At 41.3% G+C, this 72089-nt stretch overlaps 2 protein-coding genes across 10 annotated transcripts in view; both read left to right on the forward strand.

The window, feature by feature from the left end:
• Positions 1–1892: 1892 nt before the first annotated feature.
• b3gnt2b (UDP-GlcNAc:betaGal beta-1,3-N-acetylglucosaminyltransferase 2b) lies at positions 1893–25337 on the forward strand. Of its 3 annotated transcripts, none has more exons than XM_040139651.1 (3): positions 1893–2503; positions 17089–17251; positions 22385–25337. In XM_040139651.1, the coding sequence occupies exon 3, from the start codon at positions 22410–22412 to the stop codon at positions 23601–23603; it is 1194 nt and encodes a 397-aa protein (XP_039995585.1). In that variant the 5' UTR covers positions 1893–2503; positions 17089–17251; positions 22385–22409; the 3' UTR covers positions 23604–25337. The 3 variants fall into 3 exon arrangements, with proteins under 3 accessions (XP_039995585.1, XP_039995586.1, XP_039995587.1); XM_040139652.1 differs by having other exon boundaries at positions 1893–2247; XM_040139653.1 differs by lacking the exon at positions 1893–2503 and adding an exon at positions 9148–9520.
• A 21641-nt stretch (positions 25338–46978) lies between these two features.
• ehbp1 (EH domain binding protein 1) overlaps positions 46979–72089 on the forward strand; it is a 150247-nt gene continuing 125136 nt past the window's right edge. For 2 of the 7 annotated variants that reach the window (XM_040139342.1, XM_040139343.1), the window contains exons 1-4: positions 46980–48171; positions 48791–49257; positions 66797–66854; positions 66988–67083. In XM_040139342.1, coding sequence (XP_039995276.1) covers positions 49154–49257; positions 66797–66854; positions 66988–67083 — 258 coding nt within the window. In that variant the 5' untranslated portion in view covers positions 46980–48171; positions 48791–49153. Of the gene's footprint in view, positions 48172–48790; positions 49258–66796; positions 66855–66987; positions 67084–72089 lie in introns of all 7 variants that reach the window. The other 5 variants (XM_040139341.1, XM_040139340.1, XM_040139339.1 and 2 more) reach the window with 4 other exon arrangements.

Below are 72089 nucleotides of genomic sequence, written 5' to 3' on the forward strand. Positions count from 1 at the left end.
TCAGACTTTGGCTACGCGGGCAGTACTAGGGTCAGTTAACTGTTGGTTTGTGTCTTTTCATGGGATTTGTTCACAACAAAAAAGAGATTATGGAACGCTGCCCGGCCCCACCTTCAAGCCCCGCCGTAAATTGAAAATGAAGTTGAATTGCGCGTGTTTCGTGTCGGCACCGTTTCGCACAACACTTTGTGCAAACGGCTGCGCACTTACTGCAGCTGGAGGATGGAGGAGGAGGCGCTGCCCGTAGGAGATTGTGAGGCAAAATGGAAGCAGACTGCAGTTTTTTTTTTTTCGTCTTGGCTCAACAGCACAAATTAATTTCAAGCAAAACTACATACATTAATTCTTGAAAATTCTCTCCTGCGACTTAATTTTCCCCTGCAGCTATTTTTAGTGACTAGTTGTCACAGTATCATCATATGTGAGCCTCAAGATGTTTATTTATGAGCATGGGGCTCATCCATTGTTTCCATGGGGGTGACCATCTGTGGATCTGTTACACAAAAGGATGTGGAGTCTCCAGTCCTCCACATAGCAGACCTCCTTTGTCCTGGACCCCGGTCATTAGGAGTAAACAGCATGGGCGCTGGCCCCCTGCTGTTAGGAGAAACCCGCACCCATCACAAACATGCATACAAACACACACGTACACGCATGCTGTACCTCCAACATCTCAATGCCATCTGGGCGCCTCTCAGTGGTGATTAGCACAAGCTCAGTTGTGAAATGAAACAAGAAAGACAGTGACAGGGACGGGCCCATCTCAGTTCACGGACTGGTGGCAGTCGTCAGACTTAGTGGCCTGATTGCTGCTATGGCGAGTGAGTGTCAAAATGTTCCTTTAAGGGGGAGATAGCTCGTGTTTGCCCCAAAAGTCGCTAGATTTTGTCGCTACAGAGGGCTCTTCATTGAAACGAAGCTGCCAAAGAGGTCTTAAAAGTAGCCAAACCTAGCGACGCCGTAGCTAATGCTGCCTTCACCCAAGAACGGCCGTCGCTCACCCGGTCAAGTGACGTTTTACAAAACAACACACATCTCGGGACCAACTCCTGTTCCAGAAACAATGACAACACTTGTCTCCCAACGAGAAAACTTTGTCACTCATGTCAGGTCAAGTGAACCGTATTTTTTATTTTGTTTTTCTTTTGGTCAATCATCCTTGAGATGTGTCTAGAACTTGATTGGAGTCCAACTTTGGCAATATATATATATCTATATCTATCTAACTCTCTCTCTCTCTCTCTCTCTCTATATATATATATATATATATATATATATAGATAATATATATATAGATAATATATATATAGTCCTAGGAACAGCTAAGATACTGCCAGAACCCTCAAACTCCCAGGCCTCTGGTAGAGGACCCGAGCTTGAGGAAGACACACCACCACCACCCCATGGGGGGGTGAGAGGGAGATTTTTTTAAATATAAAATATATATATATATATATATATATTTTTTTTTTTACAATAGTAGTTTTTACAGTAGGAACGTAAAGGTCTGAAATGAACTCTACACAGCCTCCGTAGAGTTTTTGGCTGAGTTTGAGTGAGAAAACAGTTTCCTGAGTTATGAAGGATGTGGTCGCTGAGCGCACTTTGAGTCAAACCCACCGAAAGTAAATTACAGCTTGGTCCGTTCACTGCCGCTGCGCAGGACGTGGAGCCCCCGTCACCGGTTTCCGTGCTGTCAGATGACCGTGGGGTCGGTCAAACGAATGCACCTTCGCCAAATATAATATCACAGCCGTGTTTTCAATGGCGTACCCGTCTTAATAACAACGCGCGTGTGTGTGTGTGTGTGTGTGTGAGTGGGAGAGAGAGAGAGAGAGAGAGAGAGAGATGCTCCGCCCACAACAAAACGCAACACTACCGCCGAGGCTGATGAGAGAAGTCGGCTACTCGGTGCGTTCAGGTCGCAGTCTTCAGTCGTCGGCGCAGGGGGGGGAGACAGGTGCGATCCGCGGTTTAAAAAAAAAAAAAAGCGACGTTTAGCCGCCGACGGAGTCGCATGGATCCATGTAACTTTTCCGCCGACGCCCGGCGGGTGACACTGGGCTGACGAAGGACGGCAGAAAGCGAGCGAGTTCACCCAGCCTCGGGGGAGTTTTCCGTCGGGACGTTTGGAGGAGTAACTGCGTCCATATCGAGGAGTGGGAGGAGGAGGAGGAGGAGGAGGAGGAGGGGGAGGGGGGTTTTGGAGAGAGACCACCTAACCCTCCACTGGAGTCACCTAACCCTGTGAGTTCGCTACCGTTGGACTAAAGTTTGCGAGTCCTGACTTGAGAATACGTGTGGGTCCAGTTTAACGGGGATGTGTGGTTATCATCTGCGTGGAAAAAACCAGCAGTACCCGGGAACTACAGGGACTACGTCAAACTCCCGTGGTGAAAACAGGGTTTTGTTGGGGTTTTGGTTTTTTTTCTCTCAATCTGAATCCGAGACGAGTCGTGGGAATCGGATAGTGGATTTGTAGGACTTCATTCAGCAATCTACGGTAATATATCGAGCACAAACCACAAACATCCACTGGTTTCCGCTTCAACAATGTGAAAATGTGCTGTTTTGTCTCATTGGTACCGTTTTTGAATTGAATATCTTTGAGTTGTTGGACAAAACAAGCGGTGCCAAGTCGTCTCCTTGGGCTCTGGGGAATATTTTTACATTTGTCACAATTATTTTATACTTTTTTATTTAATTTTTTTTTTTTAAAGACTAACCAATTGATCTCCTTTATGGAAAGACGAATCAATATTGAGAATACTCAGTAGTTGTTGCTGCCCTGCCCAGTGTAAAAACGCAAAGCTGATCACAATAGGTGCCAAGTGTCCCTGAAACCTTCTGAGAGACAAAACACTGAAGTACCTAATCCCAGTCCATTATTTGAACGAGGTACCTGAGATAATCATTTCTGAATGATGCTTTTGTTCTGCATGTTGGCTGCCCCTCATATCTGGTAATCTACATTTTCAACCTGAACTAACCTGCCGGTCTAAAACCCAGTAGTCGACTCTTTCTTCGTGTCCTCTTACTCTGTCTTTCCTTTTCTCTTTCTTTCCGATGCAATCTGTGCTCTGCAAGATAAAAGTTTTTAATCGCATGAGCAATATTTTCCAGAGTTGCCGTGCAGATATATGTGTGTGTGTGTGTGTGTCAGCTCTGCAGCTCTGCTATGTTTAGACAGAAATGTCCAAACCACACTTTGGATGAGTTGCCTCCGTCCAGTCCAGGGTGAGTTCCTGTCTTGCTAGGTTAGTCAAAATGGGGCTAAATCATTAGCTGACAGTGATACACAATGAAACAAATGAAGACAAGGATAAGAAAAGAATAAGATTTACTTTTCAGACGGCAGTCGCACAACCTGTTTTCCACTTATGGAAACCCCTTATCAGATTGATTACAGTCTAGAGGGTTTTGCATAGAGAATACCAAATTTTCGAGCAAAATGTTTGTTTGGTAGTGTGGCTCTCTTCTCTTATCACAAATGCCAAACCATGGATATATTATCTCGAATTCCTTTTTTTCTTTTTTGTTTCATTTATTTATACCTTGCTGTTCTGTACACCAGGTGACAATGACTCAATTATTTACCTGTGAGTCTTCAGATGTAGCTAATCTCTACCACTACTACTACTCTGTTTCTACTCCTTGCCCTGCGTGGTTACCGGCTGTTGACACAAGTAGCCCGATGCGGAACGTCACGTATGTCTTGTGACGAGTGGCCTTAGATAAAGGAAGTTCAAAATGTGGGGTTTGTTATTTGTGTCTGTAGGGAAGAGCATATGTGGTGGTTAGGCTTTCGGGAGATCCAGGTAGTTGCTATGGTAGAGATAAAGATATTGGGTGTTGCTTTTTTTTTATTTACATGAGCCCAAATCACAAACAAGAGCATCTAGTGCTGCACTGTAGTATATGCCTTCCATTTTAAATACGGCGGAAGTCAGTTTGTCGGCGAGATGGACTAACAGAGACGCTTCAGTCATCTCAAAGCCTTTTTCAGCAATTCAGACACAGCAAGCACTCATCACAATTAGCCAATACTTTTTCCACATGACGTGTAGATTGCTTATTCCTCCAGGTCAGCAACAGTCAGCGAACATGCACGAGGTCCACTTCCCTGCTCAAGGACACTTTGACTGTCAGGGGATGTGCATTCACTTGTTGATTAAATCAAGCCTGTGACCCTTTAAGATCGGGACATTTTCTCTACCTCCTCTCATGTATTTATCTCAGCTATTGCACGTCACCTAATGAACCGGCTCTCGCTGCTATTCCAGACATTCCTGTTATGCGTAATATCAGCCACCCACAAAAGAGTATCGAGGTATGCGTAAGCACAAATGTCGGCGGCAGGTTGACTATTCTTTTGATGGATGTGCGTGACTTCGCTGAAGAGCAGAAAACGGGCGCATTTAGTTACAGTTTGTTTTCAGCTAAGGGGCTTCATAGTGCACCGCACTGCAGAGACAGACTAGTCAGTACAGTTTTAAAAAACATCATTTTTAATGAGCATTCGAGGCTGTTACTTGTAAAAGAAATTTGTCTAAGTGTTTAATGAAGTACTGCATTTTGGCTAGAAGGGTTGAGTGATCCCCTCTGATTTAAATATCTGGCTCTTCACCAGCCTTTGTTTCATTTCGAGGATTTCAAGGTCGGTAATTTCAGCACATCCCAGATGGGAGCCCTGGGGGTGCCCAGGGGGTGCTGCTAATTATGGGGACATCCCATCGGGTCTGCACTATAACCACATTGTCCTCATTCATGTTGACACAGAAATCTGCGTTGTCCTGCATAGAGAGACTGTCTCACAGTAACAGTTTGCAGTACATCCAGCACTGTCACTGGTGACACCTCACACCAGAGCAGTTTTTAGCGTGAATGTGTTTACTTGGCTGTTAGCCTGAGCTCCTTGTTGCATTCAGCTTGAAGTAAGCTCACCTAAGAAATCTGCAAACAAAACAAGCATCTTCCGCTCATAAAAAATGGAAAAAAAACTTGGGAAAGGTGAAATGAAAACAAACATCCCCTTGTTAACTTTACTATCCATCCATCCATCCATCCATCCATCCATCCATCCATCCATCCATCCATCTTCTGCCGTTTATCCAAAGTTGGGTCATGGTGGCAGCAGGTTAAGCAAGGCAGCCCAGAAGTCCTTCTCCCCAACGATGTTTTCCAGCTCCTCCCGGGTGCTCTGAGGCGTTTTATTTTATATATATATCTGTCAGTCACATGTAGCAGTAACACAAGAGAATAAAAAATAATAATAATGTATTGCGTTCAAACAGAAAGACTCAGTAGTCATTAGGTCCTAGTGTTCCTGTTGCCATTGGTTGTTTCTTTCAGTTAGTTGTTAGGCAAACTCCCACAGTTTGACCAACGCTGTCCCTATCTTTCCCCTGGCGTCAGCAAGAGAAACAGTCCACTAAGAAGTTCAACATAATCCAGCCCAGTTTCAGCTAACGTTAGTGGGTAACCGCAGCAGAAGTTACGCGGCATGGCTCAACCTGACAGCTGCTGGCAGCTTTGCTCAGGCGGTGTTGCCGCTGCCGCTACTCGGGCTGATCGATAGCCAGGCAACACACACAGACTCATCCTGAACCCCTGCTTATCTTTGTTTTGTGTTTTAGCGGCAGGGTTCTAGCTTCCAAGAATTCCCTTGGAATCACATTCGATAAGATGGTAAAAAATGTGAAGTAGTAAGTAAAACATTTCAGGAAGTTCACTTCTTCAATTCACTTTTATCTCTGTATGTTCAGTATAGTGATAGAGTATCCCAGCTTAGCGCCAACTGGGATCAGGGAAAACAACTGACCGTCAGAAACTCTAAAACTGTCCTACTTAGATTTTAGATTTAATTAGCTCAGAAGTTGCTCAACAATATGTTCACGAGTTTTTCAGACACAACAGTCTACTAACGTGCGTCCAGACTATGAGAACAGCACTAGTGAGTGCGTGCAGTCGCTAAGCACAGCTGCCGTCGGTGAAGAAATGGTTCCACCGCATGTGCTAACTGCTGGGTTCACCAAAATGGCAAGTTTTGCAGTTTCCGCATGTGTTAAATACAACATTTAAAACCAAGATAGCTTTGGAGGCACATTTGACAGAGTTCAGCTCACAGTTTTCCTCTTGCTTTAAGCCTCCGTGCTGAGCCAGGTTAAACACATCCCAGATCTTTTACGAGCAGGACGCACAAACAAGAGACCGATATCAATCTCCTCTGCTGAATATGTGTAAGATCACAAACAAGCACACAACAGTTCCCGAAATGTTTTATGGTTGCATAACATGTGGCCCCAATTAAAGCCCCTTTTTTTTTTTTTTTTTTTTTTTTGCAGTAAATAAAGAAGGTATACACAGTGTGTAGTATCCATAGCAGCAGTTACAGTTGAGATAAGTGTGTAGCAATATTATTCTCTATTGCACTATTTCTCCACCGCATGTGTTTGTCATCAAGTTGTGAAAGAGGCTCGTCCATAATTATCCGTAGTCCAGCTGTCGCACTCTATCCATTAACTTCTCTTTTAGCTTAAGTTTTCTAAGTTTTTACCTAAAGAGCGCAGAGAAGTCACGAATGAGTACAGTACCTACAGTATCAGTTGTATGATGAGACACTTAAGTTAAAGTGTAAGTGAAGTGTAACAGAAGCTCTTTAATGACTAGTTCATCTGAATTTGGATTTTAACCCTCATAAGTAAAAGAGAGCCAGGTTTAGGACGACAGATTTTACAGATAACTGTAGGAAATCTTAATCCAAGTGTGTATTTGCCAGAGTCAGAAGCAACTGCTGTTGTTAAAGTGCTTGGCTGACACCGTTTCCCAGATCCATTTAAAAAACCTCTGACAGGAATATACTGCCGCATGGACAAAACGAATCCATAATGTTACAGCCGTTTTGCCGACAGCAATAGCTCCTGACTATGGCAATACATCAGTGGGTTTAATGTCTTCAGTGGCAAAGGGAAAAAATAAACTTAACGCCAGTATTGGCTACGAAGGCCAACGAACACTCTGAGCCTTTTATGTAAGTGATACCTTGCATGTATTCAGCACACTGGGCAAACTTAGGTCTCACGCAGTTCTAAGTAAGTGCTTTCAGACAGTAGTGTTGGGATCTGTACTCCAGCATGGTGTGAGATTAAAGTGGTTTAAATATAGGATGTAATGGTCTGTGTGTTCATGTCTTCAACCAACACACAGATGGTTGTTGTCCTCCTTCCTCCACCTCGTGCTTGTTTCAGCGTTGTCTTTTTCCCCCTCAATGTGTTTTTTGACAGGTGAAATGTGTGGGCAGCTAGACTGAAGTCAAATGACTGACTCAGTCAGTCAAGAGCATTCAACTATTTGGCCATTGAAAAAAAAAAAAATTTTTCAACGGCCAATTTTTTTTTTATTTGCTTGCTTATGGAGCTGAAAATATAAAACAATTAATCGTTCAGTTATCAGATTATTTTGAGCAAATATTTGCTGGGTCCAGTTTCTCAAACATGAGAATTTTTTTCTGACATTATAGTAAACTTACCTATTTGGGTTTTCCACTGTTGGTCTGACAGAAAAAAAAGCAATCTGACGACTTCACCTTGAACTCTAGGGAACTGTAATGGGTATTTTTTAAATTATTGTTTTCTTACTTTTTGCGTACCAAATAATTTGTCGAGTCATTGAAAAAAAAAATTCATATTAATTTATAAGGAAAATAGTTGTAAGTTGCAGGCCCAGTTGCCTTGATTGTATGGTGAAGATCATTGTCCTGCTACATTCTCATAAAATTTGAGCACTGTGTATGAAACTATCTGAAAGCCCTTTACCGTTCACTCTGTTTGAATTAGAGCACCATTAAATGTGAAGCACTTTAACCTCATTGTGAATACATTACAGCTCCAGTGTGCAGCAAGAGACTCAAAACAAGGAAAACATCACTGTTCTAATCAATTTTATTCATTGTATCATACATTTTTAGATGCAGTAGCTGGTATGTTCCATCTAACTTGGACTGTCAGTGAAGTTAACTCTGTCTTTCTTAACTTGTCTTAACGCTTGCGTGTGTGTGTGTGTGTGTGTGTGTGTGTGTGTGTGTGTGTGTGTGTGTGTGTGTGTGTGTGTGTGTGTGTGTGTGTGTGTGTGTGTGTGTGTGTGTGTGAAGAACTCGTTAGCACTGTATACTGAATGTAACACCAGAAGGAACCCTTTCATCAGCTCGCTTCAGTGTTGTGCAGCTGCTCTCCAGTACACTACCAGAATGAGTGGAAAGGAAATGTACCTGGGGAGTAGATTGGCCGGGGAAGTAGGAATTCGATGAGGGGAAAATGAGCTATAGAGGTATTAGACACAGTTTGACAACATTTATGAATAACAAGGTGTCACTCAGAGCAAACTGGAAGAAGATAATGACCACGTCTGAGCATAACAGAGACATTAAATCTCCAAATATTTACTTTATAATAAACTTAATGAATATTTTATCTCCTGAAGGGCCGCATGTTTGCAGAATTCGTCACAGCTAAGGCCTTTTCCTTCCACTGCAAGGAAATGTATCTCAGTATACAGGCAATATTCTGATTGGAATATCTGACGAGCGCTTTGTTGCCGTTTTATCCATTTGTCGGTGTGAACTCTAGATTGCACAGTGCGGGCACATGCTACTAGCTTAACTACATTTCGCAGTAACGTTCAGACAGTGTTGGTATTTTAGGAATCATGTAACTTTTCATGTAGTGAGCAATTTTTTATTTATTTTTTTCCACCAATTAGCAGGGCGGTGCAACCAAAGCTACGTCTCTATACTTTAGGGCTGCGACTAACACTTATTTTTATTGTTGAATAATCTGCTGATTACTTTTTTGTGATCGTTTTTTCTCTATAAAATGTCAGACAATAATGGAAAATGCTGATCACAACTTAGCAGAGCCCAAGGTGACATCTTCAAGTGTCTTGTTTACAAAACTCAAAGGTATTCAGTTTACTGTTTATATACCGTGTTAAACGGCAAATCCTGCCATTTGAGAACCTGGAACCTGCGAATGTCTGCATTTCTCTCTGTTTTTACTTGGAAAAATGACTGAAACGACTGAGACGGTGGCTAACTGTTTGGCAGGGATGACAAAGTTGGGTTGACGGGGCGGGCCTCGGTGCTTGGGCAATAGAATGTGACTGATTGAAGACGTAGAGGTCACAGATGAACTAGACAGCCGCCCAATGTTGTCACAGGCACGGTAACAATGAAACTCTGGAATGAAATAAAGAAAACAAAGACGTATTTAGTCTTTACATTGAAACTACTGATATAACACAAGAAAGTGAGTAGTAGAAATCAATGTTAAACTGCCAAATCTATTCTTTAGCCGCACAGAAATAAGTTCTTATTTGTCAGACAGTTGGACACATTTAATCTTTTAGCAGATTGAAATCTTGTGCACTATTGTCTACACTGCACTTCCTCTCTCGTATCCTGTTTATAGATTTGTTCATGGCTGCAGCCTCTCTGTGCCACGTAAGAAGACGGGAAGTATAGATGGTGAGTTGGTTGTGGCTTAGTTAGCACTTTGTGCTCTGACACATAAATTGTGACGCTCTCGGAGCATTATCAGGAAAACCAAAGGAGGACGGATTAGTACGGAGACACAGTTTGAGATGTTTGGAAGGTGCAGCTCAACCGGCGGCCATACCCACTCTCTCGCTTTGACTTTCAAAGTAAAAAATGTTTTATATGCAACTGCAGAACAACCGGCTTTTATCATCCTCTCTGTTTGCTTTTAGGAAGTGCTTCATTTATGTACTAGTGATTTATCTGGGGACTCACAGTAGTCCATCACTTTAACAGCTTAATGAGACCGTTTCCTTCCTCGCTGCATTACCATTAGTTGCATTACGGTAAATGACGCCACGGCGTCTGTGTGTGTGTCCTTTTCCTTACTGACACATCACTTCCTAGACTGCCTCGCCATACCTTACAAGCTGTGTGTTTGATGTCTGCTTGTATTCCTGTTCATTTTAAGAGAAGTGCTGACCACGTAACTGTTTTTCTCTGGTAATCTCTTTGCCTTCCTGTAATAACTGCTGCCATTAGTGGCAATTGCCATTTTCCACTGAAAGGCTGAACCACCACATCAACCAGAGCTACACTGTAGGTTTTCTGTCAGTCCGTCTTTAATGCTTGAGATTAATGACTGCAGAAAGTCAGCACTGTGGATCATCAGGCAGATGCAAAGCCAGAAGTCTTTTTTTTATTTATTTATTTTTTATTCTTGGTTGTTGCTTTGTCATCCACAAAAAGCCCCAGTAAGGGTGCATATACTTCAACATTTGAATTTGGTCTCTTAAGATTAGATTGCTTCAATAAAATTTTGCCCATATCACACACTGCTAGCCCACGCTGTCCCCTTCTCTGAGTCAGGTAAAAATTAATTACTAAAATGCTCTGTATATCTTTCTTGAATAAAAGACTTGCCTCAGGTTCACAGCTAAATGTCTTAAAGAAGCATTAATCAGTACTTCTATGATAATAACTGGGTGAAATGACTATGTTTAAAGGGTCACTTGTAGTGACAAACTCGAAGATAATTATCACCACTCTCACTTCCACAGAGCTTCATAGTATCTTTCAGCTTATTTTCCTGCCTTCTGGCCTGCACCTTTACTTGTCACAGTTCATTCTCTCAGCTCTAATCAACCCCATCTCCAGCCAGAGCACTGCCCGAAGGCAAGGTTAGCACAGTGGAGAGCTGACCTGGGTAGAGGCCAAAAGCACAGCCTAAAGAGAGCGAATATTGGACTTTGCATTTGCCAGGTGGCCGGAAACACAACTCCAAATGAATGATGATGTTGCTCCGTATCTGCTGGATGGGTAAATAGTCAACTGTTCCTGGAAAGGGCTTAGAAAGTCAGTTAATGCAGGTTTAAAAGTAACTTCAAATAAAAATTACAAAAAAATCTAACCAACACAGTAGAGTTTAGCAGAGTTTTGTTTGTGGTACATGATAAAATGATTGGATTCCGCTGTTGGTTATTTAATTCTGTCAAAAATAAATAGTACTGTGGCTCAGGTTTGGTCAAAACAACATGTATTAGTTTAATCGGAGAAACATTTTTTAGCTGATAATTCCACTGCATTCATGGATGGGAGGCTGCTTATAATGCCCCTAATTGTAATCCTGACAATTTGCTGTATCTCACTGCTCCAGTTAGTAATCCTGGGAACTATAACCATGACAGCCTACGATATAGCACACGATAACTTGCGCGCGCCTGCGATACGCACACGGCGCCTCTGTTCATCAGGACACACTTTCAGTCGTGTCTGGACTTAAACGTGGCATGTTTGCGTCATGCATTAACTGAACATTGACGGGGACAGTGCTTATCAGTCCAGTCATGTATGCATGCGTGCACACACACACACACACACACACACAAACACACACAAACACACACACACACCTTTTAGGTTTAGATTACGTTGAGTGTGACTGAATGAGTCACCGTGTAGAAAGAGGGGACCTTTTAGCATGTGGAGTTGGAATGACTAGTATTTGTTGATAATGAGTAATTCCATTCTATTTTAAGTAGTGTGTGTGTGTGTTTGTGTGTGTGTGTGCGCGGGCGGGGCAGGATTATTGTCTGCTGATGCAAGTTTCTCTCTATTCCACCACCGGTTTGTTAAACGTTGTGGTTTATAGATAAAGCCCATCATTTATCTAGGTCGTTGTCATTTAAGCAAGATATTGAGAGAGAAAAGAGCAATGCAGGGCTGCAGCCCGCAGTTGTTTTGACTACATCATCCTTCAGCCGGAGGAGCCAGGTTCATGCCTTCATGTTGTAATGTATCCCTGAAGTGCTTCAAAGAGTGATATCCTTTATTTAGAAGGGGGGGAAAAAAAAGACCATTATGCGTGTTACTTCATAATTTTTGAGGGTCATTTTACAAATTATGACCTAGATAACAGATACCGTGTTTATTTTTTGCAAACCGAAATAAAACCAAAACCCTGTTATGTGTGACTTTTAGGTGCCGACTAACAAGAATACGGTCACCAGGACCCATTTTTAAAAAGCCAACGAAATCGTCGGTCAAGCCCACGTGTCTGACGAGCTCTCACGCATGGAGTGGGACCTTTAGCCCTTTGTGAATACTGGTGATGACTGTCGATATTTGGTGGGTAGACTCCAGCTCAGGCAGCACCTCTCTCGGTTGCAGCCCTCGGGCTATTTATGGAGCTCTTCTCTTCGCGCCATGTCGCTATCAGGCCCACATTCCCTCATGCCGAAACATCCACTTATATTCCTCTGACCTGGGTCAAGGATTGCTCAGAAATATCTCTTTGGTAGTTATAACCCACACAGGTGCAGGTTTATTCTCGTAGCACAATTCAGACACAAAGACAGTTAGAAGTGCTCTTACATAATCTATAAATAACCAACAGCAATTAAGAGTTCAAATGGAGATAGATGTTAATGACTAAAGTGCTGTTGAACCAGGATAGCTTAACCTCTTTTGTAATCCTGATCCCGGTGACAGGCCTTAGACATTAGACATCAGTAGCGATTTGTTTGGGTAACCCAGGATGCTTTAGTTCGTGGGCCGTTTGTGGGACATATTTGTGCCGAAGGCTCTTGACAGTATTTCAAGTGGATACATTTATAGCGAGGCACAGGTGGCTGGTGTGCTTCTCACCGAGGACCTGACATCGAACCCCACGGTGGAAAAGGTACATCAAGAAGAGAAGGGCTTCCCCCCTTAATGCTGGCGATTCAAATTTCTCGTCATTTGTCCATCAGTCGAAACACTGTACTGTTTGTTTGTTTCTTGGGGTTTTTTTTGTTGTCTTTTTGTTTTAGTTTTTAGCTGTATCATTGCACACATAGCAAACACATTAAAATCGCCTACCTACAAAACTATTTGTAAAGGGAATAGAGAGAAGTGATGGAAACCGAGGGCAGCGCGACTTATTTCTGTTTAGGGCTGCAACTAAAGATGTTTTTTCAGTATCGAGTGACTAATTGACTAATCGTTGCGGCTCTATATCTGTTCTCTCAGCTGAAGTAGTTTTGATCCGGACACTGGTACAGCTTCACCTGCTGCCGTCCAGTGTGTGTGATTCTCTGGCTTTCAGCACTGTCAGCATAGCATAGCATGGCTGGGAGAAAATTTTTTTTATTCCTATCCACATACCCAACGCTTGTTAAGACTTGTTGCCAGGTGGAAGAGCTCACGAGAAGTTGTTAAATGTTTAACCGAAATGCCACACACCGGCTTCACTCAGTGCACAGCTGAAACTTTCTTCCATTATGTTCAGCACACGGTTTCAGGCAAACCGTAAAGTTGCAAGAGTTGTTTTGTTTTTTTCGTTTTTTGTTTTTTTTTGTGTCCCACTGTTGTGCTCCTCTGATTGTACAGACATCCCTCTATTTTCACTGTGTCAGTAAAGAGTTGAACTTTGTCCAGAAACCTGATGTGGCCTTAGTGGTGGGCACATGTCTGCTGTGCAAGCCTCCTTATCTGCTATCACAAACGCACAGCAGTCAGCAATATGAGCCCGCCTTGTATCTGTCCCGGTGACCTCTTTTAGCCTGATACCTTGGGGAGGGTTTTATTGCAGCGGTGAGTGTGTGCTAATGTGCTAAACTCGGTGCATGTAATTTCTTTATTGTAAAATACTTTGCATTTCTTGTATAAAATGTGCTAGACAAATAAAGTTTATTGTTAATGACCTAACCACAAGCTCCACGCGCTGAGCTCTCAGATATTAACTGGTTGGTGCCTGAGGATGCACCTTTTATGCTTTTATAGCCTTTTGTAATGAAGCACTTATTCCGAGGGCTGGGTTTGCAGCTTGGCTCACAGTAAAACCAGGCCGTGTCAGTGCAGCTTCATTAGTTGTGTCGTCAGCTGCGAACACACATGGCAGTTAACACGACCTTGAACCTGAATATTATTTCCAGTTAAAAATGGCTTTGGGCATTGTATCCACAGAAGTTATATAGGCCCTGTGGCATTTTGGTGCGATAGGTACAGGAAGTAAAATGTATTTAAAATGCGCTGCATGAAGTAAACTGAGAGCATAATAATTTACTATTTTTTTTTCAGTTTTTCAGTTACTAACATTTAACAGTTGAAAAACTCTTGGTGAAAAAAAAAAAAACTGGAAGAAAACTTGATGAAAAACTGACGAAACCAAATAACCAACACTGAATCACTTGAATGGTGAATGGCTGCGTTGATATAGCTCTTTTTACCTCAAAGTTGCTTCTCAGTCACCCTTTCACAGACAGGAAACACCCACGGCAGCGAGGGTTTAGCTCTTTGCCGAAGGATTCCTTGACATGCGGACAGCAGAAGGATCAGGGTTCGGCTTAGGGCCACCCCGCTTTGTTAACATTTCTTTGCTCAGACCTTCATCATTTCTTCATCTTCGATTACTAATATTAGAGCTACAGTAAAGGGACGATGCTACTTGACCACAAAAAAACTAGATGTTGGAGAGATTCCTGTGACCTTTTTTTTTTAAACCATCATTCAGGTAGAGGAATAGAAGCAAGAGAGGAAAGGTGGAAAATTTCTGAACCAGGTCAGGCAGAAGTTAAGTTTTAATTTGTAAACAAGGCAAACAGAGTGAAATCCAGAGTACACAGGTCGTATTTAGATTAGAGTCAGCGAGTGCATTCAGCAAATAGAGAGACATTCCACAGTTAATCGACTCCTCTGCTCATACTTTTTAACAGTTTTGGGTTCGGGGTAATCTTGGTGTGAAAGTTCCAGGCAGTTTGTTCGTTGATGGTGCACTGTGAAAGTGATATGGCCTCATTACCTGCTGACCCCTCATGTCTTACCAGCACAACCAGTGGATTAATGATTAACGAAACCCAGTCATGTGTGTAAAGTGAGCTTTCCACATCAGTGTCTTTGGTCAAATCTTATTGCAGTGTTTCTTTTTTTGTTTTTTGTTTTTAAATTTACCAGTGTTGGTGATGTTTTGCTGATTTATCCCCCAGAGACAAATGGTGTAATTATTTGGTATTTGTCCGGTGTTTGCTTCAGATCCTACTTGTTTCACAACCCTGGTGGTGTTTGTAATCATTACTATTTTACAGTCTGTTGATAGCAGTCAGTGGCGTGGCAAATACACAGAAGGAATATTTACACTTGGTTGGCAGTTAGGCTCAAAATACATGCTTTGGGTGGGAGTTTAGCAGCACAGTGTGTTGCCCTGCTAATGTTTTTTCCCTCTGCATTTGGCCTCAATCTTGTTTACACTTATCATTAAAAAGCATCTTGTTTACATTTGATCACAAGTGGGCAGCTCAGAACAATAGCTGGTTCTCCAAACAAGTTCAGCAAGGTTTCTAAGTCTGCACCTCGGCCCTCGTGTGTAGCAGTGCGGCCGAGTGCATACGTCTTTATTCTCTGTTTTCCTAAGCATGAAAGTAAGTGTGAGAAAATAAAAAATGTCATCACAAATCATCATTTTAAATTTGAGACTTATGTTAGGTGCAAGCAACTCTCACCTGTTTATAGGCACAATCTAGATAGATCTGGGCGGCAGATGGAGGGTCTGAACGGGACTTTCGCGGCTTTGGAGTTGCCTTGTCTTCTAACTAGAATGGTAGGGTTATCAGATATTAGCACATTTCCCGAAATGGGGGCTGTGTTCTGGACATGCTTCCCAAAAAAACAGCTGAGAGCTATGATGCCGACTTGGACATTAATCTCCCTTGACTCGTCCAACTGATGGACCTGGAGCACAGCAGACGTGCATGCAGCAGCATGTCTGCGTGAGTGAGGAAAGCTTAAACTTGGGAACTCTTAAGCCTGAGGAGTGAAAATAACATGGATGAATGCAAATGTCTGTAAGCTAATGACAATCCCTGAAAACAACTATTAGCATATAGGGATGTTCCCCTTGTGCAAAAACATGAAGTGTTGTTGGCTTTATTCCAACTGGGCCTGCATGTGCTAGGCCGGTGTTTATATAAACTTCGGTAACCAGGCTCCAGTCGTCTTTCCGCAGTAATCTGATTTCTTCAACATCATGTATACGAGAAACACAGTTTTCCACAATTGGGATAGAGGATTAGAGAAACCTGATTTCCTCATCCACAATCTCCTGGAGAAAGTGGATTTCATGATGCCGCTACTACTGCCGATTTTAAGACAGCCCGTTGTGGAAATCCATTAGTTAGTTCCCGAATATGTGTTTTACATTTAGCTCTAGATTATGACATGAAACGATCTGAGCTCTCCTCCGTCCAAGTGTATTTTCTGATCGCTTCTCTCACAAGCTGTTTTAGGTGGGTGGCGAACCAAAGTGAAAAAGGAGATGAATACACTTAATCAGCACGAGGGGCTCCGCTTGTTGACCTGACTTAGTTTAATCAGTCAGTGGAGATGTACCATACATATACACATCTGATCCAAGTCTACATTAGACCAGATGTGTATATCTGATCTAATCAGACTTTTTTTTTTTTTTTCCTCCTGACAAAAGCTTTCACACTGGAAATACAAGCCAAGTAAATACTCCAATTCTGATTACAAAACATTAAATGTTTACTGTAGATGAACTAAAACGGAGATGTCAGTTGTTACTTTATGTTGTTTTTTGGGTTTTTTTTTCTTCCAATCAAATTAGCATCTGAATCAATTTAATCCAACTGAGACCAGGCTGTCATCTGCAGGCTGCATTTTAATCAGTGTCCATTGCTCCTGCTGCATATTGTCAATTCACAAGCTTGTCTATTAGGGCTGCAACTAATAATTTTTTTATTGTTGATAAATCTGCTGATTATTTTCTCAATCAATCATTTGGTCGTAAAATATTAAGACAGTAGTGAAAAATACACGTTTATAATTTCCCACAGCCCAAGGTGACGTCTTCACATGTTTTGTTTTGCCTGACCAACAGTCCAAAACACTCTCCACCTCCTGCTCATCAGTTCACCTGGACCTTCTCTGTGTTCTTGAATGCCACCTCCTCCCTCTTTTGTTCACATTTGTTAGATTTAAGAAGAAAAGGAAATGGTTCAGCAGCTTTTCAGCACCAGGCTCCTCGCGGCTGTTGACACACTGCTTATTTCGTCTGTTTGCAGGTTCAACCCCTCCTCCGTTCCCCTCCCTCTCGGGCCCTTCCCTTCCTCATTCCTTTTCCCGATTGGCTCCTGTTCCCCAGAGGGCAGAGCTAGGTATGGGGTAAGAGAGCCAAGAGGAGACGCGGAGACGAAACACGCTGAGGAGGACCACCCAACTGCCCAGGTAAGATTCCACATTGAGAACTCACCACTTCACAGGCACTGTTGCACGTGCGGCATATGATGAGTTGGCATCCTTTCTTTTTTTTTAAAGATGAGTCGAGGTGACGCACACAAACACAAATTTCACTTAATTTCGTCTTGTATCAACCAACTCTCAACCCCATCAGGAGGTATTTAAGTTTATCCGAAGAGAACCTTGAAACTCATTTAGACGTGCTTCAGTTCAATGAGGCACATGCAAACGCACGTGCACGCGCTAGCAGCCCTTAGACCTGCTAATGTTTTCTTCCCTTCCCCGCCCATCCCCCACCCAGGTGACACACCTCAGCTCACTGAACATTTTATCAGGTGGGAACCACAATAGTCAAACACAGCCTGCCCTTTTACAGTAGACTACCGCCAGATCTAATCAGTGTGTCACACCCCTGCTTTCTGTGCCGATCAGTGACTCTGCAAACAGCCTCAAAGTCCAACTGGCCCACTGTTGTTGCAAGTATCCAACCTTTACCATCCATAAATTAATAAAAAACAGTTTGTTGTAAGAATCCACCGGGGAGCCCTACAAACACTGCCAAGTTAAAGGGTTTATTCATTTTTAACAATGCTAGAGTTTTTGATGATATGTAAAATATTAAACTCAAAATATCGCCTGCAGATTCATTTCAACTGTTTAGTTATTAAAAATAAGACGATCACAGTTAAAGTTGGTAACGTCTGTTTGTTGCTCTGTGAGTTTATGCTTTTCTCGACCCAAGTTACAAGTTTCAGTCCTGGGAAAATCAAAATCAAAAATAGATTAATTGGCTCCTTTTACATTGCTGCTCTTCTGTGGATTAGCATTTTAATGCCATGTTAAACATTTGACCAAAAAATAAAACACAACGTTAAACCGGTGACACCACAAAGCTTCTTCATAAGCTCCCTCCAGTTGAAGCTTTGTAGGCAGAAATATGTTTTGTTGGCAAAGGTTGCATAAGTGCAGGTTACAAACACCTATTGTGGAGGCACACATGGCTTAAAACAACACGAGAAAGGTCAGGCCTTTGTAAAAGAAGCCTTTCTTTGTCTAGGAAATCTGAGTTACCTTAGTTGTACGTTAGTTTAATATTTGAATGCATGAAGCTTATGTTTCTGTTTGTGGTTCAGATTTTATCAAGGCTTTTATGTCATCACTCTACTGTCTGAGAGTTGCAAGAATTTGAGGTGACGGAACCTATGAGCAATTAAAGTTCATGTAGGTAGATGTAGGGTTGTTTATAGATGGTTAGAGAGACATCTTGTAACCTGAAGGTCACAGCTTTGGTGTGGGCAATGTGCATTTATGTGCATCACATAAAGTTAACACCCACTTTGTTTACACTAGTTTCCACTGACTAACACATAAAGAATTATATGATTACCATAACCCAAATGCCATCACAGTCAAAGCAAGCACAATTCCAGTGTTCCAGTTCACTATGATTTAATAAGACATTTCAAAAATGTTCACTCCTTTATACCATGGCCACAGGAGAAGCTTCTATCTGATTGCCTCGCAGGTCTTTGTTAAAATCGGGGAACTAATAAAACGGTTCTAAATCAGTGCTCATTGTAGCCTAGCCCCTACTAGACTGCAGATGACGATAATGCTAAACTCACTCAAGCTGGATTTATACTTCCGCATTAAGGGGGCTGCGCCGTGCCTGCGGCGGCTACGCGCATAGGCTCCGAGGTTACACTGTAGGCTAGGCCGTGGGCCTCCTCAAAAAAGTAACTACACGTCGAAGGAGATTCCTCCCGGGGGACGACAAAAACTCTGAGTGGCGGCTGGTGTTTTCCTCTACATGTTTCTGATGCCAGCGGAGTTCGCCGAGAGTGAGCACAGGAACTAAAAGACTCTTGGTAGCCTGACGAAAGGGTTACTCTGCCAACCTTTCGTTCTCCTTGATTGCCGCTGTGTATGAATGAATGAACGTAAACAAAGCAACTGCACGGCGGTTGCCTCACGTTCAGACCCGAGGCAAGAAAGTTATGACCTCCGTGTGATCGCCCTTTTCTCATACATTACCATTATGATCCATACTTATCAAACAATAAGTCTCCATACAGTAAAAGCTCAGTAATACAGCCAAACGCCGATGTTCCACCTGAGCCCTGCGTGAGCCCTGCACCGCTGTGAAGTACAAACATGCTGCGCATAGGCATGGGTGGTAATAAGCTGCTTGCGCACGACCCAAGGGGCTGCGTGTTTTACAGGAGGTCAGTCTTAACGGCTTCATGCACACGTTGTGGTGACCGCGAGTGTAAGCCACAGGAGCAGCTTAACTTTATGTGATGAAGACTCCTCCAGTTATAAATCTGCTCTGCGCCGCGGCATTAAAACGCGAATGTGACTGAAATAGTTCTATAAGTCCCCCCTTTGAACATCTTCTTCAAAGGTCATTTTTCAGATGGCCACACTCAGCATAAACTTAGTGAACCACACCCGTAGCCGATCCACTGATGAGAGCATCAGCTACAATGGTCTCGTTACAACATTATAGCTGAAACAAATGCTTCCTAACTGGCCACAGATGCTCCATCAGGCTAATGCAGGTAGGGGTATGTTTAGCCTCAGACTTCCGATGGTTAATTAGATGTCTGGAAGCCGTGCTCTCGTCAACATGTCGTTTAGCTTTCTTCCGTGGAAACATCCCCCTCCCCCAACAACTCATTTCCCAGAAGTCTTTTTGTTTGTATGGAGATACAGAGGACAGGAAAGCTTAATTATCCATGAGCAAAAGTGAGGGAAAGGATGGGGTCTAAAAAGGAAAGGCCATGTCTGTGCTTGTCCTTGTTAGTAATAACACTTGATACGCCATCAGGATTATGTATCATCATCCTGTGCTGCTGTCCCTTGCCTTTTTCTCTATATACGAGCAAAATTCAAGAGAAAGGAGGAAAGGAATCAAGGAGAGGGATAGAAGAAGACAGACGGAGGAGGAGAGGGGAAAAAAAAGAGGAGTAAACAAAGGACAGGGAGCAGGAAAGAGAGAGCAAACAGGGGCACAGCAGTGCAGAGTTGTTGCTAGGAGGCTGAGAAAGCAAAACAATACAGAGGCAGGACGGATACATGCAGTAGTGCAGAGTGTCAGAGAGAAAAAAAATTAGCATATTCTTTTCGTGTTAATCTGTGTTTGTGTATCTTTTGCACCATCTCGATCATGCTGTCTTGCGTTTTTCTTTCTTTACGTCTGTACTTCTCTCACCCGTTTGCATCATGATACTAATCACAGTCTGTGATTTCCAACGAATGATGGTCGATCAGTCAGTTGAGCCGAAGCCACAACAATTAGCCGATTAATTAAGGAGTTGATCAAAAGAAAATGAATCGCCAGCTGTTTGGCGATTCAAAGGTATTCAAATGAGGGGCCCAGAAAGTGAATAGAAAATAAGACATGACATGAAGGCGAGGAAGTGTGAGTCTGCCCACTACCCACATGTTATCCTCTTTTTTGTTTGTTTTTGTTTGTTTGTTTTTTTGTGTTACGTGATGCTGGCCAAACAGTCCGAAAGGAGACAATACATCCTCTAATATTTGGATTCCATGAAATTGTCCTCTGCCATTGCATTGCCTCGATTGAGCAAACAGCATGCCATCATCGGCTAACAAAAGACACGTAGCAGTACGCCACAGTTGTAGCGCAAATGATTATCATAAGAGCTGTGTTTACAGCACCTGTTTAAGAGAGCACACTTTTTTACAGGCTTATCTTACAACGTGACCTCGGTTGAGCCTTAAACCACCAGTTTTGTGTGTGCATGCTGTTTCATGAGGGTGATAGCTGCCTATTTTTTGTCGTTGCACACACAAACATAAACTAACAGACACACACACACACACACCCACACACACACACATAAACACTCACACACCCTGCTGGGCAACCCAAATAACTTCTGTTGGTTTTTTGATTTGCACAATTTGTGGAATGATTTTCTGACTTAATGTTACACAATGGATGAACACAGTCACAGAACCAGAGCATTTAGTGGAAAAGCAGAAAAGGTTCTTGTGGCTAGAGACGCATTCACGGCTTTAAGCCCTGCTGGCAAGCACCACACTTCTGAAGTGGATTCAAGAGAAACTAGCTCTTGTTTGACATAATATCTGAGCGCTAACTACCGATACGATTGGAGAACAAAATATCACATGAATGGAGTACAGATAAACATCCCCAGGGAAACATCAGATAGGGACTTAACCAATTAGAATTAATGGAAAGCCCCAAGATTGCAATCAATCTTCAATCTTGATCGCAGTTGCATGCATCCTATGCATGTTATCATTAAGACGCCTGAAGCAGGGGGCTGCTACAAAGTTAACCATGATGGTAAAATCGGGAGTAGTTGGAGGTTTGTCATTTGCTGTGTTAATCTTGATTTTCCTTCGGATTTATTTTACTTGACCTCTTTTTAAATGATATGCTTTGGGGAAAACTAGCATGTACAAGAGTGACTCTGTGTCACTCTTGTACATGAAATATGAAAATGTACTTGAAATATTGCGTTCGCCTTTTCCACAAGTTCCTTCTTAACAAAGAGAGAAGTGATGAAACAACACACTTCCCTATTGTGCTACCATGACTGGCCACAACATGATCACTATCATTCTTTCTACAAAAATGGAAAACAAAAGGTTCTTCAAAAAGAAAATTTTAATATCAGAAGCAACACTGTGGTCATTGTTTTTGAAATTTTTGCTAACAAAGAAGTCATCAAACTTATTTGTGTACGCGTGCTTTCCCCAGTTGTAGTGTTTCTTTCTTTATTTTATATTGATATTTTTGGCAAACATCATGCAAATGTTGCATGATACACACTGTTTGGTTGTCGGGGTTTTTTTTTTGTTTGTTTGTTTGTTTTTAAAAAACTAAAGCACACTAAGAAAAGAATTTTCATTAACTACATCTAGGGATAGATACTAGTCCTGGTGTCCTAGACGTAATGACCAGACTTTGAATATAATAGTAACACCTTCTGTTCAGTAAATAGTCCATGTTGTCCATTAGAAACTAGCGATAAGTCCTTCCATGGTACTCAAATGCTGGTAGTGAACCAAAGTGGTTTCCCGTGCCTAATGTCTTTATATCTTTTTGTGTGTGTGTCTGCTCAGGTGGGGACAGGTGCAGGACACTGTCATGGCGATGCAGCGGAGGAGGCTAAAGCTTATGGTGACAGTGATGACGGTCAACCTCTTCATCTTCATCCTCATTTTCCGACACAGCAGTCAAGACAAAAATGGGCGTCACAAGGTCCAAATCCCCTCCGAACCCTTCTGGGCCAAACTGGCTCCAATGCCGGCTTACTGGAACCGCCAGCAGCAGATTCTGGACCTTCAGAATAATCCCATTCTGACAGCTAACTACAGCACCACAGACATGCCTGATTGGCTTACTGACACCTGGTCGACCTCTGACCCCTGCGAGCGTAACACCAGGGTTACCACTCAGGTGAAAGACTACAACTCCTTACCCGACCGCTTCAAGGACTTCCTACTTTACATGCACTGCCGCTCCTACCCGATCATGGTGGACCAGCCTGATATCTGTAAGGAGCCACCATTCCTACTCCTGGCTGTCAAATCCCAGGTATCGCACTTCGACCGCCGCCAGGCCATCCGTCAGTCCTGGGGACGGGCGGGTATCATAGCCAATCAGACAGTGGTTACTGTCTTCCTTCTTGGCAACGCCACAGCCTGGGACCACCACCCGGATCTATCCAGCAGTCTGCGCGATGAGAACAGCCGCCATCAAGACATTATCCAGTGGGATTACCGGGATTCATTCTTCAACTTGACTGTCAAAGAAGTCCTGTTCCTGGAGTGGATCCAGACTCGATGCCCCGGCACTCGCTTCATCTTCAAAGGTGACGACGATGTCTTTGTCAACACCTACCGCATCCTGGACTTCCTAAAGGGCCTCTCGGAGCCCAAAGCCAGGGACCTGTTTGTGGGTGACGTGATCAGCGACGCGGGGCCACACCGAGACAAGAAGGTCAAATACTTCATCCCAGAGAGCATGTACATCGGGAAGTACCCTCCATACGCAGGAGGCGGCGGGTACCTTTACTCTGGGGACATCGCCGCTCGTCTGCACAGCGTGTCACAGCATGTTCCGCTCTACCCAATAGATGATGTCTACACAGGTATGTGTCTTAAGAAGCTAGGGCTGGCCCCCGAGAAGCACAAAGGCTTCAGGACATTTGACATAGAGGAGAAGTACAGGTCCAACCCCTGCGCCTACAAGAGTTTAATGCTCGTTCACCCGCGGACCCCGCAGCAGATGATCCAGATCTGGGCCTGGCTCAGTAACCCTAACCTGAAATGCCAGTGACAACTCCGCATAGAGCCAGTTTGGGACTTACTGACATGGCCCTAGAAAAGAAGACATTTTCGGCTTGTTCCCAAAAGGTCAAAGTGATAAATATTTTATCTTGAACAGGGTCATGGCTTAAAAGTTGGCAGCTTTAAGTGAAGATGTTATTGTAATGGTTACTTGGAGCTTCGGCTTGGTGCAATTGATGCATTATACCTCTCAAAATGAGGACCGTTGTGTTGTTGTGGCTCCATTTCTCAACATGACAGCCATAGTATTTTGACCTGATGTCAGACTTGTATAGACAAACTAACCCTGCTTTACTGTGTCAAACAAGCTTTACCCAAAGCGACCGTGTCTTTCTTTGCGTGCACATATTTATATCACAATTATTTATATGGCCTTTACAATGCTTTAACACTGTGTGTCAGCTCCGTGATGGAGCGTCTCAATGCTGTATTATAATATGTAGGAAGAACTGGGATGTGTCCACCTGGGACTCTCTTTGTTGTTTGGTCAAGGGAAAAAGACACTGTGTCAGGTTTGCAGCACAGAGTGTCTAAATATTCCAAACGTGCATGAAAGAGTGAGTTCTCCACATGCAGCAGTTTATTGCTGGTAGCTTTAAAAGAGCTTCCCGTTGAACTCTTCCTGGTAATTGTCGCTGGAGGCTTAGTTTGTGCTGCTATTCCCATCCACACTCCCCTAAGTATTGACTTGTGACTTGCCCCAACTCAAACTCCGCTAGTTTGTCCTCACAAAGACCTGAGGAAACTTTTTTTTTTTTTCCCCCTGTTTGTTAATGTAAAAAAACATTTATTCATTCTCGAAAAAGACTTTGTTTTACCTGAAGTTCATCGTTCAGTTTCTCAAAAATCCATCAGTTGCTCTCTTAATTATATTAATGATAGTTTCTCTGACTCCCATAATTTGAGCTGTCTTGAAATTTTTTAACTAGTAGAAATATCATGTTACAACAAAAGTTCAAATCACTATACAGCTTTGAAATGGGGATTTTGGTGGAGTGAATACACACTTTGTTTTCAGGAAATAAGGGGAATAGGAGCCCAGCTCTGTACAGCTCAGCAGGTCTGGGCTTGGCTTGACATGGATGGAGAAATCTAAATGCTGTCTAATTCTGCTTCAAGTTTTCGCCTTACACAAAAAGAGAAAACCGCTCCTATAAACCCTAAGTGCATTTTCAGAGATGTACATTTATATATATATATATCTATATATATATAGATATAGATATAGATACATAGATATATATCACACATTTTAAGCTCCCACAGTAGAGCTTCTGTATGAAATACTCACTATAACTTGCTTCGTGAGTTGTTGCGTGGAAGTGTTGAATGTTGTTAAATATTGCTTTACTGTGATGTGAGTGAATCAGAGTCAAAAATGCTTTAAAACTGGTGGAGCACGGTGGAGCATCATGTCTAAGCTACTTACACTTTCGATACTTGACAAATTGGCTCTGTAATGTTAACGGATCACTTTGAAGGCTGAATTTCAAAAATTTTACACAGCCGTTTTTGGAGGAAAAGACTTCTTAGTGTCTTTAGTTTGGATAGAGCCGATTACATCCTTGTTGAAGTTTATTCATTAAGAACTCGTGATAATTCATAACTCCAGACATATTTAGTATTTTTGTTTTGCTGTCTTACCAGTACTTCTTTGTGGATGAAAGTTTTAAAATGGTGGATAATTCATTTGGGAATGAAAGTCGTCTTTTTTTTTGGTTGGTTGGTTTTTTGTTTTTGTTCTGTTTTTTTTGTGATCGTTTTTGATTTTTTTTTTTTTTTTTAAGGTTACTGCTCAGCTCACTACTGTATGGCTTTAGCACAAATGCTGTCTTTTACTCGCTTTATGAGAGAAGTGCTGCACGTATTTACTTTGCATCTATGTTACACAATGTTCCTCTTCAGCTGTATGTCAGACACTTGACACACATGATATTATGTGACTCAGAGGGTTCAGTGACCACAAAGTGGGGAGATGCTCTTCGTTTTCTCTCACGGCCTGATAGGAAAGGTCAGAAAAGTGAGCTACATGAATTTATGTCTCTACCCGGGTTTGGGGTCGGTCCGCTTTGATTCATTTCATTCATTTAAGTTCAAAAAGTGGATTTTCTTCAGTATTCATACTCAGAATGTCACCAGACCCGGAACATGAAGTCAAGACTGAAAACAAGTGGCATAAATGTTGGTTCAAGTCACATGTTTAGAATGGCCCTGAACCTGGTGGTTACACTTTCGATGTGAGAGAAGAGGGGCAATGATCCTACACCTCTGTTTGAGCTCCCCCTGCTGGTCAGGATGGTGATCTTTAGCTTGTAAGACTCCAAGACCCAAATCTGTAGTATAAGACCTAATTTATTTTTCTCATGTTTTCACCATCTGTTCATTATCTTGGTCCTTGACTCTTCAGATACCCTGAAGTAGCAACTTATCTCTCTGTTTTATTGTTTGTGTCACTGTAACATGACGTATGTAACTTCTTTTTGTGGTTACTTTTAGCCTGCATTGATGTCAGATGGTTTGGGTTTGTCTCTCTCTCACGCACACACACACACACACACACACACACACACAAAACAAAATAAGTTATGACAATCAAAGTAATGTTCTCACTGAAGGCTGATTTTGTAAATATTTTTCTTGGATCACCAACTTACTTGACACTATTTTTTAGTTACGTATATGCAGCAAAGTCCATCTGTCCTCATGTAGGATAAAACAAACACTAAAAGGAAGGGAGACATAATAAGAGCCAAGGACCAAATGGATCTAATTTAATTCTTCTACGATATTTAAGTCAAGTTTTGTCACCTTTTCTCTTGTTCTCTGGGTCGTGTGTCATCAGCATCTTCACTATGGTTTCTCACCACTCACATAACAACAATAATTACATTCTATCCTTGCTGCTTACAATTTGCGGCTACTTGAAATGTTTACATCTTATTAAGTCGTCATCACCTATTTTTCTGTCTGATGATTGGCTGTAGAGGCATTTTTCCGTTGTCCAGGCAGACAAGCAACTTTGTCTTTATGTTTTACGTCCTCCGGCCTCGTATGTTTGATTGTAACACCTCTCAACGTTAATGTGCTTTATCTGGTCGTGTTGCTTGACTCCTTTTTTGTCTTTTGAAGGACCTTGTCTCATTTTAACAAGACGCACATCTTAGCTGTGTGTTCTGACAGTCAGTGTTTCTCCTGTCTCAGTGACCGGGACGTCATTCTCCGAGCTAATATAGTTGCTGGTGTGTTTGCAGGGCAGAACAGTAGCCCAATGGGTGTAGAAAAACATGGGTTAAAATGTCACGGTAGCTCCAACTCCAGGATTGTAATACACAGAGCAATGTATTGGTCAACAAGACCAAAGTTTCCAAAAAAAATTAATAGACACAAAGTCCACCCAGGGGCAAAATATTCAATATAATGTAAGAAGTTCAATAAAGAGTTATGTGATAAATGCACGAGTGTAATGGATATTATATGGTTTCAAAAAAATGGCCCAACAAACAGCTGAATCTTATAACGACCTTGACTGTTTAACCACGTGTCTTGTCCATTTAATCAATCAGGATTTGCATCAAAAATCTGTCTTTTGTCCCAGAGAAACAGATTTCAAGCACACTGAGTCATTGTCGGGTGAATCCTTGCTTTCATTAGTGATTAAGTTAGTAAATTGATTTTACTCATCTGCACACCCCCCCCCCATTAACATGTATTTCAGAAATCTGTCGTCGTTGTGTTTCACAACACCTGCACTAGTCTGAGATGATTACCAAATCTGTGCCTGATGTATGTATTGTATGTATATGATTTTTCCTTCAACCGTGTTAAGCTTGATTGCTTTTTTTATTACCTAGAATGACTTGATAATTTGAATAAAGTTATATTTTGCTGTTTTTGTATATACTGTTCTATGAATTTTTATTGTTATGCGCCAAGTCTAAACGCTACAGCATGTGAAATACGAAATTTTGATAACACCGTCATCCAACAAGTTGTAACGTCTGTGCTGAAATGCAGCTTCAAACTCTGACTCTACTGTCCCATGTATTTCAAAGGTAAGCGCTTCACACCTGTGAGAGGGTTGTTTGTAAGATTAACTTCATTTTAAAACCAACGGACTTAAATTTAAACCTTCACACCATCTTGAAATTATAGCATGTAGATTACTGCGTTGGTACAGTTGAGCTAGTGTCAGGTAAAGGCAAAACTTTCAAAAACGTGACCCTCATTCTTATTTTCTGTGCTTCGAGTCACTGAATCAGTGGCTTGCAACCCCTTTCGGCTTCTGCTTGTGACTCCTTGTCAAGGATCATGTGTGGACAGGAGTTGTGAGCCGTTCAGCTAAAATAAAAAATTTCCTCAGAGTGTTTCATTGAAAGGATTTTCAGAGGCCCGAGGAGGTGGAGGTATTCTGTATTTGACGAAAGAAAACGACAGCGATTGGTGTAATGAGGTCATTCGGAAGGAAACGGTTAATTAGACTTCAGAGCAAAAATCAAACGTAAGCCGATCTTCCCAAAACCACTGAAGCGCACTCAAAATGACTAATGTGCCTCACCAGCAGAGGGCAGCAGTGTATAAAGTGCCTGGGGACTAATGCATACATACATATAATACATACTGCATTATAAAGTTCATTCTGCATTATAGGATGCCTGCTTGGTGCAGCCATCTCTCTGTGCAGCTGGAGGGCAGGAGTAGAAGTAAAGGTTGTGAGTCACACACTTGAGAAAGAAACTCGACAAAAACTAAAAAGAATGACGCTTTTGGTGTTAACGTGTGGTTGGTTTGGCCTGCTGCGTTTTTACAGGACAGCAACAGCAGAACATAAGACTAAAGTGAAAGCTGCTTAGCTAAAGGCCATTGCAGCGTCATGGTACAGATGTGATCTGGTCCCCTCTGTCTTGAAGAATGATTTGGTGCATGTATGTTTTAGATTTTTGACTATTCATGTTTGATAAACCTAGAGCCATCAGTTATTTTGATGCTGCCAATCACACATACAGTAACACCTACAATGATGGTCCCAGAAGTCCACTGTCATATGGTGAATGTGTGTTTTTCAAGAGGTTTGCGCTACAAAACAGCTCTGTCGAGATCCGGCGCTTTGCTAGATGTCACTCAAGGAGAGCAGATAGTGGCGTTTGAGTGTGTTGGTTGAAGGACCACCACCCTTCCCTACACCTTAACACCATTATGTGTAGATCTGTCACAGGGTTATAGGATCTTTTGGATTATTCTGCTGGCAAAAGGTCTAGTTGGTAGAAAAGTGGGACAATCCTGGTTGGAAAAAAAAAACAAACTTGTATTTTATGTTGTTTCCAGCCTATTCATATCATTCATATGTGTCTTCTTTGACCTTACCACTGGAGGTTAAACATTTCACGCATGGTGGGCAGCTTTAAAGGGAGGCTTACGATGTCACTAAAAATGTTTTTCGTAGCAAATAGACCTGAGTAAACATTGTGAGACTATACGTCAGACAAACAGACACCGGGACGTCAGCAGTCGAGCTGCTTTCTAATTGCCCTCTACTCTCGAGGGTGTTTACCCTCCACCTCCTCACACAAGGAGAAGGGGAAAATGGGACATGGTTGTCATGGTGACCATATTCCTAAAGCGGAGGCAGTCATCATCTGGTGTAGGTGTGGGAGCACAAAAAGGTTCACAAGAGGGATGCATGGCGTGTGTGTGTGTGTGTTCTCTCCAGACACTCCATAATGATCCTTTTAAGGGAAAAACTTTTTTTTTTTTTTTAACAAGACAAATGGTTTTTGGGCTTCAGCTCTGTTTTGACAGATCACGTTCTTTGCCAGGAGAGATTCAGGGTCCACTTTTTGAAACTGTTTCCGCCAAGAAAAACGTAGCCCCTGCACCTTCTGAGAGTTTGTATTTCACAGAAGCAAGACCAGTGTTTTCTTGTTGTATATCAGTGTACAGCAATTTAATAAACTTAGCTTAATAAAGTGACTGCATGCCACTTATCTGAGGGCACGTCATTTCTCGCGCCTCACAGTGAAGCGTCCATGTCCTAGATAAGAATTACAAGCACAAACACCACGACAGATTAGTCACAACCCCGCCTCAAGGCCTCAATCACGAGTGGCATCATGGTATTTTTGTGTATTTTTATGTGTCCACCTTTGAAAATGGTTTCCTTTTCCTTTTCCTTTTAGACTTGACAGTTGCATCCTGTTGGCGGGGATGTATTCTTGGGAAGACCACAACACTCGCACCATCTCAGAATTAAGCCCAAAATGATTATTGAACTTGTGACACCTTTGAACAGTCCCTGCTTGTGTCATGTCCTGCCATGACATCCTGTTTCAACTCAGAAATGCATTCGTTTACGGTAAATAAGAAAGGCCAGAACCAAAAGGGATCTTTATTCTGCTCCATTTCTACCCTTTTTGGAAAACAGCAGGATTATTGGATGTTCCAGATGAGAGCAGAGCTGGAAAATGACACTTTTTATGGTTTTCATTCGCACACGTCCCAGAAGGGTGGGGTTTGCTGCAGAGTTGACATACTGCATACGACACACGGCTACTACTAGAAGCTTGTAATTGTCACCAAAAAAAAAGCAGCAGAGAGTTGATTCGCCGTCGACCTCTGTTACTGATAGCACCGGAAAACCCCGCCCATGTGGCGCTAAAGGCAGCATCAAACAAGCACCAGGAATCACCGCTTTCTGAACCAGGTCTGGATGTGACTGAATCAGAGAGCGACAGCTGAGTCATTCTGACCACTGAGCAGTTTTCCATTTTCTTTTTCCAGCAGAAGGATTTTCAGCACATTTGACTTCAGAACTTCAGCTCAAGGACAAATACTACATAATATAAACTTCACAGTCAGAGTGAAGCTCAGCAGGAATGTTGAATGGAGCCTTTTCATTTTAAGTGAGGATCAGTGTGCCTACAGGTGTGTGTGTGTGCCGGGGACAAGTTTTGGACTCTTAAACCAGCTGAGAGTAGACAGCTCATCTGATCGGGGACCAAATTTGAGTCCACAATCTTCCCTTTCATTAGTAAAGATTGGGATCAGCCTCCAGGAAGCGATTGCGTAAATAAAAACTACTCCAAATAAAACCCGATTCCACCTCTCATCACTCAGTCAACCTTCAGGCGGAATTTGATTGGATAACGGTCAACAAATCTGACTACCGAAGGTGATGATGAAGTCTGAACGGAGGAAAGGTGACTGCATGCCGACTCACAGATGACATCATCAGTGCACTACCAGGAAGTGGGGATGATAAACTGGATCTTAAGTTCTCGGAAATTGACGGGAGCAGCAATTTTCTCTCTCGCACACACTAATGCGCTGATCTGTACTCCAGGGTCCCAGGAGGTTTTGCTTCCTTCATCTGTCATTGAAATGAATGTAATCTCTCTGGGACGCTTATCTTCGACGACGAACACACACACACACACAGCCACCTTTTCACCCTCTCTTTCTCACCTACTGTCTGGCACACACACACACACACACACACACACACACATGCAATCACAGCATACATTTTTAAGGCTTGTTAAAAGCTATAGAAGGCCACAGGCATCAACTGCTGCCCGCAGATAAAAAGAAAGAAGAAAAGTTATCGAATGACTAATTGAATCCTTCCGGCTGAATGGTTCTGTATCTGGCAGCTCTTTGTTGAAGGAGGAAGGGGGCCCACGTTAATCACACAGAACACTTCACACTCCTGGATCAAGCCGGCCACGCTTTCATGGAAGTAGAAGAAATAACAACGGAAGAAAAGCATGCCTGACAGTACATACTTTATGAAGCCAAAGTAGGAGCGAGACATCATCATTACCAGTGCACACTCTGATGCGCAAAATATTGTTTGTATTGCAGCTTTACATACATCGTGTACTGTATGTCATATTTAGCAGCGAAACTGTAACGCAAAAGTTTGACATTTTCAAAATTCGCTTTGGTTTTGAGATAAATTGAGTCTCATCACTGCATCGCTACAACCAAGTATTTTGAAAAGTTGTTTTCTTTTTCCAGGTGGAGGAAACAGTCGGTCACGGTGACTGTGGAGGTTTGCTTCGGACGGATGTGACACGGAGGGAGTGACTCGCCCCTCTGATCCAAATCTCCGCTCTCCAGCTAAATCACCGCAATGCAGGAAATGTCTGTTCGTTGATGTTTAAATGGCTCCATGCGACAGGTACCGGTTCAGCCAGGAGATTCCGTGTTTGAGATATGCGCCTCTGGGATTTCTGCCACAACACCAACACGAATTGTAAATGGCGTCTCATCCGTGGCGCTCGCAGCGATGTGTTAAAAATTTTAACAGCAACTTGTCTTTCCATAATCAGTGTCTGTCAGGGTACGTGTAGATCATGCAGAGGGAAAGTTGGTTTTACTCTATTCCTCTATTTAGTTTGTTGTTATATATACAAACTATAAGGATACAAGTAAACCAAGGCCTGAAAACAAAAGCGACGTGGGCTCAAAAGGAATTGTTGCTTTGCAATTTCAAAGTGCATGCACAGGCACAAGATATTCTCAGGATTCTCAGAATTTAGCCTTCTTCTTTATTTGAAAAATTGTGATGCAATGAATCCTTTTTCAGTGTCAGTACGGCTCAAACCGCCACTCCTCTGTCGGAAGGGGGGGTTTCAGAAGCTGTTGGACAATCCCACAGCCGCTTCATTTTAAGCATGTGAGGCGGTCAGTGTGGTCTGTGCGGTAGATAGATATACCGGTCCCCCTGTGACTTGTATTGTCAAAGCACATTTGCTGTTAATATCAGTAACCACAGGTGGCCAAAAAAAAAAAAGTCTGATATTGCAGGTTTAATGCAGTTTTAAAAACTTCAATAAATACATGTCATTTAGAAGACGCTTCACTGGATGGCTAAACCAGGAGGTTTGGTGCCTTGCTCCGCCCGTTGATCCCTCAGCTCTGGCAGAGCACTGATGTTTTCCACCGAGAACCACAGTAACTCATTAGGAAACCCTTCGTCAAAGAACCGCTGATTACAGTAACAGAATTAATGATCCTGCTTACGCAGAAACCCCTGAGACGCAGTGTTTAGCCAACACTGTTGGCCGAATGGTACCTGGCTCAGAACACGGCCATGAAGCGCTTCGTGCACGCAGGAGGGAACAGAGGGAGAGAAGGGCGATACACTGCAACACAGTGTCGAAACTGTGTCCCAAAGGTGCAGGGAGACGTGACGGATGATCCACCTCCCAGTTTTAATGAACATAGTTTACAGCTTTTCCAGTCTTTGTTTGTGGGGAGGGAAGTTGCGCTTTAATTTTCTGCATCCTTAAGGAGACGAGAAACGATGAGGGAACGGGATCAAAAGGGAGGCAATACAGAATAAACAGAGTTACAGGAAGCGGGGAAAATGATGGAGCCTTTGCATGGGAAAGACGGCGAAAGAAAGAAAGGCAGGAGAGAGAAAAGATTAAAAGGCTAAATGAGGTAGAAGAGAAGTGGCCATTACAGGAACACAGAGAGAAGGAGGTGTAAGGAGGGAAATAGGGGAAATAGCAGAGCACCTCCAGAGAGCTGTAACTGAGGATGTCATCACCCTAACTCACGGAGTTAAAGAGTTTCAAAATGTAAAGCTTGCAATTCCGAGCGTCGCTGCAACACAGCGTGCAGACTAACAATGTGCCTCTGACACGACCCCACCCTGCTGCAGTGCACGGGAGAGGGAAAACCTTCACCCACATGTACCTACAGCAGAAGACTGGTGTTATACCACTGGTCAGGCACGTTTTGTCTTGTTTTGTTTCCTTAATACTGAAATTAATAACACTGGAACTCTTGTGAACATGTGTTCATGATCCGGGTTACAAGGTGTTAGTTCTCTAGAGACAAGACACACAGGTGAAATATTAAAAGAGAATGTGCCCCCCCCTTTGCTAGAAACAAGCAAACGTGCTAATAGTTACCAGGATAGAATAGAGTAGAAAAGTTGCTTTTTAGGCTCGGTAACAAGGTTTTCTCACATTCTAAGACAACTTAAATTCTGCCTCATTTACATTTTTCCTGGCTGAGCAGGCATTTGTGTGTTTGGTGACTGTTAAATTTCCTGAACTATCCACCAGAATAGCTTTCCGAATAAATCTGAGTTGAGAAATGGGTAGGCTGTTCTTCAGCAGAACTGTAATAGTTGTATAATAATAATAATAATACTGTAAATGTAGATGTTCACAAGAATTCGTGGCTCTAAGAGGCATCAAGTCACGTCATGATTTGCCACTTTGTTTGCTGACCGGTCCAGCTTCCAAACATGTTGGACTTTCAGCGACGGTTTTCCAAACCAGACTCTTGCTGGAAAACACTGGGCTTTTGAGATCTAGGCGTGTTTTTTTTTTGTTTTTTTTTGTCGTTGGAATATATTTTTAATGTCACGTACTCATAGCACCATTTTCATCGGTGAGCAACAGAAAAATTCCAGGGTGATGGAAGCATCTTCAGATTCTTTCCACTGCGCGAGGAGTTTTTGCTCCAGAGTAGAATAGAGTGCAGTAAATTTGGAAATTTGGAAGCCTGACATCCCTGCACCGGGCTGATCAATGACTGATAAATGATTGATATCCAATCACACAAAGGACATGGGGTTATTACTGTCCTTCTGTTGTTTTCAAACAGAAGGACAATTTAGGGAAAAAATCATTCATTTCCTTTTGACGATTTTGGGGTAAAGTTGAGAAAAGTTTTCATTAACTTTAATTAACCTTTAAAGTGTTTTCTCAGCATCTTTAATTTCCTTTCTAAAACTGTCATAATTATTGATGATTACACACGCCCTAAATCTTGACTCATTCTCACCCTAATTGAACTCTAACCATCAATGCAGCTCCATTCACCTGTTTCTGTTTGTGCTCAGATCAGCTCTCTCCTTGTCTTTCTTCTGTCTCCCTCTCTCCTTACTCTTCTTTTCAAGTGAAATTCTTTGAAGCAATTTTTACTTTCTGTTGTTCATTTCGACCCACTTCTCCTCCCGTCTTTCCTTTCCAGATGACCTGACCCGCAGGGTGTGAGAACTGGTTGTCGCCGTCGCCCTCTCATTGCACAGCTCCGTCCGCATGGTATTTTCGCTGTGTCAAACCAAACAAACACAGTAACGCTCGCTGTGTCTTTAGCTCCAGACAGAAGGATAGAGTATCAGAGTTCTGTTTAATCTCCCCCTCAGCAAAAGCAGGTGTGCTTTGTACCCTGTCATGAAGGCAAGTGGTAGCAAAGTAACCCAACTGGAAAAACTGACTTCAACCTGCTCATCCGTATTCCTTGATCTCTGAGGATCATATTTACCCCTACCTGTGGTGTTTCATTTCAGTTTCACACACGCCAGACTGGTGCTTCTAAACCCTCCTCTAACAGGGGAAATTGGGGCTGAATTTCACAGCAAGGAGGGTTTGGCCTGTTTGCTCAGATCTGTATCAGATATAAATCTAGCCGGTGCTGTCTGAGTGATCTGGGCTGCAGCTGCTCCCATTTAAAGAAGAAGTCAAGAAACGATGCTGTGGTTAAATCATACCCCTCTCTTCTCTCCTGGGTCCCACTCCAGTTCTGATTCCCTCTCTTCTGTCCCTCCGTCTACTCTAAGCAAACAGCGCATTTTTTTTTCTCTCCATTTTAACTCTTTGTCCACATTGAATTGGACATTTTTCACACACAAAACTGAGCTTTTAAATTTGGTCTCCAGAGTGGACAAATCTGAAAATGCATGCCATCTCTTTACTGTCTGCAATCTTCTCCGTGATCACTCATTTTAAATGTCAAATGTTTTGGGAAATGATTCAGCCTTTTTCCCTTTTTTTCTCATGCGTATCAGCGCAAACAGAGAATTTCACAAAAACAACTTGAAAGTGGACGTGTGGCGCACATCATTTTCACATAAAAGTACATAAATGTAAAAGTAAATGTATATAGTTACTACTCTGTAGTTGTGGTTTTAATGTACAGAGACCAAGCTGAGCCACCAAGATGTGATTGAAGTGTAGTTGTGTGATGTGTTAATGTGTTAATTCAAGGGGTTTCATAAAAATATCACATTAACCGTCTTCCTATATAGTCCCTCATTTACAGAGGCTAAAACATAATCACAAATATGAGGATTATTTTTAATACTTGGATGAAAATCCTTTGCAGTCAAAGACTGCCTGAAGTCTGGAACCCATGGACATCACCGAATGCTGCGTTTCCTCCCTTGGGATGCTTCGCCAGGCCTTTACCGCAGCCTGCCAGCCTACTGCTGCTTGTATGTGGGTCTTTGTGGATCTGTACTGTGAAGCACCGTCCTGTCAGCTTTGCAGCATTTGGCTGCATCTGAGCAGATAGCACAGCCCTATACACTCCAACATTCATCCTGCTACTTGATGTGGTATGCTTTGGATCATGAGGCGTTCCTTTCCTGCTCAATGCTCTTCTCGTCCCATCATTCTGGTACAAGTTAAGTCTTGGTTTCTGTCCAAAGAATCTTGTTCCAGAGCTGGGCAGGCTTTTTTAGCTGTTTTCTGGCAAAGTCTGATCTGGCCTTTCTATTCTTGAGGGTAACCAGTGGCTTTATCTATCTATCTTACAACAAAAAGTATGAGCCTACAGCCTGTTTTTACATTCAGTAGTCTGGATTTCTTATTCTGTTTCTTTTGTGTACTATTACCTGCTCCTGAGTGAAACAGAGGCAGCTTTGTCCCTATTTTGTGTCAGCTGCCTGTTAGTTGTATTGAGTAAACTGTTTAACTTTTTTCACTTGCAGCAGAGCAGTCTGTTTGGAAAAGTAATCAATTGAATTATTTTGATTGAGTTACCCGGGAGGCTGCTGTTTGCTGAACATAATTGAGCTGGTTTGCTGTTTGCAGCACTTCAAATGCTCACTTCTCAAAGGAACAAAATGTGAGTTAGAGAAGATAGCAGCTCACTAAGTGCTGGTTTAAATGATTTGTGTCATATGTCTCAATAAGACAACATTATTTTATCTTAAAATTGTGCATGCAAACAGGGAATCAGAGGACGCACTGTGTCAGAGCGCTTTAGCCTCACTTTGGACCTCAGAGTTTCTCTGCCGAAACCAACAGAAGCCCGGAGCGAATCAGTCGACCCGAACTAATGATCCATGTCCATAAAAGAGCAATCATCTGTCCGAAATAGAAAGTTCTATCATTTTTCTGGCTCAAGTGTGATGAGTGTTTTAAACCCTGGGGGAATTTTAGGTTCCATCTTGTGTAATCATCTTGTAGCAAAGAAATTCAGGGAGAGTGATTTATGCTGTGATTGTGGATAAGCAGGATCATACACTTTCTCTGCAGTCCTGCTGAGCTGCACAGTGTGCCACATGATTAGGTGTGTGCATTAGGCTACAGAATGAGAAAAGAAGTCTACTAAATATGTTTACCAGAGTACAAACTAATTTTACTTCATCTCAAAATACAAGCTTTTAGAAAAATACATAAGAAGGTTGATCAAAGAACGTACTTGCCAAAAAAAAAACATTACTATAGTGGGACTTTATTAACTGGACTTTATTAACAGATGTGAAATACGTGCCCGCAGTGACACATCATCTGGTTTAAATTTCCTTCACTTCGGTTTACACCAGTCATGAAGTTATCTGCTGATTCGAGCCACTTTGCAATTCCTCACGTCTGAGTAACTTTGACGTGCAGAAATTATGCTACACTGTTTTTCGCCACTTTGCTAAACGTAGACTTTGTCTTGTTTGTGCAGAGAGAAATTCCCATCTTCCATGTAACTGGAGATAATAATTGACAGGTGAAGGTACACAGAGTACAGAACCTCAAGTGTGGTGAAGGACAGCAGAAACAGTATAGCTCCAATTTATCACTGGACACATTAATCAATATTAAGCTACAAAATGGGATCCAAATGGCCAAGCATTTACGCAGCTGAAACGTTTCAGAACAAGACACCGAACCCCTAAATCTGACCTCTGACATCTATCTGTGCAATCTGTGGTTCAGCTCAGGACACTGAAAAGCCATGAAAGTAATAATAAAACGGGACTGGCATGGAGGCTGTATCTCAGCTCATCTCTTAATGGCTGATATCTGTGTCTTAATAGTGGCAGAAAGAGACAGCGATATGAGACATTTTACTAGCTGAGCTGCCTGGATTTACTTATATCTACAGCAGACCACAGCTGAGCTGCTGTTTCCAGAGCAGAGGGAGGAGAGGGGTGTACAAATATGCTCTCGGTGAGCTGTCGAACCCCCACCGGATCAGTCCATGTTATTACACCTGCAAGCAATGAGTGGGCCAGCGAGCTCCTCAGCACACTGGAGATCAACTGAGGAGAATATTAGGCTTCCCACTGCTCCGCTTTCTCTCTTTATCCTTCTCTTTTCTCCTCTCTTGTGCAGCTACTTTTCACCCAGGCCCGTTTCATTTTCTGCTTTTTATTTTAAACACTCATCAAAGGAACTTCGATGAGCGTGGATTCACTGTTTCTGGATCTAGAGTCTCGCTCAAGGGCAGTTTGACAGTAAAGGGATCTCTGCACCCCCTGCTCCCCAATCCATTTTTCCTGCTTGTATTTTTGTACATAATTTCTTTAATATAAAGCTTTCTCTCTTTTTTGTCAATATTTTTCATTCCCCCCTTCCTTTTTTTCCCCTTTCAATCTCTTCTTTTCTACGAATTCTTTCTTTTTAGTCCATGTGGAAAAACTGCCAAGGCTATTAAGTCTTCCACTTCTCTCTCTTGGCTTCAATATGTTTGGACAGCCAGGGAGAAAAAGTCCTGATCATAAACTCCAGAACAGATCAATTATCCCCCGTGCCAGTCTCAGTGTGTGAGAGGGGACACAGCCAGCCTCACACAAATGATCAGCAACATTTTAGATTTTGCACAACAGAGGTGGCGTTTCACAAGCTGCATTAGCAAGTCAGCCAGCTGTTATGAAATATCCCCAGAAGGTTCGCGTATTATTGGCAATCAACAGCATGATTGCTGAGTCATCATATCATCATAAACTGGTGTTCAGGCTTTGTTTTATAGATTAAAGGTTGTATCAGAAATTGTGTCTTTTACACAGCAACCTCCACTAAAACATTATCAACTAACACAAGGACTCAAACTACAGCAGAAATGATTAGTTGATTAAGCAGTTAGTCAATAGAAAATTCATTTTTTTTTTAAATTTGATCAGTTTCCAATTCTTTCAGTTATTTTTTAAGAAAAAAATGTCTAACATTCTCTAGTTTCAGCTGGGAGTCAGTTGGCAGGCTTTGGTGCTTTTTAGTAAACTAACATTTTAAGGATTCGGACCGTTGGTTGGAAAAAAAAAAAGATATGAAGCACTTCACCTGGAGACTGACATCTTATAGATTATACGATTAATCGATTGTTCAAGACAATAATCGGAAGCTTAATCTATAATGAAAATAATGCTAAACGCGGCCCTAATTCAGACATAACAGTAATTTTAAAAAAAGACTAAACTGAATGAACTTTGATGCTTTAGAACTTCCTGTACCATTAGAGTTGCCTTAGCAACCAATACGGGAGTAATCAGCACAGTTTCATCACAGCTTGTCAGTGAACTCTCAGTAAGTAGAGTCTTTCTTCTTCTCAGATTATACTGTTATAACAATAATAAACAGAGGTATGCTGTACCCGCTAAAAGCAATGCTGCTCATCTACGATGTCATAAAATGTTGGTTGTTTATCAACAGCTGTAGATTCAGTATCAGTGAGAGCAGAGATGTGAATACCGTGTTTAGTGTCCTTATTGAAATACACTGATGAGCTGGAACTGTCAGAAGCCTTTTTCACCGTGAACTCATGACCTTACAAAGACGCCGCAGCAACCGTTTGTCATAACACAAGCTCACAAACTTCACAACTGTTGTGAAAAGAAGCAAACAGGGGATTTGCTCAGATCTGTTGGTTCATATCTTTTTGCTTTGATTTGCAAACAGAATTAGTTCTCCCACTCCCTCAGTTTGAATAGTCTAAAACACTGTCTGCTTTCTGTCTCATGGAATAATGTTTCACAGCTAATACTATACAGACAGGAGCTACTCTTATCCCTTTGTTGACTACGTGGAGAAAATATAAGTTTTCTTCCTCTGCGAATTTTTCTCTGCCAAACGAGCCGGGGGAGAACATTAAAAACCAACATTAAACAAGAGTCTCGTATTCAGCTTGATTCAACAAGAGAGAGGTGAATTCATAACCACCTGCTCTTAGCCTGGCATCCACGCAGCACAAACATATCCGACATCTGATTTGTGTGTCTCCCAAGCACCTCTATGTTTCGAACCACAGAGAATCTCACTGGGGTCTTTAACAAAAGCTCCGTTTCACCACCAGCAGAACTTGACTTCTGCGTCAGCAAGCTGCTGCTTCAAACTCTCAGTCCACAGTGTCAGAGCTAAATGATAAATGGAAACAAGAGGATCATTACATGAATACTGCTGACTCCAAGTGTTGAGCCTGTAATGGTCTGCATGCTGTTTAGATTGAGTAAAAGCAAGAAAAGTGGAAACAGGCCAGCTCACATCAGCAGAATATCTACACAAAACTGGGTGGTGGAAATGAGGCAAGTAGCACTTCCTCTTCCCTTAGAAACTAACATGACTAACGCACTCCCATCCCCCACCCCCATTTTCCGATTAGCCCATAATAGCTGATGATAATGCAAGATATTTGTCAAAGTATTGAGTTTTTCGGGCCCAAAATGCTGTTTTGTTTTCTGGTTTTAAGAATCGATCTGACATGCCACACAAGAACAGGATCATTTCAACAAAAGAAGACTGTGAACAAATTTCCCCAACGGCAGACAATGACTTAAACTGAGGAAGAATGATGACAGAAGAACCACAGACGCACGCACGAGGACACATAGATTCTCGCTCCAATCAAAGACGCGTGTTGTGATGCATTTCTGACATCTAAACATTAGTACGAACGGCAACTATTCGTTTAACCAGTTCTTGAGACATGTTCGGTGAATATATCCCGATTCAAGTTTAGTTAAATCCGAGACTCCGTTACATCATTATATTCAATTGCCAGATGTTTTTGTCCAAACAGACTTACAATAAGTGCATTTAAACCACACAGGAGCAAGAGCTTGATGTCATCCCAATGTGGGAGTGCAACCCTTTTAAACAAATTGCTAAAAGCATGTTCACTGCTGAGGTGGGTTTTCAGCCCGCAGCAGAGGATGTGCAGTGACCCTGCTGTCCTGACATCAGTTGAGAGTTCACTCCACCATCCAAGTATTGGACATATTGAAGTTTTGACCTGATGATGGCACTAGATGAAAACTCAGGGGATCACCAAACTTATTACAGTTCACCCTGACCGGGACATGGATGTGTGCACCAAAATCTAATGACAATTTGATGCGAAACCACAAATGTCAGCCTCATAGTGACGCTAGAGGAAAAATAAGCGGGGTCACTCGTCATTAGGATTCATCCTCTGGGGACCACGAATGTCTGCACAAAATGTTGAGCTATTTCATTCTGGACCAAAGCGATGAAACGGCAGACAAACCGGCATTGCCATCCCCTCAGACATTATAGCCTGGCTAACGAAAAAACCACTGAAAATGATCACATTAAACATCACAGAGAACATCCTCAAAGTGTGCCTCGAATACTGCAGCAGATCAGCTCCTGTGTGCTCCACAAGAAGGAAAACCAATAAGGAACAACAAAGAGAAGGAAAGACTGTATCGATTTCAGCATATTTGACAAGCCCTGTGGTGTTGATTAATCCAGCAGCGACCCTCTTAATGACCTCATCCAGCCAGCCTGCTGCTAATTAACTAGCTATTTAAAAAAGGCAGGCGGAAGTGTCTAATCTAGACTGGTGGAGGTAGAGGTCACAAGGAAGTCATTCCGCACTCAACCCGTCTGAGTGGGCTCCCAAAAGACCCCAAGACAGCCTTCCAGGGACTAAATTAGGCTTTGTTCAGGATGTGTGAATGGAAGTGGAGAGCTCTCTCTTGGCGAGAGTAACTGGAGAGTGACTTGTCTGCTGGACTGTCACTGTTCATTCAGTGAGCTGATACTGGCTCGCGCTTGTTCGCTAATGATCTCGCAGCAGTGTGCTGATCTAGTGACATGTCTCTGGGTTGTTCCCTTTCTGTCTCTTTCCTCTTTTTCAGCCGGTGTGGGGGTTTAACGGGACATGCATGTTCTTTTCTGCCATCATACTGCTTTGCATTCAAACATTTACATTTATATTTTAGGCATTTCTCTCTTTTTTTTAAAGCCTACAAGTTTATCCTGTACCTTGATTTGTGCTTATGCACTAAATATCCTGATCAGTTCAAATGAGAACAATTGCCTCACTGTCGTATTCTTTAAGTTTTTTTGCAGACTCACTGCACAAAATGTGTTGGCCCTTAATGGATGTTGTCAGTTCTAGTTTTGAAGAAAAATAAGCACGTTGATACCCTCACTGCAGGTCATTCAAATACCTCTGATCCACTGGACTCAGCATATGATGGGATTTCTAACCGTGACAGCTTGAGTAAACATTTATTTTGAAACCATTGTGGAGCAATCCTGACCATTGCTTATTTAATGCCCTACTCCTTACTGCTCTCACACTCTGCATAAAATGGGAATGTAATGTATTGGCTTTCACTATCAGCAGCTAGCAGGCCATATGTAATCAGCACCATGTTCCTCCAGAAGAAAGGTGATTCTTCAAACTAGGGATCATTGCGCAGTCTGTCCACAGCCCAGGCTCTTCCTGGTTGGATGTGGGTTTCATTTCCCACAGACATCGATCTGGTAACCGCCAGATGAGTGTAAATGGGTAATTTGCTTTCACTGAAACTCCATTCCTCAGCAGAGGCAAAACATATTAATTTAATTCTGATTTCAGAGTGATATAGCAGAACAAGGTGCTTCGACCGCAGTGGTGTGACATTGCCACTGAGACCTTTGTGGCAGAATATAATGTATCCATAAACTGTAGTAGATGCATTGCCTGAAAACGCTAATAGACATTGTAGACATGTAAATGTTATCCACCCCCGATCCACCCCCTCACTTTTACACTCTCATCAATGTATTTATCCCAGGTTTAACTTCGTGATGAAGTGTTTTGTAATAATTCACATTTTCTTGTACTCTCTTTCCCTCCACCTCACTTGTCTACCTCTGATGTGAAATTACCTGTTTCCCAGAACACATTTTGGCAGTTCCCACTGAGCAGGTGTGAGCTTGTTCCTTTCGGGTGTATTGGCATATTTTTATGATTGCAAATGTGTCCCTTACTTGAATGCAACATGTCTTGTGGCTGCATTGCATTCTGGTCTGTAGTTGATGGAGAAACTGATCTCTCTGCCTCGTCTTTGACTGATTTTTCCATGTAAGAGTGCTGATAGTTGGACCCTTTGCTCTTTAATACTGAGAGACTGATACCAAAAAAAAAAAAAAAAAAAATGCAGCATGGAGCCATCAAATATTTGGCTTTTTTTTTCTTGAAGCATTACTTAAACAACTCATCAATTACCAAAATATTACGTTTTTTAATTTTCTATTGATTGATAAATCGACCAATTGTTGCAGCTCTAACTAGAATCAGTTTTGTTTTTGCCATTATCACTGACCTATAGAACAACAAACTATATTAACTATAAAAGGGAAAGAAATTTAGATGGGCTACAGATAATAAAACGCCAACCTGGCAGACAGTTGATGGAGGAGACAGGAAATAGCTATTGAATTACATTTGCATTGTCAAACCTGGAACCAAATCACATATAAATGAAATCCATATTTAACCCAGTTGTGGCTTTGATGGCAGCGATCCAAGAGGAAATTACCACGATCCTCATCCATCTGTAGATCCACTCATCCAGCCGGAAACACGGAGGCTTCCTGTAACTGAGCATCAAGCAACAGATACCATCAGACACTCTGCCATTAGTCAGGATGGTACAGTTTAAAGCAAAAGATGCTTATCTGCCACTGAAAGCATGACACTCACATTTCCACAGGGAGACATGTTTGTTTTTTGGGTTTGCCTTGTTGATAGATGGGAAATATACATTCTTGGAGCATTTCTAACTCAGCATAATTCCGAAATACATACAAACATCATGTCCAGCATGTCCAGGGACTGTCAGCACTTGAGAAGGTATAATGTCTGTTAAAAGTTAAGGCTGGAGTTATTCTACATTTTTCCCATGAAAAGACCAAAACCAACAATGTGTTAATCCATCCCTAAAAACTTTCTTACTCCCCTACCCTGTCTGTGGCACTTCCACAGACATCCACTCAGTCCATTCATCCCATCATGAATACATACCTTCATTTTTTAAAAAAAAAGCAAAGAATTTCATAAAACAGCTGGGCATTGTAGTTTTTAGCAAACGTTACTGAAAGTGGATTAAATTGTGTCATTGTTTTCAGCCGTGGATGGATGCACATTTTTGTGCTCTGATAAACTAAAGTGCCCATGTTCCTCATGACATTGGAAAATGTCGCTTAGTGCTACGTGTGGCTCACGGATGTGTTTAAAATAGTTTTTGGACAACAATGGAGCTCTGTGGCACAGACGAAAAAAAATATATCAGGCTTTGGTCACACAGCGATTACAGTAGAATCAATTCTTTGTCCGTTTTGGTCTTTTCATGGGATGTGTGGACTGTGAGAGAAATACAGACTATCACCAGACACCAAAATAATTTGCCATTAAACAATAAACTTGGTCCAGAAGCTTTTGAACGTTTATTTGGTTTATAACACTGATTTAACTCTCTGTTTAATAGTCATCAGTGCAATGCACACTAAATACTGTACATGAGTAAATCTCTGTGCACCTGCACATTTATCAGACATTAAGGTATGTTTCTTTAAGCTTGAGAACATGGGGTACTTGCACTGCATGTAAAGCCCTCGGTACACTGAGGCAGCTAGAAGAAGCGCAATCAAAATGTTCTTAAAAAGTGTGTTTTTCCCAGTTTACCCAAAGTAAAAGGCTCCAGCTTATGTTTTTCTGGCGGTCCCACAGTGCTGGTAGCAGCGATACTCTTGGCTATCTTTGCTCCGCTGAAGTGGTTGAGACTCACTTGGCTTATATCTGAAGGACTCTGCTTTGTTAACAGGTCTTTTCAAGTGGTCGAACACCAAACGCCAGAGACTCTGCGCTTGAAGAGATGGCTGTGATCCTGGAGGATATGTTTTTGTTGGCTCTCCACAGAGGAAAACAGTGTGAGAGGGTGAGAGGAGTTTTATGTGTGAAACTTGTACTCTCCCTTCGCAGTTGTTCGGAGACAGTATCACTGTTACCACAATCAATATAACACGCACAATAAGAACTCTGCTACTAATTCCATCTCTACAATAGGCCCTAAGCTGCGCTGTGCTTTATATCGGTGATGTGCTTTATACCTGGACCTCTGGGGAGTAATGAGCAGCAGAGATGGCCTGTTTTTAACTCTAACAAATCAGGTAATCATTAATCATGTCAGTGATCCCAGCTTTCTCTGGACAGTGCGTTCCCTCACTGCTCACAGACTGTATGTCAACCTTTGGGTGGGGGGTGCGCTCTTCCCTACTGCAGTCTCGCTATGTGTTTTGGGTTCAGAAGATTGTATTTGCATATAAAACAATTCCCTAGTGCAGTATTAAAATTGTTATAGTGATGAAGTTATGAAATTGCTTTTGCTGTGAGATTACGAGTATCTGCCTTCTCTGTTTTTTCCAATCATTAAGCCATTTTAGCAGCAAAAAAATTGAAAATAAAACTCATCATTTGGCAACAGTGGATTCAAATTGCCCTTACTTAGTTATCATGAATCAGATGTGTAAAAAGGAAGGAGGAGGGAGGGTGACACACACAGGACCCTACTTGATCTTTGCCACTCTGTCTCGCTGTCCTTCTATAATATACTCTTTGATTCACCCAACCCCCCCCGAGTTATGTATGAAATGAGGCCTTTGCTGAACATGTGGGCAGACACACAAAGCATCATTTAGCACTGGGTCATTTGTCACATCAAAGCATTCCTTGACGCATGGAGGGAGGCTCTCTGTAATCTGTCAGAGTAAAATGTAAACGGGCAACACGAAGCAGCAGGATCAGCAGGCTCCCTGCTGTCAAATCGGCTCTGACCCTAAACCCCAAATTGTTCTCAGTTGACAAATAGGTATCTGGATGAAAGCTGAGCTGAAGTAGTGCTTTCAGTCATGGTGGTAAGAGAGACATGAAAGGTTTTATCACAAAATTCACAATCTATAATCTATCATTCTTCTGCAACCTGATCTAGAGGTGCATATATTTCCAAAATTGTAAAAAAAAAAGATGTTTATTGCCCAATTTTTCAAACATACAACCCGAAATATAATTAGAAACACTACTGTCTTAGTTTTTAAGCAATACTTTGTCAAAGTAAGCATTATTTGACCACAGGGCTAAAAAAGTCAATACCTATTCTGTGATTTTTAGGTCAACCTAAATTCAGAACAAACCTCAATCCCGTCCAAACCTCAAAGCAGATTTCTATTGTTCGGTGTTCCAGATTCTTTTGAGATGAAAATTGTGAATTCACTAAAAGAGCATTTATGGCTCTTGGATGAAGATATACGTACAGCTCAGTTGAAAGACCTGTGTTATTTTATATTCTGCTGTAACACTTTGATGATCTGAATTTGACTGGGCTTTTAAATTATCTAGACCTCTACTGTCCAACGTCTTCCAAAAAGGAGAAAAGAAAAAATAAATCCACCATCCACAAAATCTGTTGTTCTTGCAGTTTATAACCCTGAGCTACATATAAAAGGATAAGATATCAATTTCCTGTTATTACGCTCATATCTTTTTTTGAGATTGAATTAATCTGCCTCATATTGTCTGTCCCTCTTTCCCTCAGCAGTGCTGGCCTCCTCCCTTCTGCCTGCCCTGTTCTGCATTTACAAGCCTGTGGTTACAACAATGGGGTGTGAAAGATGTGTGTGTGTGTGTGTGTGTGTGTGTGTGTGTGTGTGTGTGTGTGTGTGTGTGTGTGCGTGTGGAGGAGGAGGAAGTCTTGGTTTCTGATGGATGGTAGGTGTTTTATTTCCTCTCAAGGTGTGAAAAAGACCACCCGGCATGCAGGAGTACAAGGTTAACACTCACTTATTAATGTGACCAGACCAGAAAATGGAAGTCTTGCCCTGATTAGCAAAAACATGAGGGGGTGATACCGTAGTGTCCTGGGTGAACTACATGCATTGTTTTCATGCGGGATCTTTTAAATGATTTTGCCGGTTAGGTTGCTGTAAATTACATAATTTGTTGATTTTTGAAGTGAAAGAACAAACAAACAAACAAAAAAAACCCTGCAGCAAAGAGACATAAAAAATTAGCACTCGATATTAAGTACTGACCTAGTAGGGTGCCCCAACTTTTGCACATGCCACAATTACTGTTTTTTTTCTACTTTTAAGTTAATGAAATAAAAATTAACGGTGCAATAACTTTTTTAAAAAAAGCTTCATTTTAAATGTCTCTTCACTGGGTGGGTTGTATTTAGGCTACTTTGTTTTCACATCAAAAAAATCAACAAAATATGGAATTTGCTTAGGGGTCCCCAAACTTTTGCTTACAGCTCTCCAACTAATATATATATTTTTATCAGTGGATGCAATAGCCTGCAGTTGGCTGGTGAATGTGGAGTCTTTAGGACAGCAGCAAACATTTCAAGGAAAAACCAGAGCCAGAAAGCCCTTTATCTCCACTCGCAGTCTTCGGTGGATGTTGGATTTAACCGGTGTGATAACGCAACAACCCAGAAGCGCCTCATGAATCAGTGAAACATTCCGTAAATGGCACAACAATCCCACCAATGGCGGTTGCCCGGGGGCGTTTCTTCAGCCTTTCGGTCATCCAGGCGGTCGGCGAAATGATGGAGCGGCGAAGCTGAGTCAAGCTAGCTACGCACACCAGAAGTGTAAAGGCTAGCCTTCAAAATATAATCATTAATTTGTCACCGTTACAACGAAAGCGTATACATTTTCTCATATCTGTCGTTTTGAAAAAAAAAAAAGACCGTAACTGTAGATAGATGTAATATAGAGTCATTATAAAATAGCACACATGTGCAAACGTTTAGAGAAGCTAGGTCAGTTATACAGAAAAGATCGGGTTTTATTTTAAATACCCAGAACGGAAGTCCTTTTAAATGCTGGTTACCTTTAGGCACTTCATTGAAGCAGAGCGGTCAAACTATCGGTAACTATCAGTGTACTTTGCTGTGGGAATTCCTGCCTGGTGTTGGAGTATTTTTGTTCAACTTAGTTTTGGGACAGGCTCAAACAAATGTCGTTTCTGACTCGGCCCTGAGCCGTGAAGCTTGCGCTTACCTGTGGAGCAAATGTGTCAACTGGCAAGCAACGGTTTCCGCTCGTACCGTGTTATGATGGCTAGCCGTCGTCGCTAGCAGGCTAGCTAGCTAAATGTCTGATGTTGGTACTGCTGTAAAGAAGGCGATAATTAGCTAGCAAGCGGGCAACGCTCGCCCGGCTGCCGGTTTGTTACAGAGAGTTCGCCATCTCCCGACACTCCTGATAAGACCACTTAACGGATAATGCATTGGATGTTACAGCAAGGTGGGTGTCATACATGCATCGTTACCTAGTTTCACATGTTAACTCGTTAGCCCAGTAGCTGAATCACTCTGGTTAGCGAAGCGCAACGGCTCTGACTATTCCCTGGATTCGGAGACATTCCACCAAATATTCCATGTTGGCAAAATGTCTATTGGAGTCTCAGTGGTGGGTGTTGTCTCGGCGCTGTTTTTTCTAGACTGGGTAGTTACAACGACTTGCGTTATTGTAATGTCATTGTTTCACTGTCTCTGTTTCAGTACATAAAAACACATTTTATTATCAATCACCTCAAGTTAGCTTGCATGTACACCAGTAAATAGCCCCCCCGGCACGCCGTGCTGGCACCACAAGTGGAGTCCTCATCACATTCTTACACATCAACAAAGTGTTTCGCTGGCGATATAGATAAAGCGGTTGTTTCAACATGTGCAGTGATATACAGCTGACGGTAACGGAGGAGCTGTGACACGGACAAAGCATCTCTGTATCGGGGAAGGTTAACGTTTAGTGGAGTGACTTGATCTTTAATGTTAAAAATCAGTGAGGATACTCCGGAATGCCGGGGCTTTACGGACTGGTTTTTGCTTCACTGACTGTGACTTTTTTCTTTATTTTGCAGGAAGATCATCAGATTGAAAGATGATATTCATACCCAGAGGATTATTCATCATGCCTTTCGAAATTATAGAGTGATTTTCTTTATAAAATCATGCACGTTGTCAAACCAGTTCTCGCTCACTGCTGCAGAGATTCCTTGTCCTTACATTTGGATTTATCAGGCAGTTTTTAAAGACCAGCACCTATGACTGGATGTGCACTATCTTTTTTCACTGTGCTTCCGGTAAAAAATTAACTATGTGTCTATGCGGGTTGGATATGTTCAGATACATATAAACATTAGCGTGAACTTGTGCGAAGGAAGTCCAAAGAAGGAAGTCCTGGACGGGATAGGTGCACAGAAACTACCCATTCCCAAAGAAACATGGCCTCTGTTTGGAAGAGACTGCAACGTGTGGGGAAGCATGCCTCCAAATTCCAGTTCGTGGCTTCCTATCAGGAACTGATGGTGGAATGCACTAAAAAATGGTGAGTTTTTGAGGAATAGGAGACAACTGCAGTGCTGTCATTTTAGCCCCATGAAAGCTGTGTGTCTCTGTCTGTAATGGAATGCTGAGCTCCTTCCTTGTGGCCATAGTTCACACACAGACACACTCTCAAACACAGTCTCCTTGGTGTGCAGGCATGTCTGTATGCTAGGAGGGGCCCGGCTGCCTTGTAAAATTACTATGTGTTTTTTTTTTTTTTTTGCTTGTGCACCAATGTTGAATTTGCTTGGTTTGAGTCTTGAATAAAGGGGCTGGCAGGCAGAGAGATTTCCTTTCAACCTGACGGGCTGGGTTCAAGCTGCCCTCGCTCCCCTAAAATGTCCTTGAGCAAACCACTTAAACCCTAGCAGCTCTAGGGATGCAGTTTGGAATCTGATTTTAACTTCTAACCTCACTGTTAGTAGACAAACTATGAGAGCATTCTGGACCTATTGTTATTTTAAATTAGGATCTTTACCTACTCTAACAGCAAACTGATAATGTGTAGAAAGTTATAATATTACAGGTGCTCAATTGCACAGTCATTAATATTACAGCTATTGAATACATGTGCTTCAGACTGGGAAAAGTTGCTTTTGTCACCTTTCTTGTAGCACAGTTTTCTCTGTATCTCCCCCTTGTCACATATTGTATGTGTCAATACTAATTGCAAATATCCAATTATTGGCAGGCCAAAGTAAAAGAAATTGAAAATATCGATTTTACTGACATTAATACAATGACCTTGACTTATGAAAGTTCAGTTGTAGAAAGCAGATGTTATCCCATTCCTTCCTCTTCTGATAAGTGAGCAGTGTTAGAAATGACAGTAAATGTCCACACACTGACTTACTCTACAATAATAACATACCCCTTATGTTTTGTTTGTTCATTTTGATTTAGTTTAGCAGCTTTTACTGTGGCTTCAACCTCTCTGCATAAAAGCACAACCAAAAGACATTTCTTTAGTGACAAATTACTGAATGATATTCAGTACAAAGAGGTGGAAGGCCTATCGGACGTGTTTTCAGAGGTGAAGATAGAGTGGAGAGATAGCTTGATATACTCTACACATCAACCTGCAGGTATGTGTCCCGTAATGAGTGAAAAGCGGGGACTTGTAAAGCAAAGATGTAGCCTGCAGACATGGATTCTCAAGCAGCTTGCTGTAGGCGTGACGAATACTGCCTCACAGAGCTCCGACCTGGGACAGATGTTAACGTGTTGGAGAATGGAATGAGAAAAATGTACATCTCTTCCCAGAGCAAAGGGTGGGTGGGCTCAGCACACAGTCAGTAATATGCTTTGTTTTACAATCTGAGTAGGGCTCTTTTATGTTTTTCAACAGAAGAAATATAAATACATAGACATTTGTTGTTACATAATTTAGTTCTTTTCTGTAGTAATTTGGGATAACAGTGATTTATAAAGACGTAAAATCTAAATTTATCAATCTAAGGAGATGAATTACAAAGTGCTCAGATTTGTACAACTACTTTTTAGCTGTAGACTACTTAGTCTGTCATCATGCCTATTTCATTTTGCAATTAGTGTAAAATAGTATTAAAATAATTTCTGATGTCGGAAGCGTGCCTTTTACATCCAGTGTGTGGTTGAGAGTGTTGCCTCAGGGTCTCTGCTTGTCGTCGAGTCAGTGTTTGTGTGTGCGTGTGCATGCCTGGCTTAAAGTGTGTGAGAAAGCGTTGGTGCACGGTGTCTGCCTTCCTTGGACTTCATCAGTACGGTATGTTATTGTTGCAGTGGAAACTTTCCATCTACGCAGACTGGAAATAGTCTTCAGAGCACAAATAGATCTCAAATCCTCAAGCCATCAGAAGGGGTTTTTGAAAAAATCCCTTTCGTTTCTTGAATCAATAACAGTAAGAAAAACTCCACTTATTTTGTGTCATTGTTCTTGTGTATGTGTGCCCATACATGCACATAAAGGTGTGGGTGCTTTGAATGTACATGGTGTGAAATGTAAAAACACTTTACACACTTGGCTGACACTCAAAGGCTCAGTAGAATAATCTCTAAAGTCTAGATAATTTAGGAGAACACTTCAAACAGTCAGTAGGTAAGAAGTTCAAGGGTCTGTTGTGGTGTGTGTGTGGTTCTTCATGCGTGTTTCCCATGCCTTAGGTTTGATCAGTCACTTGACTCCTCTTATGTGGAATGTACTGTGAGTATGCATGAGCATTTTATACCGGTCAGAATATTTGTTTTGTGCTTGAATCTTCGTTGATGGCCTCAGGTAATGTGGCCCCTCTGTGTCTTTGACTTGTTTGAATTACATTTTTACATCTTAGTTAATCTGAGTTGCCAATGCTTTTGTTGGTCTTCAGTGGTGACTGTTCAGCTGTTCAGCTGGCTGTTCAGGCATTCTGTGAGAGAGTGATCTGGCAAATCACTGATTTCACCACTTTAGAAAGGTCTCCCCATATTACCAGCTGTGATACTGTGGCTGGTATTGTTTTCACTATGTCCGTCTGTGTGTGTCTGTATCATCATGGCAAAATGTGGTCCTGGAGACATCTACTGTAGCAGGAACTACCACAGGGGTGGTTTTGAGTAACATGTATGGCAGTTGTTTATATGTCTGTCTGTCTCTTGACAGATTTTGTCACCATGATAGCATCAAAACTATGCAAGATAAAGTCACAAAACTTTACAGGTGTGTAGTTGAGATCAAAATGGAAGATGGGTGTGGTCTGACCCATGAGGACTGAGTACTCATGTAATAATTTAGTAATGACTACTAAGTACTCATGTAATAATTTAGTAATGACTACTAAGTACTCATGTAATAGTGTAGTAATAACTACCGAGTACTCATGGATTGGAACAAGAGCATGTTGCCGGACTTGGTGGCTGGTGTGATCACATCCCAAGCTGGTCTCTAGTTTTTTCTTACTGCATTTTGTTGTACAAGCTAACAATCCTTTTTCTTTGATCCGTTTGCTCAACATTAATATTTTCATTCTGGCGATGAGGAGCCAAGGAGTGGAGGAGTTTCCTCACATATTCTGGGTTTGTAAAGTAATTTATTTGGGGTTTATCTGTGGCCTAGTTGCTCTAGTCAACTCCTCTGTGGAGCAGAGGGAGTTAGCATTGCACTCGCACAATCATTTCAGACTCCAGAGTCAGTTCAGACTAACCATTAAAACATTAATGAGTTCAGTGTTTGTTTGCCAGTGAAATGAAGCACCATTCACAGTGTTGCAGCACTGCCCCTTTGAAACTTGATGTTAACATAGGGTTGGAAATTAAACCTCCTTGGCACATAAGTATCAGTTTTTAAATTCAGAGTTTTATCTCTATATAAATTACTTTACTGGCACTGACTAATTTTAATGTTTATAATATTAATTTTATTGCACACATGCATGTTTCAGTACCTATTACATGCTTTTATGATTGTACTGTCCATTTAGCATTAACTGTGTGTGTAGTCCGGTGACTTTCTAGCGTTTACTCTTTAATTTTGATGCTTATTCTTGCCTCATGTCTCTCTAATAGGTGCTGATCTCTAATTCTGTTAATCTCATGATAACATCTCTCTCTGACTACTACCTTTATAATACCTTGTTGACCTCTTCACTAGATGACTGATCTACTTATGCCACCTGGCTGGCTGTGCACCCGACTGGTTGACTGATTCCATGATTGTCATTAATGGAGCTATCATTACCTAAACAAACATTTAATAAGCAATCAATTAGAGGATGATGAGTAGAAAGTTTGGTATGAGATTACAACCAATGATGGAAAGAAAACATTATATCACAGTACTTAAATGCCATAATATAGATGGAATCAGTCTTAAGTCTGTTTAATATAGATTTAGTCTGTTTCATCATCAATATATATTATATATTTATTCCAGACATATCTATTGTCCAGGCTCAGAGACACATGCAACATTTTTTATTGAGGCTTAAGCAAATATTATACAGACATACTGGTGTGGTGGAGGGATGCAAGTTCCACCAGCTTTAATTGTTAAATATAGTATTGGAAAAATTAAGAAATTGTTGACTATTTTAGCACATTCGAGCAAGAAAATATTTGATCCTCTCTGAAACAGTGCCTATTAGTAAAGGTGATATACTCAAACAAATGCCACATAAAATTGACATCTTATAGTAATTTTCCTAATTTTCCCCAATCAGTCACATGGGAAAAGTAAGTACACTCATACATTCATCACACCTTAAAATCTACAAAATTAGAATGTGTTCCAGATTATGAGCCAGTGGTTAGAACCTCCTTAGGCAGTGCAGGTTGAACCTGTGTTATTTAAACCTCCTGACATCAGGGGTCTGGTGTTCTCCTTGCTATTGAAGTATGTGGTGTCATCATGCCAAGATCTAAGGAGCTGTCTAAGGCCTTCAGAAAAAGGGTTATGGATATCTGTGAGTCTGGCAAGGGATTTAAAAATATTAAAATTAAAAAAATTAAAATTATTTGAGATAAATCATTCCACTGTAAGGAAAATTATACGTAAGTGACATAGATTTCAAATGACTGCCAATTTGTCCAAGACTGACCAGCCCAGCAAATTCAGCCAAAGAGCAGACTGTTTGTTGCAAAAAGAAGTCTTCCAGAACCCCCCAATTTCATCACATCTGCAGGTAACTATTGCAACTGTTGTTGTCAAAGATCATGCATCTACAATCAGAAAGAGAATACACAAATTTGACTTGCATTGAAGGCGTGCCAGGAAAAAGAACATTAGAGCAAGACAGTTTGCCAGTTAACATATAGGCATAGACCAGGCCTTTTGGAATAATGTGTTTTGGACAGACAAATCAAGGATAGAGTTGTTTGGCCACAGTAAGAGTGGAGATGTTTAGCACAGACCAACAACAGTTTTTCAGGAGAAGAATCTCATACAAACTGTGGGGCATGTTGCTGGAAATGTTATAGTTTTGGGTTGCTTCGCTGTCTCATTGACTGGGCAGCTTGCAGTCATGGATTCAATCAATAAATTCTGCTTCATATAAAAGAGTGCTTGAAGATAATGTGAGGCCATCTGCCTGAAAGTTGAAGTTAAACCAGAAAATTACCTTTCATATGTTGAAAAAGTCAACAATTTCCATTGGATGTATTTATTGTTTCACACGACTGTATCTCCCTCTTTCTGCTGTAGCACATGGCTACAGAGTAGAACATTCATTGTTCCCCTCATTCTCTCTTGCATCTTTTAGAATGGTGTCCAAGGACCATATCTGTCTTTTAGATGTTTAACCCAACTGTTACTTGATTTGATAAGTCTGCCGGTGGAATAGTCTGTGGGACGTGGGGCGTGGGGCGTGTGCTTGTATATTGACTTTCCAAATGCAAGAGCAGCACAGATGAACACTCTCTTGTTTGTTTGTTTGTTTGTGTGTTGTTGTTGTTGTTGTTGTTGCATGTATTGCAGGTTAGCTTTTTCTGATAACATAGCTTGTGAATGCATGCTGTCAAGCATCCACTTCTGCATTTTCAGAGATTTTCACTCTTGAAAGCACAACACAAAGCAGCCGGCATCTACAGAAACTCCATTTTTCTTGCTCAGATTATTCTTATGGATGTAACACATAGCCGTCTTCTTGTGGCAAATAAAAGTGTCCAAAATTTGAACTTGTTGCAACAAGATTTTGTCAGAAAGGACTGTATCCTGTGTGAAACCTTTTCTGTTCTCTGCAGGTTTCTGCTTTTTGTAATCGCTTTGATGCACTCGTACATGACTATGTTAGCTAATTATTGTGCATTGCTTTTCTATATTATGTTTACTATGTATCAGACCGGGCTGTATCGTTATATCTATAAATACAAGAGAGTTGCTGGTTCAAACCCTCAGATAAATAGCGATACCTGGAGCAGTGCAGCGAGTGAGTCATACCGTTCTGTCTCTCAGCTACTTTCAAGGGTGTTCAAATCAAACAGCGAACAACAACTCAATATGAACTTATTTATAAATGTATCTCTCACTTTCTCTGTTAACTTAGGTTGACTACAGCACTAGTCATTGCTGCAGACAGACGTGTTGACACATAAGGATATGAGAGTTAAACACTAGAAACGACAGAGACACTACTGATTACATGGTAAATCTGGCTACACACAAGCATGACTAATCAAGACAGCTCACTGCCACATGGCAAGAGAGGGAATGTTCAAGAGTTAGTGAAGGAAGAGGTTGTCATATCACTCTAGGACTGTGCTGAAACCCCACAGGCATGCTGACACACGCACACACACAATGTCAGTCATTTCACAGGGATTAGGAACTCTGAACACACACACAAACACACTCTCATCAGACAGACATACAGACTTCTTCTCCTCTCAAAGTGTTCAGTTGTCCCGCTGTGGATGCCTGCAGCGTAGGAATTTATTTATTTTTTAGCAATTAACCTGTGGATTGTCATACCACCACTACAACACTTGAAAGATGTATCAGTCCGAGTTGTTTATTCCTTATACACCCAATAACCATGCTTTCATTCTTTCATTCACTTTCTGACAGAGAATCAGTGAAAATTTTGCACTTGCTCTGGAGTTAGCTTTGCTAGCTTGAGTTTCATATTGCAAGTGCAAATTTCTTGCTACTGAAAAGTAGATGATTTCTGAGCTGTGTTAATAATATAGATAAGTTATTATGTTTATATTCTTTGTTCATTCACCCGTGATAAAAAGCAACAGTCACATTGAGGGCTGCACCTGAACAAATCAGCAAATGCCTTACTTTGAAAGGTACACCCTTGATTCCCACAGTTGCCAAAAGTTGTGCATTAACCAGTATGATCCCATTGCTGTGTCCTTGTCCTTGCTGCAAAATACTGAATCTCTACTTGCTTACTTATTGTATTATCACTGAATTAAAGGGTTGCTAAATGTTGCGTAAGTGTGAAAATGAGCGTAGATCCTCAAGCATCAGGCTGTCAGTTGACTGATGGCTCACTACGTCAGTGAACACGACCAGCCTGTGTCAGGCTGTGACACGTTGTCTTCTGTTGAGCATGTGTGCATTATGGCAAGCGTCCATCATGTCACTGCCAGAGAAACATCTTCCTGCCAACTTGTCTGACGTGGCTCTCCATTCTATTCAAATTTGAAGGCCATGACACTTTCCTGAGTATAGGTTTGGCACCAGATGATGGTTTCACTGCCAGGTCATAGTATGGAGCAGTCATATCTGTTGTGCAGAAATTCTGGATGAAACCACAGAATTGGGGTTATCATTGCAACACCTATGAGGTTTTTGAGAAAATAACACAGTTCCTCTGTGTTTAATAATTTCATTGCTTAAAAAATCTTTGATTTCTCAGTGTTTTTGTGTAGTCTGTTTTTTAAAGCTTCAGTCACTGATTTTCCTTCACATGCTGGTTCATGTGTTTTTGAATATTTTTTTGGAACTTTTAACTGAACTGATGCCAGTAAGATGCTAAAAGCAGGGGAAACACAAACATGTTTTCATAGTTGATACTTGAGTTGTTTTAATTTATGTGCTTGCTTATCACTTCTTTAACTTTAGCATTTGCTGTGGATTTAACTCCGACGATTGTTTTGTCCTCTCAGTACAGCTACATCATCTACTCCTCCTGTGATTTTCTAATTGTTTTCCTGTACTAAGCCCACTGCTATCATCTGGGGCAGCTCTCACACTATCATTAAGGCTCCTCGTTCCATTTTCTTCTATGTCTTCCTCTGTACACCTTTGTACCTCACTTATCTCCTCTCCTTCTCCGTCATTCCCCTTGTTTCTTTTTCGCCTGATTAATCTATCTCTTTTCTCGCTACCTCCCCTCATTTCTTTCTCTCGTTCCTATTTCCATTTGTGTCATTTAGGGTGTAATCCAACCAAGTGTCAGTGTTCTCCGCTGCAATTATGGACACAAACAGGCATTTATTACCCCCACCCCCCAAAAAAAAAAAAAAAACACGAGAGAAATGAAACATTACAGGGTTGCGAAGCAGTCAATGGGGTGTTAAATGTGATAAACTCTGCTGGTGTGTCTGCCTCGCTGCTGAAAGGCAAAGAATCATACATGGCCCTTGAAGACTGTACATTTGTCAGCCTGCAGAGTGGTGCTGCAGCATCTGCAGCCTGATAAATGTAAACTCTATGTGTGTCAGGAAGGCCAAGCAAAAACACCACAAGCCATATGCGATAAGTTTAATGGTGGTTTCCAAGAGATTTTGGAAACCCTGTTCTTAAAAGATGTATTTGGTGCACGTGAAATTTAGGATGCACAACTTGATCCAACTATTGGATAAAAATGTGTTTCCTTCTCTGGTAGTAAAAAAAGTTTTCTTATCTGGTTGAATCTCCTACTCTGCGAAACGAAATTATGGTTTTTGCACACAAATAAGTTCCCTGTCCTTATTCTACCAGTCCACTAGACTTTTGGAGAAGGTAGGAGCTTTTGGTTGATCACCTTGTTGAGGTAATTTATCACCACACGTGCTCTGGTAAAAGAGGAGCACAATCCAAACCACTTTTTACCTTAGGTTCTCTACCCCAGTTACTGTAATTTCTGTGGGCTAACAGTCACATTACATTTCTTACTGTAGATGCTCTCAGCCGCAACCAGCAAACTTTAGATTAGCTGCACCATCCATGATAAAATGAAAGAAAGAAAAAACAGGAAAAGAAACACTCAGTTTGTTGGTCAGGCAATATAACTTTTATAGGTAATTAACATCACTGCTGAAGCTACAGTCGCCTGACTGCTCATGTATCATTGCCTTAAGAAATGGATGATGTTGTCCTCACCACGGCTCCTTGTTTCTCTGCTGTCAGTGCTCTTAGGCACATGATGGTTGTGGTTCCTACTGTGTCAGTCTCTTCCTGGGGCTGTTAGCAAGCTGGTAAAGGGAGTGAAGCTGTTAAGCGAGGGGAAATTTTTTTATTACTTCATTTACCCTAATGGAAGACAGAGTCTTTTCCCTCCTTTATTTTGGAGATGCTCCCCAACACATGATCTAAGTGATTCTTGCTGTGCCTAATCTGTCCCTGAGGCTTTCACTTTCGCTTTCTTTTTGAGTGGAAGCGAGCTGTATGTTGACTGCTGTTTGCACTCATTTTTCGCTCCTGTATTTCGCTGCTTTCTGTATCCCTCATTTCCCCAATTCCTTCTAATTTGTATTTTTACATGAATTTAGTCAAGGATGTTTTTTCATGTAAGGACGTGGACCCCTTAATCACTGGCTCACTCCTTGCTTATTTGTGAGATTGCCACCCATCACTTTGCTGGTTTTTCTGCCTATATACAAGGCCATATTTGCATGAGAGTTTCACTTTCTAATGAAAATTAAACAGTATAGAGACTTGAGTAAGTTTGCATAGAAAATGGATTTCTTTGAGCTTGCCTTCTCAGAATCTCAGAGGCTTTCTCAGATGTACAGTTAAAGTTATGAGTGGACACCCCGCCATTACAGAGATCTTGTGGAAATGATACGTAAGAGCAATGAAGATGAGCCAGTAAACTAAAGTAAAAAGACCAAATAATTGCTTATAATTCCCAATGTGTACACTTCTTGTAGCATTTAACACATTGGTTGTTTGTCTATCAGTTATTTTTGTAGCATACTGTAGACAGTGTTCATTCGTTTTATTGGATATCATTCCAGAAGGGTCAACTTCCCCATCTCAGAAGAGCAAGACCTTTTCACAGTTTTATTTACCAGCTGTTCACAAAAAATTTCTATGTGGAGTTTTACCCTTCAAACATCAGTCCGGTCCTGAAAGTCCTACAGCAAAGAAACATTTAATGGTCTTCTCCTGGCTGTCAGTCTTTGCCACTTGAAGTCCCCTTTTTTGACAGTTCTCTCTTCTCTGCTCCCTATGTGCTTTCTCAGGGGGTTAAATTTAAATAACTCTTAGCTGACCTTCGTTCCTCAGGGTACATGCAGCCTTTGATCTCCATTTTCATTTGTTCTGCCTACCTGCTTTATTGCTTGTAACTTGCTCTCACCTATTTTCTCTCCCCATCCATTGCTGAGCCATAATTTGGCACACTTGACCTTCAGTTGGTATATCTCTGCAGTTAAGCTATCAGCTACGAGTGTCTCTATGCAACTATCCTTCTCCCTTCTTTCTATTTCTCAAAAATAACATGCAGCAGACTTAAAATAAACCAGGATGCTTACTGAATGTGGAAGGAGTCTTCACGCCTAACGTCTTTAGGCTCTCACTGGGAGTAATGAAGTCTGCAAATGGAAAAATATCCCAATTCACACTCCACTATGTAGCTTTTTAGTCATAGATCACTTGTCAGATCAGATACTTTATTGATGGTAACAATAGTCCTCATCAAAAGGCTGATAAGACACAGCTGAATCCAACTGGGCCAAGGGGCTAGTGAAATGTGCTAATCAGCTATTAAAAACTTACAGAAATGTAAAGCTCAATGTTAGAAAAGTAATGGAAGTCATAAGGTCACCCAGAAGCGTGAGGAAACTGTGACTAGGTCTCCTAAAAAAATTTATCTTACAGAAAATTCAAATATTTATGGCATTGTAAAAGAATGTTTACTATAAGTACGAAAGTGTAATAATGCAATATACCCACACCAGGTCACTTGCTGCATAGTCCTAATTTTTTTCTCTAATCCTGGAAACTGAATTTGATTTAACAAAATGCCGTACAGCTTGCTGCAGTTACAACAGTTAAAAACATTGATATACACAGAGAGGCACAAGCACACACATGTAAACAGTCACAATTAAGCAGGCAGATTAGTGAGATGCTTTCGCTTTCCCTCCAGACACTTGAGTCTGGCTTTATTGCTTTCAGTGTTAACCCTTTGTCATTGAGTCAGCTCATGGTTGCCACACACTGACTGACTGTTCTATAAATGGAGGTCAAGGGACTAGTCAGTGTAGACTAGATGAACTCAGTGAAAAACACACACTTGTGATGTTATGGTCACTCTCTACTATTTGCATATACACACAGATCCTGGTGTCTTAAATTATGTATTTTATAGGGGAGTCCAAAGGGAGGTGTTTGCTGGTGAGACAGAAAAAGAACTCCGGAGGCTCATAAAAATCTCATCTTTAACAGTTTAAAGAAATAAAACCAGAAGCTCACAAATATTAAGACTGATGTAGTTTTATTGGTACAGCTTTTCCTGGTGGAAAATAATAAAATGAACGCATACAATGATAAAAGGAAATTCAGCAATTACGTCAAAGATTTTCATATGCAGAAAATGAAATCCTGGGGTATTAGATAGGACAGTTTTTTTTTTTTTTGTTTGTTGGTTTTTGAAAGGTTTCTTACTTTGCTGTTCACACACACTGCATTATATAGACTTCATGTGAATTTAAAATGCCACTTTGCCTTGTCACGTCATGCCCAGTATGTGTGTTTTTGTGTGTTTAGTTTATCAGGCAGTCTGGAGTGTGACAGTAACACAGATTGTGTTTGCACTGCTACATCTATTTTGATAGCAAAGGCCACAATCTGACTGATAGCATAGCAAAGTGCAAGCAACCCTCCCTCTTTTCATCTCGCTCTCTCCTTCTTCCTCTTCTCCCTTCAGTGTTTCCCCTAGGATGGAGTTGTAGCAGCGCAAGTGAAGCCCGCACAGTTTTTTCGCACAAGTCTGATCAGAAAAATTGTATTTGGCAACATGTAAAACCACTTAAAAACTTAGTATCTCCAAAAAAAATTGGTCCCTTTTCAAAAGATTGCTGCCGGACAGCAGAGAGACCCACCTCCGCTCCCCCCATAACTTCACCAAGGTAACCTCCTTGTCATCACCACTGGGATCACTTCTCTTTCTTCTTTTGAACAGCCCAATCTTTTGAACTCATCTGAAAATTCAAATATGTGACTTAACAAACAAGCTATTAGTTTATGTGCGATCCTTATCACCCACTGGGTGACCATTTACATCCACTGGATGTTAGCTAGCCTGTGGCTGTGTTTCCCATGGTATTCCTATCAAATAAGTGCGTTTGGTGTAACGTTACTGTGCAATACTCATGTAAAGCTACAGGACTGTTTTCCCTTCGGTGAATGATAATCCTGAATCCGTTTTCAGCATTGCTTGCTTCATTGTTGACATCTACCCGGTGCTTGTTGTTATAATTGTTGTGCTGTCATATCAGTAAGTGCTGGGTTTCTCGTTTATATGCTTTACTCACAGGTGTGTGAATTGTCCTGGATATGAAGCGTCCGTAGCGCAAAATAATATAACATTAGTTTCTAAAGAGTTAAGACGGAGCCCTCCCCTCTCCTCTCTCCTCTTAAAAATAAAAAACATCATTGTCACCATGTCATTCCTTTCATTTTGACTGCATCTTTGGTACAAAGCAGTCATAGCAATCTTTTAGCACTGCAAATACCCATATGCACTGCTAGACTGGATATCACTTGGCCAGATGTGTTAAGTCCAGTGATATCATCAACCATAAGTGTGTGTATGTAGTCCTTTAAACACCTCTATATCACAAGAGAGTCTAGTAAGGATTTTTGATTGGGGAAAAAAATACAGAGCACAATGACTGCATTTTGTAAAGACAAGGCTGAGGCATACCTAACACCATCAATCTTAAACCCTCTGTCCACGCAAAAAAAAGAAAATATCTAACAATTCTTACTGGGGTACCTCAGTAGAGATCCCCCAACAGCACCGCAGTGTGCGCAGTGTGTGCAGGGGTTGGGTCCTGCTTTGTAATCCGAGCAAACAGCTATGGCTGGTTTTGGAAACATAAAAATTTACTGTTCTGCAATGCAGTATACATGTGTTATACAAGGGTTTTAGCAAATGGATTTAAGCTTAGTCACTGTTGTGTTATGCCAATTAGGGTTGTTTTTTTTTTACACAGATATGTATGGATTATTACATGCTCCCCTGTAATGCATAAGGACAGTATTAAGATGGATAATTATGGTATAGGATGGCATGTATATAGTATTGCAAGATTATATAAATCACACTACACTGACTTGACTATATCATCTCTTATGGCCCAGCAGTCTGCTTTTGACAGCCTGTATCCCAGTGCAATCTTCAGTCACATTATACAGAACAAAACAATAACCTTTCATCATGGCAGGGTTGGTATTAGTGTGAGAGATTAACTATCAGTGTGTGCTTGTGTGTATTGCAGCAGAGTGTCCGTTTTTAGTATGCATCACAGAGTTGTAGTCTGTGATGTTTAACCTTTCACAATTGCATAAATCCACATTTTCCTCTCCTAATGTCTGTGATTGATAGGTAGACATGAAGTCTGTCAGCAGACGTCAAAGCTCTTTTTCCTCGAGAAATGTCATACACACACAAACTCTCACACACACACCCACACACCCACACGCTCTTCTCATGCCTCTTCCCTTCCTTCTTACCCTAACTGTCCTCCCAATTTCTAATTTCCAAATCCTAATATGGATTACTGTTACTTGAAACCCACAACAGTCTACTTCTAATACACCTATGACAGTTTTTTCCCTTCACTTGCATATTTTCAAGTTGCATGTTGCATGTTGGAGAAATACTGGCACGTATTTTGTCATCTTTCTTCCAAGTGCCAACACTCAGTCATAAAAATACATTGGAGCAGCATGGAGCTGACTGTCGAATTCAGGCTGTAGAAATTTTTAATTTTTTGAAAGCAGAATTTCTATATGAAATGGCACTGATGCCAAAAAGTGGGGTTATCAATAAGATAAGTCAACTTCAAAAGAATAGGCAGCATGAATGTCAAAAAATTCTAATTAAAAAGATCTGCCTGGAAACAAATCTGTAACTGGTCATGTAGCTGGCAGGTGTGTGTGAAAATCAATGAACATAAAACATGTCAAGTACAGTAACTGCAGGGCGATGGTTACTGCAACTCTTGATAAGTTGTATTACCTTCTGTGATGCTAAAGTGCCTTTGAGGGAAACATTGAATACCTCTATGTTCACTAATTGTAGGTTTCCCTGGATGAGTGCTGCGGCCAAACACCTTAAATGTAACAGTGTGTTTGTGTTTTGTGTCAGTCTCAAAGGGCTCTCATCTCAGCCCATGCTGAGCTTGCTGACCCACTTTTACTCTTATCTGCCCCCCTCTAGCCCACACACAGATTTTCATCTTAACATCGCTTTTTCTTCCTCTGGGAAGCTTCTGTTGTTCATTTTATATATTTTTATCATACTTACGGTAAAAAGGAAGATTTATCAGAGCTGTCGACCGAGAACGTTTTTTAGGGCAATCTTACTCATGTAATACCATTTAGAATTCACATCCACACACTTGCATGCTCATTATTTCATTCTTTTGTTTTTTTTATGTTTTTCTCTCTCACCCAGCTGCTGAGAGTCAAATAAGTTTTACCTTTGTACAGACAGTGTCTTGCAGAGGTAACCAGGCTGTGCGCACACTCACTAGTGGGAGCAAATATTGAAATACAAAAAGACTTTATTTGTTCTACATCCAGTAAAATCCATCCATTGAAATAATGTAAAACAGTCGCGGCCTTTCAGGGTACTACAGGGTGCAAAAAATCAGGTCCTTACAAAGAAACACATATGTATTACCATATGTGTAATAAACTTTCATTACCTCTATTCTTAATATCAGAATAGCCAACCTTTATCCAAACAAAACCTCAAATCCATTGTAAACTGAAAGCCTTTATGTTAAGCCTTTATGCGTGAGTGAGGGCTGATGAACACACACTAAATGTCTTTCTGCAGCACTCTCTTTTACCATCTTCATCACATTTCTTTCTTCTGTTGTGGCATTCCTCTCTGATTTCTCACTGATTCCGGTTACACACAGAAGTAACATGCAGCAGTGATGTTGAAGCTGAAAACAAGTGACACCAAAAAGTGTGCAGAAATCAGTTAGCCTGCAGACGAATGGTTTAAATTTTTCTCATAGCACAGTGAGTATTGTACAAAAGGAAAAAAAACGGGGTGATATTTTGTGTGCATTTGCATGCTCTCAGAAATGTACTGTATTGTTGGACAATAGCTTCTCTATATGAGGCTGCTCCTCGAAGCTGAAGTTGTTGCCTGTCATTCTCCCTCTCTGCTCTCTTTTCCCTCTCACTTGTCATCTTTTCTTGGGTGTCTGTTCCTCTGCTCTATATTCTGTCTTTTCCTCTCTTGTGTCGTCTCTCTCTCTCTCACACACACAGTCAGTCATTCTTTTCCTAGAATGGCTGCTTTGCTGTTTTTCTTAAAGCATCTTTGAAATAAGGGCCCATGTACTCATAAACCCAGTGTTAAACTTGCAGTGCTAAACACTACAGTAAATGCATATCAACTACAAACAGCTATATCACCAACACATTGATACAGGAAAATTGCCACATATTAGAGGTTTAACATTACCTCTCACGTGTTGACTTATTCTCTAATTAGGCGGAAAAGCATATATGATAAGGATTAAATTTTGTTACTGAAGAATTGTGACGAAGATACGTTTTAAAAACAGACATGTCAGTGCTCTGTGGTGCAAAATCTATGTAATGGGGACACTAAATTACCTGAACCATATCTTTACATACCATTTCTGTATTGTCATCTTGATGTTACTCATTGCCCAACTTATATGCCGATAGCAATATATCTGTAAGTGAATATTAGCCTGGCACATTAGTATGTTAATGCGTGATTTGTAATTGATCTGTACTCTGTAGTAAGGTCAGAGGTCAGCGTGGCAGCTGGAACTGGAGAGCTCAAGAGCATAGGGTGGATACTTGCTAATACAGGGCCTCAAACCTGGACTCTCCTATTGACATTCTTGTTTTTGGCATCTGCTTACTGTGCCACTCTGTTGTCTATGACTAAAAGCCAAAGCATTAATTTTTATGAAGGCACTTTATCGAGGCAGGCCAGGGTCAGGTGGGTCCTGACAGTTTGGTTCTGATTTGGCGTAAAATATAGGGATGCCACTTTTTCTCTCCAGATAATGATTCCACTACCTCTTAACAGGATATCTGCTGATACTGAGTCCCGATCTGACACAGGGGCTGTGTTGCCCCAAATTAAAAAGCAGAACTGTTCTGTTACCCTCCACAACTCACACACACTTTTCTACACTGTACATTTGCAACAGGAGTGACAAGCATGCAGGTCCAGACTTGTCAACTTGCCAGCTAGGTAAATACTTTGGTTGTGTTTTGGATGATTTCTCATACTCACTGTAAAGCGTAAAATGTGTTGGGGAGAACACTGAATAGTTCTTCTAACATCGAGGCCACATCATGTGAGGTGGGAAAGTTACAATTTCTCAAGCAGTTTGCATGGAGGTTTATCTTGATTGTGTAGAGTGTGCTAGTGCTCTTTAAGGACATTTGCCATCGATGCATCTTTAATATTTACAGTCGATTACTTAAAGCGAGTTATTTTGAGTTGCTTACTTGCTTAATCATGATGGATACGCTGACATAGCAGCCGAGTGACTGCTGCATTGTGTTACACTGATGCGATGAATACATTTTTCGGCCATGTGCTATGCAAAACAATGCAATGTGGTTTAGGCATTTAGGCAACTTTTTAAGAGGCCTAGGCCTGTCTTGTATTCACATCACACACGTAAAGTCAGTTTGACACATATATGACAAAGACATCCACCTTGAGCCTTTCTGAGCGTCTTAACACCAGCTAATCTGTCTCAACACTTTGGCTGTTTCTCCTCTTTTGTGTGTCATTTCTCCCAACTCTTTATCTCTCTTTCAAACTAAATTTAAACAGTCTTTATAAGACTAATGTTGTGTTTAACTAATTTTTGTGGATGGAGTATTTTGGGGTTAAGGGTTTTTCCTGCACACTCCCTATTTATCCCCTCCACTAATGAGGTTATGTGATTACCCTTGTCTGTTTGTGTGTTTGTGTGTTTGTTTGTTTGTTTGTTTTTTGTCAGCAGGATTACGCATAAACTACTGAACAGATTTGTACCGAACATGGCGGAGGGATGGGACATGGGCCAGGGAAGAACCCATTAAATTTTGGGGCAGATCCTGATCTTTTTTTTATGAATTGGAATTTTTTCCTCTGAAGTCTGGTGTATGTTGATTGATATTGGCCTTGGTGGAGGTCTGCGCTCAGCGCAATGCGACTGGGACTTGTACTGGGTTATGTTGTTGTAACTCTGTCTCTTTCAGTTTTTTTTCCTGTCACACTAATGTCTTAGTGTGTTTGTTTGTGTTTGTTACTGCATGTGTGTGCGTCCTGATTGTCTATGCTGCAGTACACAGAAAAAGCCAGGGTTTAGCCGTGTCTCATGATTTATACATACCATGAGTGACTCTGCAGGTGTGTATGTGTTTTGTTGTTGTGTGTGTGTATGTGTGTGTGTGTGTGTGTGTGTGTGTGTGTGTGTGTGTGTGTGTGTGTCTGTGTCTGTGTGTGTGTGTGTGTGTGTGTGTGTGTGTGCGCGTGTGTGCGCTTTTGCATGTGCGTGTGCGCTGTAGTAGGCTTATCAGGGTTTTAAAACTTCAGGCACTAAGACACAAGCTTTGATCAACACTATTGTGTTGACATAACACAGTAGTGACTAATGTTGATCACTTTTCACTCATCTTTCTTTTCTGTCTTTTCTGTCAGGCAACCAGACAAACTGGTGGTGGTTTGGACACGCAGGAGTCGGCGGAAATCTTCCAAGGTTTGTACTTGATGAGTGGCATTCTGAAATAAAGTAAAAAAGTAAAGTAAGTTTTTTTTTAAAAAGAAAAAGAAAAAAAAATTCATTTCAAAATATGATTTTAATTTTTTTCTTGTTTCCTTCTGTCTTGCAGTCCCACGGCTGGCAGCCTGGTATCAAAAATCCCTACAGAGGAGTGGTGGTGTGGCCTGTACCAGAAAACATTGAAATAACTGTCACTCTTTTTAAGGTAAGCTACAGCTGTTTTAAGTAGAACTGACACAAGCATTGATCTGGTTGAGGTGGACTAGGGTTGTTTATGGAACATTAACGTCTGTGTGCCAGTTGACAGCATTGACAGTAACCTATAAAAATAATTGCAGTAAAGCCCTGTCTCGCCTTTTTGTAAAACTGGGAGATTTAACAGAAAATCTTATTTTTTATTTTTCTTATTAGTTTAATTTCAGTAAATGGGTGACACCCAAAAGCAGCACAATGTGTGAATTTTTCAGTGGATAAATAATTACATATAGCAGCGTTTTTGTTTTTTGTTGTTTTTTTTTCAACAGTTGTCTCTATGGGAACTCTAGTCTTGATTTTGAGAAATGCAAAATGCTGTTACCTTTACTTCTGCCAGGACTGTTGATGTTGAAACATTTTCATTTGTGCATAAAAAGAATTTGGACTATATGGTAAAGTGAAGGCAGTTTCACTGGTTGAAATTTTTTAGTTTTTAAATTTACCTTATCATTGGAACGTCCATATACGTATAGTAATACAGTTGTGTCTGTAAATGACATACATGTACAGACAGTATCTGTCACTGTGCCCGGCTTACTTAAACATGCTGGGCCTCTGTGCTGACAGTCTAGGTCAGAGCTCAGTGTCCTGTTACCTGTCTCAATGTCTTCACCAGAGCTCCTGCTGCAAACGCCTCCATACCTGCCTCTGCTTTGTGGAGGTGTTGGTAGCTTTTTACATTTCAGCTATACATGTATACATTATCAACGGTATAAAAACAGTGTAGTGAATTCCAACTGGGAACTTTATACAGAAGGTCCTTACAATGCTACATGTGAACTCATGCACAATTAAAAGACAAATCTGAAACTTTATTTATCTCCAGAGCTTTGTAGAAACACAGCGGGATGTCTGCTAGTTAAAAGCGTGCATGGAGAAAGTCCAGCTTTCATGTGTACTTGCTCAGTTTTCTAAGCCCATGCTTGTTTGGCACCACTTGTATATGTCAATGGCTCTTTATTCTGGACCCACTTCCACTTCCGGTCCCAGAGGAAGTAATAAAGCTGTTTTTGTGATGAGGCGCAAAGCAAAGCCACTGACTGCACAACTCACCCACTACTGTTGGATAAAGCCACAAAATCAAATAACATTGCCTCTGCTATCTATAAGATTGTTGTCTTTACTAGAACAGTTTTTCTCCACTGCATCCGTTAAAGTGAATATTAGGAATTACTTGGCAGGTTAATGATGCACTGAGCGATTCTTGACCACCAGGAGACAAACTCTAAAACACAGCCCTGATAAACCATTAGCTTATCAAGCTGTTATAGCTAAGGTGTTAGTAAACCAGCTACTTAGACAAACACAGAACAACAAGAGAATTTCAGAGCAGTTGTATGTCTGGATACCTGACTCATGTAAGTCTCATATTCAATGCCTTTTACTTCTGGTAAAGTAAAAGGCAGTAAGGGGCTTAGCTTGCTAGATGCTCAACTTTCTTACACACTTTATTACAGTCAGCTTGCCTGAGCTTTACCGGAAAGGGCGGTCTACAGTTCTATTATTTATATACATACAAAAGTAAAATACCTGTATAATGTATTGTGTGGCCCTGATGACATAATCAGGGTGATGTATTTTATATATCTCAGCATCAGATTTGAGACTGCAGATTTATGGCAGAAAGCATGTACAACAAACTGAGACATGAGCATTTGCCAGGCAGGGAGGGTCTAACAGAAAGATACTTTTGGTTGTATTATGGGAAGTGTATGACTTTTTGGAGCTTGACCCATACTATGGAAAAAAACTATGGCTATCTCAAACTTCACTGCAACAATTGTGTCCGTTCTTTTCTTTTTTCTTTTTCTTTTTTTTTTTTTTTTAAATCTGTCTCTTGAACCCCTCAATTTTATAGAAAGTCAATAATAAATTGCTGGAGTACCCCTTTAATTTTAAAAATATTGCTTAATTCTAATATAAATCTTTCAGACTCTAATACGAATAACTTATATTTGAGATATTTCTGCAATGTGTTGACTTAACATTAAATCAAAACCCTCAGTGATACTCTCAAGGTAGTCTCATAGCCCTGTCTGGCCTGAAGCTCTGCAGTGAAAACAACTGAGCTCAGCAATATTGTAGCCTGTACCTTAGGGAGATGTATGCTAGCAGGCAGCCTTAGCTGAACTTTGTTGACAGCAAGACAATGCTTCAGAGGTAACTTAACTGGGCAGTGCTCTGACTGCTTGTTCTGTAGGCAGAATCGATTCTAACGGAGATAATGTGCAGAGAGCAGAGTGGGCACTTAGTACCAGCCAATCCATAGTGAAACACTTGGCTCTTGGCTTGTGAGGTTTTTTTATAAAACATCTGCATTTTCCAAACTTGTAAAAGAGCTAAATGTTTTAAGTATTTTATATCAATATTTATACCAACGAAGATCCTTGTTAATATTGAAACATGTTAATGACAACACTATTGCTGAAGAAAAGGTGGTATACTGTCAGGGAGTTGCACCTAATGTTTACCAGCAGCACTAAAAAACTGCAGACATCATGGCTGGTAATGCCACGCTCTGTTGCCCTTTAGAAGCTGTTATGTGGTTGTGAAATACTGGATCATTAAAAATTTGGAAGGATGAGGCAGCTTTATGACTTACTGTGTGTGTATTTCTGCTCATGTGGGCGCTGTGTTTGACTGTATCCCAGACTGCAGGAATATTGATTTCCTGGGGTGTGTCATAAGTGCAGTTAGACAGAGAGGCCATCAATTTGTTTGCTTGTGTGCATGTGTTCTGCACAGTGGAGCTGCAACAACAGTTATACTAAGTGTTGATTTTATTTATTGATTATTTTGTCTGTAAAAGGTAAAAAAAAAAGGGCAGCAATATGGGCAACAATAAGGGCAAATGCCTACAAATGCCTAACACATATTACCAGAGCTCAGAGTTATGTAGCTCATTCTGATGGTTCACCCCAAAGAATTCAGTTTCTTATAATAAGAAATTCAGCAAATTTGAGAAGCTAATCAAATTAATAAACTGTAAAATTGGCATTTTATCTTTCCATTAGAAAAAATCAGTTATTTGATGTTTTAAATTAGTTCAACAATGCGATATGCATATTAGTATAATTGTGCAGTGAATGAATGCTTTAGTGTGCATCTACTGTACGTGTGCACTGGTTTAAGTATACATCGGCTGTGTGAGTAAGTGTATATGTGGTAGTCTGTGTGCATGTATAGAAGGCTGATTAGGTCAGGTTTGCATGTCTTTGTCTGTCCAGCAGCGGTTTGCGGTTGTGTATGTATGTGCCTCTGTGTGTGCTGCTGGAGGGCAGTGAAGGTCATCCAGGCCAGCACAGTAAGACAGGGCTGCCTGATGTCTAGCTGCCTCCATTACTGTCTCCTCTCATCACCTCACAACTAGACAGGGAGGAAGACAGGAAGATAGACAACACGGAAACACATGTACAGTATATCAACACAGAAGCGACCTGGCAACCAGCTTGACAGACAGAGAGAGAAACATCCGTAGTTTAGTATTTTCTGCATTCTCACGTCAGTGTTGCTGAAGAAAAGGTGGTATACTGTCAGGGAGTTGCACCTAATGTTTACCAGCAGCACTAAAAAACTGCAGACATCATGGCTGGTAATGCCACGCTCTGTTGCCCTTTAGAAGCTGTTATGTGGTTGTGAAATACTGGATCATTAAAAATTTGGAAGGATGAGGCAGCTTTATGACTTACTGTGTGTGTATTTCTGCTCATGTGGGCGCTGTGTTTGACTGTATCCCAGACTGCAGGAATATTGATTTCCTGGGGTGTGTCATAAGTGCAGTTAGACAGAAAGGCCATCAATATATTTGTTTGCTTGTGTGCATGTGTTCTGCACAGTGGAGCTGCAACAACAGTTATACTAAGTGTTGATTTTATTTATTGATTATTTTGTCTGTAAAAGGCAAAAACAAATGGCAGCAATATGGGCAACAATAAGGGCAAATGCCTACAAATGCCTAACACATATTACCAGAGCTCAAAGTTATGTAGCTCATTCTGATGGTTCACCCCAAAGAATTCAGTTTCTTATAATAAGAAATTCAGCAAATTTGAGAAGCTAATCAAATTAATAAACTGTAAAATTGGCATTTTATCTTTCCATTAGAAAAAATCAGTTATTTGATGTTTTAAATTAGTTCAACAATGCGATATGCATATTAGTATAATTGTGCAGTGAATGAATGCTTTAGTGTGCATCTACTGTACGTGTGCACTGGTTTAAGTATACATCGGCTGTGTGAGTAAGTGTATATGTGGTAGTCTGTGTGCATGAATAGAAGGCTGATTAGGTCAGGTTTGCATGTCTTTGTCTGTCCAGCAGCGATTTGCGGTTGTGTATGTATGTGCCTCTGTGTGTGCTGCTGGAGGGCAGTGAAGGTCATCCAGGCCAGCACAGTAAGACAGGGCTGCCTGATGTCTAGCTGCCTCCATTACTGTCTCCTCTCATCACCTCACAACTAGACAGGGAGGAAGACAGGAAGATAGACAACACGGAAACACAAGTACAGTATATCAACACAGAAGCGACCTGGCAACCAGCTTGACAGACAGAGAGAGAAACATCCGTAGTTTAGTATTTTCTGCATTCTCACGTCAGTGTTGCTGAAGAAAAGGTGGTATACTGTCAGGGAGTTGCACCTAATGTTTACCAGCAGCACTAAAAAACTGCAGACATCATGGCTGGTAATGCATTCCTCTGTATTCAGTTTTGAAGCTTGATCGCCCGTCAAATAGAAATGTACACTGCAATTACACACACACATACACGCATCCACATACAGACAAATGTGTTTCAGATCCACCAGCCATCTACATATACAATTGTTGACACCAGACAGTCAGAAGCTCATTATCATGTAATTTAAAGTAACCTCATTAATGCAAAAACATTCTACGCACGTATGAGAAGAGAAATATGACCGACAAACCAGGTCAGTGGGTGAATAGAGTGAGAATA

This window comes from Xiphias gladius, chromosome 11 (assembly GCF_016859285.1).
Source record: "Xiphias gladius isolate SHS-SW01 ecotype Sanya breed wild chromosome 11, ASM1685928v1, whole genome shotgun sequence".
Lineage (NCBI taxonomy): Eukaryota > Metazoa > Chordata > Actinopteri > Istiophoriformes > Xiphiidae > Xiphias > Xiphias gladius.

Coding starts and splice junctions, on each gene's coding strand:
- b3gnt2b (XM_040139651.1), top strand. CDS start 22,410: ATGGCGATGCAGCGGAGGAGGCTAAAGCTTATGGTGACAGTGATGACG.